Raw genomic sequence first — 72,089 nt, 5'->3', positions numbered from 1 at the left:
AGAAGGAGAACAAGAAGTGGGAGGAGGAGGAGGAGGAGTATACAATAAGAAGCAAAACGAGAGGGGGAAATGGAAGGACAGAAATAAGAAAAGGAATAAGAACAGCAACTTTGTCCAAATATATGAGCAAGTTCAAGAGAACGTGAATACAAGGAGCTACGAGAAGATACAACGAAATAGAAGAAGACGAAAAAGTAAATAAGAAAAAAGGTAGGATTTTTCGTAGAAGGATTTTTCAAAATGCACAATAGCAGCAACAGATTAAATTAAAAGCAATGACGAACACAAAGAGATTACAGAGGACTCTAAAAGGGAGAGAAAGAAAGTACCTATAAAGGGGGCAAGGCATACTACTTACTTTTCTTCAACATTTCAAACATTACCGATGTTCATTTAATGCGATGACTTTTACAAAGTCTTCACTACAACGCGCAGGTAGGCCTGATACACAATATCTCTTTACAAAATACTGTATTGAAATTACTATAGCAAAATGAAAAGAAAGACATGAAAAAGCCATATAGCCCGCTTTATAAGAACATTAAAATACAATCCGAACATCAGAGGAACACAATAAATTGCTTTCGAGCGATTGTGGGGTCTGTGGGTGCATGAAAAAGAAACAACATGGTTTTAATCCCAGGACAAATGTAAGAGCCCTTAGAAGTGGATTGAAATTGTCAAGCTTTTGTTCAAGATTGCATGATTCCAGACATTGCAAGGGTATTTAATTCATTAAGTTGTGTCCCTATCCCACCGTCTCCTTCTCCTCACCCTCTGGCGCGCTCTCTCTTTCTCTCTCTCTCTCTCTCTCTCTCTCTCTTTCTTTCTTTCTCTTTCTCCCTCTCCCTCTCTCTCTGTCTCTGTCTCTCTCTGTCTCTCTCTGTCTGTCTCTCTCTGTCTGTCTCTCTTTTTCTGTCTCTCTTTCTCTTTCTCTCTCTTTCTCTCTCTCTTTACAATTTGGGAGAAGAAAAAAAAATAGATTTTACTATATAAAAAAGGAAAAGGTGACGATAATACTTCATATCAATATTTTCGGATACAACATTATAAAAAGGAACATGAAATGAAAAGAGTGTTGATGGTTAACTTCCCCTGAAATATACGTCAATTGAATTTGCCCAAAATGGGTGCGTGTGTCTTGTCCTGGCGCTCGCCCCCTGCCCCAATGCCACCACTACCACCACCACCATCACTACCAGTACCACCATCACCATCATCACCACCTTTTCTGGTATTGCTATTTGTCTGTCAATCAATTATTAAGTAAATAAATCGGCCAATAAAACAACCAATCAATCATTCTTAATGCCATCTTAACTTCGTCCGTCAGCGAAAAACAATATTCACACTAAATATGTATTTGTCAAAATTCTACAAATCTGCGAAATGATATTGCCACTCCATTCACCACTGTAACAAACGAATCTTCGCATGACTTATATCTTGATAGAAGGATCACGCATGCATGCATGGTTAGTTTAGTGTGACATTACGTCCGTTTCATCAGCGTAAACACAGTCGCTGTACATCCGACAAACAATATGTTGTGGCACTATCTTAATCAGAACCTGTTTCAGACATATTTTGGTAGAGCAATCGTGATTCATTATTTTAATATTTGAACATCGGCGATGAACATGTATGGAACTAATGGGCCAAATTTAAACGATTGCGATAACTTTGCGAGATAGCTTTCCGGGGAAGATACTGTGCGTTGAAAGGGTAAAAATGTAGCCCATACGTATTAATGTATACGATTAATTGACTGCTATATTGATGATTAATAATGTACTGATTGGTTGATTGCTGGTTACATTGTTTTCAATGATTGATTGGTTAAGTGTGTGATTGAATAGTTGATTGATTGGTTGATTCTTTTAGCGGGTTGGTTGATCGGTTGATTGATTATTAAGAGATTGACCGATTAATTGATTGGTTAATTGATGATTTTATTGATTGGTTTATTTATTAGTTGCCTAGTTGATTAAATTCAGTGACTGACTTTTGATTGATTCATTTATTTATTGATTTAATTGACTGATTGTTTGATTGTTGATTAATCGTATTGACTGATTGTTTGATAAATTGATTGAGTGTAAATTAATTTCACCGACTGATTACTAGATAGATGGACAGGTATTGGATAAAATGGATTTAACAACGAGACTGAATGCCTGGGTGACTGACTGAATGATTGAATAAACGATTGAAATATCAATCGAATGAATGATAAATCAATGAAATATTAAATCGATGAAAGTAACGTTTTGCTGACTGATGTTACTTGAATGATTATCGGATTCATATTTTGATAACTGTCATTTTTTGTTATCATTAATTAATACCAACCTAAAAAACATCACTAACACATAAATGGAGGAAAACGGGAATACTTGTTTTCCCATCAACTTACAATAATTCTCATTCTCCCCAGCAACCTCTAAATTTATAACCACTCTCGATATTCATAAATCATTTTGTATGTACGTCTCTTTCATTACAGAAATATGTTACATAAAATACATACATATGATTAAAAAAACAGAGTAATAAATCATTTTCATCCGAGAGATCTCGATAACAATTAATTTGTTGGCACTTTAAAAATGGTTCGTTTCCCCCCAACAAAAGATGAGAAACAAAGGCAAAGCAGCGATGCGCACAAGGGCTTATCCACCTCCTCGCCAAATTGGCAACGCCATCCAAGCTTGCAGCCACCACATAATATAATATGGTACGTAATAAACAAAACTTCATTGTTATTTGAAGGGAAAACAAATAAAGTGAAGGTCAATTTACAACAGATGAAAATGATCTCATTAGAATTTTATCGTTGTAGGTTTCCTGTTTCGTTGTGTATTTATCGAAGTTTCGTTATTGAGGGCAGAATGTGGAATGTTAGCGAAATAAGAGATGGATCGTTTTATCAAGTTTATTGTCATTTCTACGACTTGGTGAACGTTACTGGGAGGGAAAAGGGAGCTGAACAGCGGGAGCTCTGGGAGAAGATAAATAGATGAATGAAGGTTAAGTATGAAGAGAGAGAGAGAGACATAGAGACAAAGCAGGACACTGCCGAGAGAGGGGGGTTGATGAGATTGGAAGGAAGGGAGAGACAGGCAGAGCGAGAGAGAGAGAGAGAGAGGGGGGGGGGGGGAGATACAACTAGACAAAGAAGGACACAAACAGATAAAGAGACGAGAGAGCGGGAGGGGGATACATACAGATACAGAGAGAGAAAGAGAGAGAGAGAGGGAGGGGAGACCGGGTTAACATGGTATAGATGCAATTTAAGAGGACAGTGGTCGAGTCCGAGCGAGGAGTTATACCTTGGTCCGAGCCAGACAGATTGTGGACAGAATGATATAGAAGCACAAAGATGCACATAAAGCCAGGACAAGACGCAAGAAGCTTCAATCCATCTGCGTCACTACCTGCGCTAATCAAAGCATGATCAAAATTGTGAAGACAACAGACCCATGCGCCACAAATTCAACGTAACGTGTGTATTTTGCGTTAACTGCGTTCAATTTTTACAAGACCGCGTTTAGACGCTGACGCAAAGCTACGTCAATACAAAATGGCCTGAATAATAATGATACAATATACATTTGAAAATGAATTAACCACAAAGTAAGGCTCAATATGCGAGAGAGAGAGAGAAAAAAAAAGAATCACTGCACAACTATTAAAGCAGATCCTCTACAGCATCTTTAATCGACGACGCCTCCTTTTCACTTGCTAGGTTTCTAAGAATGTTAAAGGCATTCTCAGTATACAATGACAAAAGTCGGCTAAAAAACTGATACGAGAGCAGTTTTTAAGTGTTTTTTCCCCTTTTCTCCGAGGTCCAAAATGACATTGTCCATTGGCGGGGCACCAACCTTAAAATTGACCTTTATTCTCGGATAGACGGTATTATGTCACAGACACACATTGTTAAAGCATGCGTGGGTCAAATTTACCAGGTACCTGCTTTTCATTGGGCCATTTAATGGAAAGGCATAAACGGGTCATGCACTCAAACCTGACCACTTCGTACAAAAATTGAATACAAAGTGTCGATGTTACTGAATTCCAGTCAGGATATTGCCCCATTTTATCGTAGCATCATTGATATGAGACGTTGGTAGACGGTTTTATACCTTGTAAGATTATGAACATGAGTTTACATGTATAATCTCGGAAAATTTACCATATATTTCGTTTTTGTTGGAGAATAAATAACGGAGGACACTCTTCTTAATTAATCCAATCAGATCTTACAATATTCTCAGGGTAAATTATAATCTACAAAAACAAATTTGAAGTAACTTGCAATAATTCATACCAATCGTTCTCTATGACCTAAAGTAAGTTGTTAGTAAAACTATTCATTTAGAGTCTCGCTGCCTGTCTATAAGGTGACGGTTTCCCAGACAATTATGAAACCGTTTAAAAAAGGAAGGGGCTGCAGCTCACCCCCTTATTAAAAAGAAAACACACACACACGCGTTTAGGTGAAACGTGCCAACTGGGGATATTTATCTTTAACTACATGTATATGTAACTATGACATTGGGGATATTGGAATTTGAGGTGTTTTTATAAAGATTCTTTTTCTTTGACAAAATGTAATTCCATTCATTTATCTGGCGGCCAGATAAATGAATAAAATTACATTTTGTCAAAGAATAACAAGAATTTAGCCTCATGATTTACGTAAGAGCTTACTATATAGGCGCTATTTATTTATCAAAATTTTAAAATCTCAGGTGATACACCAAGTAGCGCTCGAAAATGTGGCGTCTTACTATGAAAATGTGGATGTCCTGGAAGTCTTGCAGGCAATATTTATAGTAGACTCGGCCTCTCGGGTCACTTTTACCAAAATTAGCAAAAACTAAGAAAGTTATCAACTGGGAATATCCACAGTTGCCAGTGTATCCCCACTTGGAAGTTATATATACATATGATTTTTTTTTTTTCAATAGTTTTTTTTTGTATTGATTCCACACAATGCAAATCAAGCTTCGAACTAAAAATCAGTTGTTTTTTCCTTGACATATGAATTCAAAACATTTATCCCCGTTCAAAACATTATCACCGTTTCACACGTCTTACAACCCCCCCCCCACACACACACACACAGCCGTAGACCTGCGGCTGAGAGTATCTCGGCAGCCACGCTCCATATGTCATAGACCTGTTGACTTGTACCCGCTACACACCAGGCGTCAATCCTGTTGCGTCATTGCCTGCGGCAAGGTGATTAGCCCATGCGCCACTTTTGCATTAACACTTTTGTTTTGTATTTGTTTTTTTGTGTGGTTACAATGTCAAACTTATCTGACGTTTTAAAATCGGGCCGCTAACTGACGCATTCCTACGTCAATAAATGACGCATCACATTCAACTGGTACTACATCTTCCCACATTTCTTTTTGGTAGTACTCGTGTTATATAAGCCAAGATTCGCGTTCGCTGAGGTACTTCTTGTATTCATGCCTTGACTATACTGACAGGGTCAATTTGTGACCATGTGCTAAGTGCTTCCAATCCTTGTAAAATATCCTCTCTTTTTTTAGATGTGCCCCGCTTATTAAATTTAAATGAAAGAAAAACTGAAAAACAGAAAGATGGCATTGCAGAGCTAATAGTTGTACCGTGATTTTGGTAGGTATATATAGCTTCACGTGGGATGTGAATAACCAATGTAAATCTAGATCACATGAAGTTAAATAACTTAAATAATCCCCTTTTTGTTCAGCTCAAACTCATGTTAAAGTGTATCAAACTGATAAAAATAAACCGCACTTTTGGTCTACTTTGCGATACGAATGTTGTAATCTTAAGGACTAGGTTGACTCAGTGTGTATTGTAAGTAAAGCACCACGATCTACTTTTTTAATGCCATGGAGGAAAAGGAGTTTGCACGAATGTTTCACCGAAGGTCCAAGCAATTTGATCGGCCATTGCTCATCATTCACTAAGTTGACCACATCCAAAATTGCGCAGTTGGGAGGTATAGAATATGACCTAAGAGAGCATAAAAGAAGTACCTTGGGAGTTATAATAATTCGCGTAATAGCCGGCCGCCCACAATCATCACAATAGGTTATTCATTCTCCCCTCCCGCCAGTCTTTATGAACGCAAAATGGAAAACACGACTGTATCAATGAGTAATTTTATTTGAAAGCTGAACTCTTAGCTCTTAAAAAGTGCCATGTTCTTGTAAATTAAATTAAGTATTTCAGTTGGATCATAAAGATGACTTGCAACTCTCACCAAGTCACCAACTATCATGAACATCTCGACGTCACGTTTCATAAACCACGCCACTGCACACCAGTGCGTGTTAATGTGCGTTTATGATTATTTGTTTACCTGTTTAAAGCGGATTTAATATGCTGTTTATAGAGTTTTGTAATAAATTAACGTATATAGAGAGATAGAAGAAACAAAATGGACGAAAAGAAGTTGACAAGGTTGGCGATAGCATTCTTATTTATATATATATATATATATTTTTTTTTTTGGGGGGGGGGGAGGGGGGGGGGCTTGTAGTTGTCATTTATTATCCGATCACTTTTCTGAAAATGGCTGTGCGAAACTTTTTTTGAAAGGACGTTAAATTGTTTCCTGGTGATGATGGTGGTGACGATGACGAGGATGATGGTGGTAATGACGGTTGGTGATGGAAATGAAGATGATTTTGAGATTGATTACGATGGCGAAGAGGTTGGTAATTATGAGGAGAAGGACGATGATGGTGTTAAAGACAATCGTGATACGCTTGAAGAGAAGGACAATGATGTCGAAAATCATAAAACATACACGTTGGCGTAATGCCGAATCGTGCTAACCCTTTAATGTCTCCTGAATGTAAAGCATCTTACTGTAGTTGCATTTGAATAAACATTTATAATATTAGTACAGCATAGTACATAGTCCTCTCTCTTTATATCCCCTTTAAACCTACTAAAAGACAAAATATTACACAGCTATCGCAATCATGAAATGTTGAGTTCACGTTATGATAGGTAACGCATCATTCTCATGTTGTCGAAACATGTTAGGACTATGTACTCATAAAACCACCTAATGCCCCATTAAACATTACCATGGACTCGGTAAATGAGCAGGAGTATGTTTCACAAAGACTAAGATCGAATTTAAGTTGGACTTAACTATGGCAGGCTTTTCATTCCACTGTTTGCTCTCAAAATTTACTGGCATTTGTCTCTCAAGGGACGTACAAAGTCATGGTCACAAATCTACAGAATTCACTTTTTTTTTGGATAATATATTTTTTTAATAATAATAAAAAGTATAATCTAAAGATCGTAATGGCTAGAGAAAACAGTGGCATGAACGGCCTGCCATAGTTAAATCCTTCTTAAAGTCGATCTAAGTCTTTGTGAAACACTCCCAAGTCTATATTTCTTTTCATGGCATGAGATGAAAGCGTGACAAGAACGAATTTCAATATTGCAATCATTTTGTGATATATTCGAGACATATGATTATGAGGTTACTTGCGCGTGAGATTGTAAAATGCAGATAATAAATATCGAGCCGAGACGAAGGAACTGGGATCCGAAATGATAATGTTAAAAATTGCAGAAATAAAAATCGAGATTTTTTTGCGTAAACTATTGTAAATGGGCAACATCATAACTCTGAGACAAGCTTGTATACAAACAGAGAGAAAGGTATCAGAAATAGCAACCTTTTTCCCAACTTTAGCACCGTGCATGTGTGTGTTTTGAAGTGAGGTTCGATTTGAAAGTGGTAATAGTTTTTATTTTGTTGATATGAAAATCATGTTTGCCGCATGTTTGCCGACGTGCGATTTCGAACGGCATCCTCAGGTCTTGTATATTACGTCATTGACCGTCGACTTCGGCACCCCAAAAAATTCTTCCTTTCACAATTTCCAAAACTTGATGCATCTAAAGAAATATCAAATTTGTTTCAAAACACACAATCCCAATATCAAGGTCACAATATAACAGCGAAAAACCTTTGAATCCAAATACGATGAATTCCTATATGCTAATTCAACCGAAATAATAATACACAATAATAAAACAAACAAATCCGTTTGGATGACATTAACCATAACTGACTATACAACTGTATATCACAAAGTTTTAAATAACTCACCGTTAATGGAAAGAGCTTTCGTGTACCCTGTCGATATGTTTGAAAAACCTGTATGCTCCCTGATCCAACGAAGTACTCTACTCTATCAGTGCCTCCAAAAATGAAGTGTCATTAACGGCTCTCGCAAAATTATGACTCTCAGATTTCGAAGTGCGGATATCGCGAGTATTAGTTTCCCCTCATTGCTTCTCGCGTAGACTGATACGTCGTTGGACTGATACCGCGTTATTTGTAGCCGACGTTTGATTAACAACAAAACAAACAGGGAGCGCTGACTCGAAATCCCGGCAAGGCAGCCGCCCCGCCACTGCAAGCCAACGCAAATCGCGGAGGCATGAGAGAGAGAGAGAGGGAGGGAGAGAGAGAGAGAGAGACGACGTGAGGGGGTGATTTCACACCAGGGGTACAGCTAGTTGTCCCGCAGCCCTCATTATTTCGTCATTATGTGATGACTGATTAAAATGATATTCAATCATTGGATAGGAAGCAAAGGGGGAGAGTCGTCATTATCATGGCATGATTTCAACAATAGAGGACGGTAGAGGAAATGACGATTTACACACAATGTAGCTCAGAGTCATTTCTATATTTATGATCGGCGCACAATATATAAACGCAATCGTGTTTTATAAACATAGGTAGGTTAAACAAAACGTAACTAGGCAAATGTCTCCCCTTGTTACTCGTTTTCCTTCTGATTCGCCTTTCTCCCTTGCAGACGCATTTGTGAAGATCCATGGCAGGTCCTCAGGTCGAGAGGGGGGGGGGGGGGGGTAAGCATGGATCTGATATCATGAACATAACATTTCCCTTTTTAAAGATTGATAATAAAGCCATTCGTTTCTTTTGCCTTTTTTTTGTACCCTCCATTGATGATGTGCATAAGTGTCTTGCTACACCCAATCTTTCATACCTTTTGTTCCGAAAAGCAAACAAGTATTGCAATTTGATTTCATCACAAATCATTATAGTTTACAAACATTAAATAATTTGTATAAACACAATTCCTATCAATTTTATTCGACTGTAACATCTTCAGAACATAATTCGGCAATGGTGCGTAGGAGTCCCTTACTGTTAATGCCGAGCCAAATTGATTCAAAGTGCGTCTTTCGGGCCCCCTTGAGATGCTAACTCTGAATTATTTCCGACGCTGAATTTGTTTCCCCCTGCCAAACTGCAAAGTTCACCGAGTTCGCGTCTCGACAATGACGGTGCCAGAAATTTTCAAATTGCTTGCATGCAGTGACAACGTGGAAGACGTTACTGAGGAATATGTACAAGTTTTGATAATACTGTTGTCATGGTGAATAAGGCGATTAAGTTGTTGCTCCTCTCTTCATTATCTATCCGAATCTCCTCTTCCTCCTTTACAACAATATATAGCCCTTTAGTCATTTTGTCCTCCTAACTTGCTTGATTCTTGTTCTATTCCTTGTTAAGACTATTCTTACATAATTATGTTAAAATATCAAATATACTAAAGAAGAATGGTCTTTTCTTGTTTATCTTAGATGCTACCATTTTAGTATTGAATTTCTTCATAAAAACGTCTGCCCATAGGCTATATATTCCAAAATACTTCTGGGGGCTTTATTTTGTTATTTTTCATTTGCCGGAATCTCCCCCTCCTTAATTTCCATGATATTCTATCTTTTAATTAGCAAACTATATGTTGCATCCATGTTATTAATTTATTGTTATTATATATATTTGTTTAATTATTATTATTATTTGTGTATGTGTGTGAGGGGGTGTTATCTTTTATAGATATATATAAATTAAGACAGGTTATGCAGGACCCCACCCACCCACTCAACGAGAACTTTAAATTTAACCGTTCAGGCATACGTTTGTGCGCACCGCGCACACAGAAAACCCGTTTCAGGCAATCTTTTGTTCCCAACGCCATTCACCACTTCAATGCACAAGCCCGGAGGTCTGGAACTCAAACGTAAATACTGGTCTCAACTTATACTTTGTTCTGAATTTAATTTTCGCTAGGGCCCATAATATTAAACTCACCTATATTCTCAAATAAACAGCGAGCTTAATGTTCGAATTTTTCACCTGGAATGCCATGTTTATGTTATACTGCAATCATGTATTCGTTTTGTTCCGTTTCCATTGCAACAATCACTTTCAAAATGTAACTACGTTTGTAACGATGTACATTTGATAATTATTGTATTATGTATTGTTCCTGTATTATGTATATATGTACAAAGACTGTTAAACCAGTGAAAAAAGAATTTCCCGTAAGGGACAATAAATCTTCAATTCAATTCAATTCAATTCAATTCAATACATGACATTCCGAATTATGGGAGGGCCCAATTACCCTTTGATTGTTATGTCACTGATTTCTAGCATTATAATAATCAACAGGAGCCTACAAATGACAGACAAAACAAATCATCGAATAAATCACTATCAATATCTAAGAATTAAACAATTAAACCAAAGAAAATATCTAATATGTAAAACAATCAATCAGATTTTTGTATTTAGCTTTCGATAGTTCGTTAGTAAACACATTCACATATCACCCGCTGTTGCATCGTTTAAGGTAAGGTATGGTATTTATTCATCAACACATCGCAGCCAATGGCTGAATTGCATGCATGATTTACAGAGATTTGATTAAAAAAAATTAAAAAAAACATATTTACAATTAGTTATATAACAATAATTCAAAGACAAAAACCTCAAATAAACTCATAAAGGGAAGAAAGAAGAAAAGCACTATGTGGAGCGGGGAGATAAGGAGAGAAGGAAAAGAATGTTGAGGGAGAGGGAGTGGAGAGAGAAGGGGAGAAGAGAAGGGAGTATGAGGGAGAGAGGGAGAGGGAGCGAGAGAGAGAGATAGAGAGATAGAGAGAGAGAGAGAGAGAACTTATCAACCGATTTAGGAAATCAAAAACTTGACGTTAACAATTACATGTACTATGAACACTCTTAAAGTGCCCTAATTTTCCCTTCCTTCTCTGTTTTCATACAGCGAACACACCCACTTGCCGATCGGCAGCAGCGATTTCAGCGTTTGGAAGTAATTATTTGGTATGCGTCAAGTCATAATTCAAAACGTGCAAATTTCTGCGAATTCCGATGTCATTGCCTTTTACCCCTGCTTTCCCCTAATTATGAAAGAATGTGACGATGTGTAAACAATATTCCTCCTTTTTTATCTGCACAATTATCAAAATTGTATAAAGGACTAAAACCTTTGGAGAAAAAACCTTTATATTCTTTTCATTTGAATTGTACTCTTCATTAAAAGAAAAATCGTTTATTACGCATTTAATATAAAATACTTCATTTTCTGGCAAACTACGATTTTTTAATATTTTTTAAAACTAAAATATTGCCTTTTTTAGAGAGACAGAGAAAGGATGATTTTACGTTAATCATTCGTAGTGATTTCTCTTCCATTTTCGATCCTGCTCCCAATAATTATTTATTCCTTTTCCTTTATTCCGCATTCTCCACTACCTATGCCTTTCTATCCCTTTATCATTTTCATCCCCCTCCTCCCTCCTCCTTCTCTTCCCCTCCTCCTCCTTCCTGTCCTCATTGGTCACCCCCTTCTCCTTTTTTACTCCCTTTCTTCCCCTCCTCCTCTCTTCCTCCTCCTCTCCTCCTCCTCCCCTCCTCATCTAATGTCTCCGTTTTCCTGCCTTTTTCCCCTTTCTTCTCATTCTCTCTACCTTCTCCCCTGCTCCTCATCATTCTCTCATTCTTCCCCATCTCACAGGGCACTCCTCCTTATTCCCTCCTTCTCATTCAAAATGCATTTTTTTGTCGCTCGGTCGCTATGTTCTCGCGCAGTACCTGTTAGCCAATCTTTCGACGCCCCGTATGTAGGTCATGGAAAGAAAGGAATATTGATTTGAAATGATTTGAAAAAGGGGAGTAAAGGGAATCAGGAGAGCTTGGGTATTTGTTTCTAGTTCATCGTGATTGTGCCATGGACCAGTGATGGCCTGGTGGTAGAGTCGCTGTTCGGCAAGCTTCAAATCCCGCTGGTCCCAAGATTTTTTCTGACTAGTCTTGTTTTCAATTACAGATCGATCAATCGATTTTTATTTACTGGGTGTAATCCACAAATACGTTTAAACAAATACGAATAGTAATAAAAATTCAGGGAATCTGCCCTCAACATCATCATCAAAATTGTATTTATTAACGGTACTATGTCCCTTTTGCAGCCAACCTCAAATTCTGTAGAACTTTGCAGAAATTATGAATATGTAATGTTGTCCTATCTGTGAAATTTAAATGTTAGCAGTGTCCTAATATTCACATTATGCAAGGAAACCTGTTTACTTGCTAAACTTTACTGTCAGACACTATTGAGTGACTGACTGGCTTTTTTTCTTCTATGATAATAAAATACATAAAATGAGCTATAAAGGGTACATGAGCATTTGTCTACATCAATAACCCATTTCTTGTGATGGTCAAAATTAAACTGGTTGAATCTTTGCGCAGCATAAAACGTATGACCATTCAGTACAATGGTCTGAAAATCAAGACTATTAATTATTGGCTCTATAGCTCCAAAGTCGATTTGACAACTAATAGTCGTTATTTTCCCACTTGAAGACATTTTCAAGCCCCACCTTTTTTTAGGGAGGTTCTAAATTAGTATTATCTTTCAAATGCCGTTGGAATTTAACCTTTTCATTTTTGGCCTGCAATTGGGACATAATACCTTTAAGTCAAGTACATGTGACATGCCAAACAGCTTGCATCCAATCGTCATCGCTTTCCCAGACAAGATTGGAACCAATAAAAGGTTGTCAACCCCTGTACAGATAAACCTAATTCATCACCTAATAAGAAACGATAACAGTCTGATTACTTTCTGTCCTCATTACGATATCCCATGATTCTAAGTAGGGGCGCCCAACAAAATCAAATGGGCATTTACTGGGAAATTATGAAAGGGGGGGTGGATGTCACCCATCATTTAAGTTATCCGAATGAAAAAAAATACAAACAAAAGCTAAAGAGGAGCCATTTTCTAATTCTTAAAATTTGCAGATAATGAGAATAAAAAATATCAATTAAGCAAAGAAAAAGAATGATAAATGAATAAATAAATAGATTAATAAATGAATACGTAAATAAATAGATATATGAATGAAAAAATTATGAATTTGCACTAAAAAAATCCCTAATTCGTATACATGAATGAAAAAACTTGCTAATAAGCACAATAATGCACAATGTCCTCACTATGTTCTATTCTGTCAACAACAAAAAGAAACGTTTACCGACTGCTTAATTCGAGGGTACGGGGGGGGGGGGGGGGCGGTGTCACACCCCTCACAACCCTCTTTAATAGCGCACCGCCCCCAGTGTCTCAACTAATGCCAAGCAGCCTTCTCCATCTCTTAGAAGTTGGGAGGGGGAAACCCAGAGACTCCAATCTTCCTCGTTTACCTTGGGGATAACCTTGAGGAACCATCGTCTAATTGCTGGAAACCAGATTTGAAGGTTAGCGGAAGGGAGCGGCAAAATACGAGGTGCAGTCCTTAATTCCACAGCCCCTCTTGCGAATTCCCGATAAACATTTTCTCCCTAAGACCTTAGTGTTTGTTTCTTGCTCTCAACTAGTTTTAAAAAGAAGGAAATGATTCTCCCACGCAGAAGTTATTGTGTTTGTTGAGCAAAGGAAGATTATTAAGAAGCGATTGGAAAATGGGGATGGTGACTGACTCAAGGCGAATCCCAAGGTTGCGGGTGACTTGGTTACCTCAAAGGTTACAATCACAAGAAAATGATTCCCCAAGTTTCTTGTTGTTTCTTGGTTTTAAGCAGTTTTAACAATTAAGAAGGAAGTTAGTGTTTTTAATGAGCCAAACAAATAGAGAAAAAAATGAGATTGAAAAATGAGGATGGTGACTGACTGTAGGAGAAGGCGATTCCCAAGGTCACGGTCGCTGAAGGTCTAGTCCGGGGGTCTGGTGAACCATTACCTTCATTATAAATGCCCCCTTTTCACCTCTAATAAATGACCTTATCAAAATCTGATGAGTGCTCCATTTTCACCTCTGATAATTACCCTTTGTACTTTCGGACACTGTTACTTACCAAAGGTTATGATAATGTGCTTATAACCCCATCATTATTGAGTTTTCTCCTCCTTTTAAGATGAAATTTTTTCGCACTGCGACCTCACAAATCTAAAATGTATCCTCGCTCGCTTCGATCTGTCGCAAATGAATTTTCAGATCATCACACCCAACCGCATCCCAATTTCCAATCTCAAAGTATGATATCTTGTATGTGTATAAAGAAGGAAAAAAAATATTGAAATCACCCATTATAATCACAATGTAGGGGTATATACCAATGTCTATCAAAATGTATATTTTCGCTACGAAAGTGCCCCTTTTTCTCCAGAAAGTGCCTTTTTTGTAAGTGTCCCCCCCCCCCCGGGCCCCCCCCCCACACATACACTTTGGAAGTCGCTCCGCCGCCCCTGCAAGGTGTTCTTTTATCTGACATTGGAGCAATAATTTCATGGCGGGTTGAAACTGTCAGTGTATAACACCAAAGTATAGGGCTATCCTTATGGTATTTTTACGACTTAAACTGAAAGGGGTCTTCTATATAAACAAAGATGGAAAATAAATGGGATCAATGAATCGATTTTGATGAGCATAATTTGGACTGGCCTTCAATTCACAAGATAGAGAAATTGTGTACAATTGAGAGTAAGTTAATGTTGTTCACGCATGATCTAAATTTTTGGGGTGGCCGTTGTTGTTGTTGTTGTTTTACGCCGTTGTTGTTGTTGTTTTAGTTTTAAGGGCGTGTGTCATTCAATTGTGAATATTTACGCCTTCTTCTTCTTGATTTGTTTTTGTTTGGCAATCAGTCACAGTTGACTATTTTTGCCACACACTATTTTATGAATTATTTATATATATACATATATGTACAATTTCATGTCATAAATGACTATTTTTAGGATTCTTTCTCCTTCCATCCTCTTTCCTTCCTCTTTTTTTCTTTTTAGACTCTATAACTTTTTTTAGAGAGAAAATTCAATAAATTAATAATTTTGGAAAGAGACGACGGCCTAGCAAGTTGTGAATAAAAAACGCCTATAAACTAAAACTAAACGTACGTACTTGTGTTTACGCGCACGTGCGCGTTCAAATATCACCTCACGTATGCACATGTGTACTTCGCACTTACCCCCACCCTTTTCAAAATGCCATCTTACCAGTCTTTGAGGTATATTTCGCAGACTTTCGGTTTTAACCTAGGTCACTCCGGCATAGGTGAGGGGGTGCCAGCTAGCATGTGATGTTGGAGGTGATCACCGAATTGTTAGAAAAGTAAATGGTCAAATTAGTTACAAGTATTGTGGGCTTTATTGGTGCAAGAAAAAGGAAAAGAGAAGATAAGAAGAAGAAGAAAAAAAAAAAAAAAAAAAAAAAAAAAAAAAAAAAAAACTCAACAACAATTTAATTGTTTGGATACAGCCGCTTTGTTCTTAAAACGAAGCGAACTATTGCTTTTTGTTTAACTATTTCTGAAAGTTTAAGTAGTGTCATGATTTCCTGTGGATGTGATAAATCAGTTTCTACGAGTAACATAGCTCTTTCTATTATGTACTTTGGGCATTCAGTGAGAAAGTGGTTTACAGTTTCAGTACGTCCTATGCAGTTATTGCAATGGCCTGTCGAGTGTATATTCAATCTGAAGAGATCTAAGTTCAAACCTATCACTCCTATTCTTAATCTATGGAGAATACTTTCTTCAAATCTGTTCAACTTACATTCATATGGTTGATTTACTGTAGGCAGTATATGTCTAAGAGATCTATCAGAATTATTCCATCTGTCTTGCCAGAGTTTTATATACTTGCTGGTAATAATACTCTTTATTTCAGAAAAGGATAATTTATTACAAATTTCAATGTTATTTTGTAAAGCAGATTTTGCATAAAAATCTGCCATTTCATTTCCGTGTACACCACAATGGCTAGGAATCCATTCTAAGTGTATGTGTTTTCCTTGATACGATAATTTTGTACTTAATGTAATAATTTCAGTTACAAATGTAATATCTTTTTCATCCTTTATGGCGAGCAGGGCGCTTACGGAATCACAAAAAATAACAATGCCAACATACACATTAATGTTCTCTAGCCAATTAAGCGCAAGGACAATTGCAGCCAATTCGGCTCTGAAAGATGAGGTGTGATCCGCCAATCGTTTGGCTTGTTGAAAGGAGAATGCTGGTACATAAAAAGAAGCAGAACTTATTCCAAAACTTGGAACCTTTGACCCATCTGTATAGATGTGTAGTTGTATTGGCCATTTGGTACTGATCAATTCTAAACTGCGTTGACGTAAATAAGATGGGTTTTCATGTTTGTTCACTATTTCGCTTAATTCTATCGACACTTTTGGAGCATTAATTTTCCAAGGGGGGAAACTAGGTATAGTGTAAGGTTCGATAGTACAATGTTTCATTAGTTCTGTTCTGCATCCAAATGGCTTGTTATTCTTTTGGAGCTTCAAAAGTTCCATTTGCCAGCTGGGCTTAACGTTTAATATGACAGGGTGATCTCGATGCATTTCAATCTTTTGTCTGAATCTGTCCGCCAGCATCTGTCTTCTTAAGTCTAAGGGCATTTCACCTAGTTCAACTTGTAGTGAATCTAATGATGTAAGAGGAAGAGCTCCCGCACAAATTCTCAAGGCTTGATATTGAATGGAGTCAAGTGATTTCTTTATACTTTGAGCCGCACTGTCATAGGCTTCACAACCAAAATCTAATAACGATCTTATCAATGCTCTATATACCATTAGCAGGGATTTCGAGGAGCTTCCCCATGTAGTCCCAGTAAGGCACCTAAGAATGTTCAGTTTCTTTTTACATCTAAGGACTACGGCATCTATGTGCGTCTTCCATGAAAGTCTTTTGTCAAATATAAGTCCTAGGAAATGCTTCTTTGATTGGAATAAAAGTGCGTCGTTGTTTAATTTCAGTTCTGGGTATTTTGCTTTATTGTTTTTAGTAAATAACACTGGAAAGGATTTACTCTGTGAAAGGCAAAAGCCCCATTTAGTAAACCATTCACTCAATGTGTTCAGATAGCACTGTATTCTGTTTGAAATAATTTCTATGTTATTACCTGACATCCAGATGACACAGTCATCAGCATAAATAGATGTGGTGATTAATTCATCTGTTGGAATATCACTCATCATGATATTATACAATATAGGACTTAAGACACTCCCCTGGGGGAGGCTGTTGTACATTTCATATAATTTTGATTCTTCTTTACCAATCTTTACTTGGAAAGTCCGCTCTTTCAGATAGTTATAGAGAAACTCGAGCATATTACCTGTAATACCATGTACTGATAGTTTGTAAATAAGGCCTTTGATACAAAGTCTGTCATATGCCTTTTCAATATCGAGAAAGATTGCTAAAGTATATTCACCAACATTAATGCTTCTTTGGATGGCATTCTCTAAAAGTACAATGTTATCCGTGACCCCACGTTTACTACGAAAGCCAGTCATGAGGGGAGGAAGTATATTGTTCTTTTCTACATACCATTGGAGTCTATTCTTCACAATCCGTTCTAGTATCTTGGCAAAACATGAGGAAAGTGCTATGGGTCGGTACGACGATACCTTTCGGGGGTCTTTATTCTGTTTTAACACAGGTATTAGGATAGAGTGTTTCAGACTGGGAGGTATGCTACCCGTATCCCATATCAAGTTCATGACCTTTAGCATATATTGTTTTGCTTTCTGAGGAAGTTTTTGGTAAACCTGATAAGGGATCTTGTCTTTTCCAGGAGCTGATTGTTTACATGTGTTTAGAGTTTTTTGCAATTCAAAAAGAGTGAATGGTTCATTCAAGATATGCTCCATTCCCCGCTTCAGTGATTTCGTGACTTGTTGCTCAACATTTTTGTTTTCTTTTATTTCTGGACATTCTTTAACATTACTAATTGATTGGAAGAACTTAGAGAAAGCCTCAGTCTTTTCACTGTTACATGTGATTTCTTTTTCATTTTCTATCAGGACTGACATGTTTTTTGTTTTTTTGACAGATACCCCCTTTAACCGTTTAATGGTAGACCATACCGCTGATTCTGGTACAAAGCGGTTGAGTCTTGAGCAAAATTCTTGCCAGTAATTTCGTTCTGCTTGGCGTAGAGTTTTTTGTACCTCTGATTTTTTCTTCAAATATGTATTTAGATTTTCTATTGAAATGTGTCTTTTTAATCTATTATTAGCCCTGTTTCTTTCTTTGATACTTTGTGTACAGTCTTTTGTCCACCAAGGTACAGGGTCATGTTTTTTCTTTCCCCTCTGGGGCATTATTTCTTTAATAGTCTCTGACAAACTTTTCATAAAACATTTATACATTTTCGTAGGGTCGGAATAGTTGCCACTATGTTCAATTTTATGTTCACATTTTTCGGCAAAAGTGTTCCAATCAAAATTTTTAAAAGACCAAGTTGTTTCCTCATTTATCTTCTCGCTGTTGCTGTTTACTTTCCCTGCTCGGTCCAATAATATCTGGGTGGAGATGGGAAAATGGTCACTACCAAGGGTGTGCCGCAAAACTTCCCACGAGCATAGGCAAGATAGTTTGGGGGAGGTGATGCTAAGATCCAAACATGACATTTTCCCAGTGTGTGGATCTATTCTGGTTCCTCTTCCGTCGTTTAAAATTATAAAGTTATTGTCATGTGTGAAATTTTCAATTGTGTGCCCATTTTGGTCTATCTTTGCACTACCCCACACAGGATTATGTGAGTTGAAATCCCCAACTATAAGGAATAGATTGTATTCTAGTTTGTTAATCATCCTGTTCAAAACAATCTCGTTTAATTTTTTGCAAGGGTTATAGAAATTGATTATGGAGATTTTTGATCCAGCAACATGAACTTTAATATGTTGTATTTCGAATTCTTCGTCATTGACAGGATATTCATAGTTGATGGAATCATGTACATAAATGGCACACCCTCCTTTAGATTGATTTTCCCTGTTTCTAATAAAACATGTATATTCAGGGATTTGCAATATTCTATCATCATTGAACCATGTTTCCTGAACACAAATTAAATGGTACTTTACATCTTTATATGAATCTAAGTATTTTATAAGTTCAGGACCGTGATTAAGAAGTCCCTGCGCGTTCCATTGTAATATGGTTAGCGCTGTCATCATCATTACTATGCTATACCAGTACATCTTTAGCGTCATGTTTTACTCTTTGTTTGAGCAGTCTCTCAGCTGCCACTTTCACTAAGGATGAAATCTCCTTCTCGGATTTTCCATCCGTAAAAGTGAGAACAAGTTGCGTAATGAAAGAGATTATTTGCTCATCACTCATTAATGTTACTAGGTTACCTCGAGGGAGGGCTTCTAGTTTTACTTCAGTTTTTCCATCCTTATCTATTAATTTACTGCTCTGTGCGTTTTTTTGCAGCGGGGTGTTCCAGGGCTGGGGATCAAGTTGCGGGGTGGCGTTTTCAGGGCGGATTGCTGTGGATGACCTCACTGGTCGGGGAGGAAGAGGGAGGTTATCTGAGTTGACATCGAGGGAGGGATGTGATTCAGGGAGGTTAGCTTGTGGTTTCTGCTGTGCTTTTTCTTGCTCCGACTGTATTTTTGCAGCTTGTGCGTATGAAAGATTGTTTTTGACTTTTACTATTTGTATCTTTTTGGCTTTCTTAGCTTCAAGACAGCCGTCAAAGGCTGCTGAATGGTTCCCACCACAATTTATACATATCGGTCTTTCTTTTCGGTTACATTCCTCAAATTTGTGGTCTTCCCCGCATCTGACGCATCTCATCTTTGCTTTGCATTGAGCTATGCCGTGGCCGTAGCGTTGGCATTGAAAGCACCTCAAAACGGGGGGAATGTATAGTTTAACCTCAAAATGTTGATAGCACATTGTTATGTTGCTGGGGAGGTTTGTACGGTTGAATGCTATAATAACACTCCTCATTGGGATAAAATTGGGTCTGCTCTCTTCAATTTCAATTGATTTTACATTTGATTTGGACCTTTTCATGATTCTTTTTACATCAATTACTCCTTGGTGTTTCAATTCATTGAGAATTTCGTCATCAGTCATTTCTGTAGGTACTCCATATATGACCCCTCTCACAACTTGCTGCTTTTCTGCAACTTTTACTGGGGTGGTTCCTATGTTACTAATTTGAGATAGTGCTTTTACTTGTTTCTGGTTTTTGCATTTGATAAGGAGACCTTGGGCTGTGGGTTTGATAAATTCCACAGGGTTTGGACAAGCTTCACGGATATTTCTAGCTATAGTAATGGGATTCACATTCTTTAGCGATTTTGATTTATCTATGGGGGTAATTAAGACTTTGAGTTCCGATTGGCGGTTCTGGGTTGTATTTTGGTCTTCTGAGGAAGAGGATTCTGTTCTCATTGAAAGATTTTCAATTGCAATGCTTCCTTCGCGCCTGCGTTTATTTCTCGGTTTTTGCTCCCTACGAGAGTAATTTACAGTTCGAAATTCATCTTCTTCATTGGGTTGTAAAAGAGGTGGCTCTTCGCCCTGGCCGGTGTTTGTCACTCCGGCCATGACCTGGTTGGTTGCCTGAAAAGGGCGGGAAATTCAATTGTGTGCAGTCTACCGTGTAATTAAGGGTGCGGTATGTGTTAGTAGCCCACAAGACTTGCTTACCTTTTGACTCTGATCCTAAGTATAGGCTTGTATGAATCCACTATAGTTTCAATCCAAGGTTCAACAGTATAAAGAAGCAAAACAGTCCCAACTATATCCGGTATTGAGGCAATTTTTAACAATATTGGCAAAATTCTACAAGAAATCTACAAGAAATCTACAAGCTCCTAGAGAGCTTCTGAAAAGCACGTCCGCTCGTCCGCTCGGACTAAACGTGAGTTCTATTGTAGTCTACATTCAAGTGTTTAGGCCTGATTATTTTATGTGCTATAGTTATTAAAATAAATAGTTTTCTGCTGTGTAAACATCCAGCATAGCCTTCACTCATTCACGATCACCATAATTAAAATATGGTGAATGAGTGGAGGCTATGAACATCGGTCTCGTTCCAAGGTGATACGCCCACTGTACGATAAGACCGAGTATCTTGATCAAAGACTACGATGAAATATCAGCTGACGATATTTTTGCGAAGCATGAAACACTGGACAAAATGGCTGTAAACACTAAAATTGTCAACATTGAAGTGAAAGATATTCGTTTTCCAACCTCACTCGAGGGCCATGGATCGGATGCTATGGTAAGCTAACAATTTGCTTTGTTTTTCTGAATAGGTGATTTACTCTGGGTACGTAGATTTCTGACGGAATTCAAACTCAAATGGAGCTCTCGATTCGGACAGTTTGCAGCTGGAGGAGCGAGCGGACAGGTCTTTGTTGGTGCGCCTGGAGTTTCGGGCTGATCGACAACGCAAGCTTGCCTCGAGTCCAAGGTTACACTCGACATGTAATTGGGGGCGTTACCGTGGGTACTGGCGCTGACCTGGGCCTGGGTATGGGAGAATCTTGAACCTTAAAATTGAAGTTGAAGCATTAATCCCTTTGCAGCTCACTCTCTGGAAGCTATACTTGGGTGTATGTACGTGCAGTCAATAGCAGACAGCTTGTTGTTGTTGTTATTGTTGGTTTTTATGGTGGTTTCCATCATCGTTTGATGATTTTCGCCAGGCAATGTGACGTGAGAGGGTGTAGTTTCTGGTTCTCTCTTTGATTTTTGCTCTGTTGTATCAACGATAGCCTGTGGTGTTGTGTTTATGAAATTAATAATGTCAACTAAATTTTAGTAGGCCTAGTTAATATCTCTATTGTTATGTGTACATGTAGCTTGTTATTTTAAAGAATAAATTAGGAAGGAAAGGATGAAGTGGTTCAATATTAGTTGCGTTCAGTTCATTATGTTAAGACGTTGGTTTGGAGCCTCTCTTCGTATCCTAAAACAAAAAGTGATCTATCTTAAAATATAAAATAATAATAATTACAGTGCTAATTAATCAACCGTAATTAATACTCTAGTTTATAGCTGAGCATCACAGTTTGTTGTACCTTCCAGTTCCAGTATATCATTTTAATATTGTCATTAATTCAAATGGCGCTTTTGGGTACAAATTGATTTGATTCTTTTATATTTCTTATTTGTCAATAGCATACTGATCCCGACTATTCCTGTGCGTATGTCATCATCAGAACTGATGCTGGAGATGGATTGGAAGGTCATGGACCAACGTTTACCATCGGCAGGGGAACGGAAGTTGGTTAGTAGCTTAAAGGATGACTTACAAATAATAATAATAATAATATTTCATCCTTATATAGTGCATTTCAGGACCGCAGGCCCTCTCAATGCACTTTTTAGATATACCGGTATATTATTACAATCTCTTTAATAGGCAATACAACCTATAATATACAAATGCTATTGTGCTATTGGAGTCACCGAGGCCCATTGTTATAATTTGTACCTCGAAACAAAGGCAGGGTAAATTTTTTTATATTCTGCATACCCCCCCCCCCCCCCAAAAAAAAAAAAAAAAAAAAAAAAATGCATTAAAATTAAAAAAATTAAACATTCTAAAAATTTTATAATATATTATATTGTAAAAAAAAAAAAAAAAATACAAAAAAAAAAAAGTCCTCAATTTTTGTTTTCGTCTCCCAAATTATGCTCCCAAATAGTACTTTTTCAGAGCAATCTTAAAATGGTTGAAATATTTGTGGTCACGTGAAGAGCTCTCAACCAATCAAAAAACCAATACATTTTTATGCAGGATATAATGACCTATTAATTTGGGCACAAAGGAAAAGGTACATGAATGTGATCTTAAAAGCAGGGTATTTTATCAACATTGCTACCACTGCTGTAATGTATTTTCAATTGCACCATCTTTCTGGGAAGGCATACATTGAGCAATTTCTGGTTCGTGTAGCCAAGCATCGTCACGCACCCGTCATTAGTTGATGATGCATTGTGGGACATTGCTGTTGACATAATTGGGACATTGTGAGCAGCAGATGTCACTGTGTAAATTTGAAGTAGTGTCGGTAGAATACCCTAACTTTAATCCACCTAATGTGTAAGCAAACCCTGTTTGTCAACTGTTACTGCTTATTATGCCGCTATATTATGGACATTGGACAAAGTACAACTTATTTAGAATGTAACAACTGCATTTCACTTGTTTCCACTTGTCAACAAAAATAAAATAGATAAATAAATAAATACTGTCATGGCATTCTTTAAAATAGATCTCTATACATGTATATGCTGTATCACATTTCTACTGTGTTTGACAAATATCTAATTGCAACAGGTGGTTTGAACATGTTATTATCAGATTCATCGTACATGTACTAAAGTGTTATTAATTTTTATATGAACAAAGAGTTCTTTTTTAGTATATGTTAGCTTTAACAGTGCGTAACATTTCCTCTTGAGATTATGTGTCTTTTATGTCACTAAGAGAGTAAAACTGATCCATTTGTTTGTATATTTTCTGTCTTTATTTGTGGCACAGTTGTGGCAGGAGTAAAGGCTCTCATTCCCTTTGTGGTCGGTCTCAAGGTGGCGGACATCTTTGGCGATTTTGCGACGTTCTGGCGGAAACTGACGAGCGAATCACAGCTTAGATGGGTAATTATGACATCTGTAATTATTAGTGTGGAGGTGTTGTGGTCTAGCAGATATGATATCAGACTTTGGTCCACATGGTTTGCGGTTCAAGTCCCACCACGGCACTGATGTCTTTTGGCTAGACACCAATCTACATTTGCCACTCTACACCCAGGTGTTAATATGGTACCTGGTATGATGCGAATGTGAATGTTGTTGTATTGGCATGTGTGTGCTTGTAAAATTACACCTGGCTATAATACATGTACTCCTCAGAGAGTGGAGCATGTGCACTATCATGTACAGATTAGCAATTGAATCCAATGACCAGGGTAATAATTATTACAGTTTTAAGTGCTTAGAAATGTAGTATTAAGTGCTATACAAATGTGACTATTGTTAGTATTATCTCATTGAACCCCTACTATTCCATGGGACAGTCATAAATAAGTGAAAGCCTGCCTACAACCCACTGGAATTAAATATTAAATCATTCATTTATTGCAACCATGAGTTGGATTTCATAAAAAGAATGCAATAGCATGTGTTTCAATGGAATGTTGTTGAACATGAACCTATGATGGTTCGGTGAAACGAGACCAGGGGGGTGTTTCACAAAGATCCTAAGTTGAACTTATCTCTAAGTTGGACTTACAAATTATGGAAAGCCAATAGCATCTTTGAAAATATTTTGTAAAAGTTATTTTGAAAGGCATTAATTGTTTATTCAAATCATTCATATTTTCTATCATCAAGGAGATTTCATGTTCTGGATGTGGAATTTATAAAAAGTCTAAAATACTTAAATTTCTGCTTTTGAATATATTTCATTTTAAGACTCCAATGGCTGTCCATATTTTTAAGTCCAACTTAGAGTTAAGTTCTACTTAGGATCTTTGTGAAACACCCCCCTGGACTATGAAATGGTTCTCCTTATCACGGACTCCAAATTTTTCTCTTTCAGATTGGACCTGAGAAAGGAGTCATCTCTCTAGCGACATGTGCTGTTCTGAATGCTCTCTGGGACCTATGGGCCAAGATGGCTGGAAAGGTTAAATATTTTCCTAGCAATAAGCTATCACATTCGCCTGTATATTCTTGTATCTCAACAGTCAGAATGCATATTGCATACATCAGCTGTTGTTCGTATGGACAAGCAAAATGGTTTACCAAAACGTTCATGAAGTATCATTGAATTTCAGCATAACAATAACTACCGGTACACATTTGCCAGCAAATGGAGCCAACAACAGGCAAAAGCTAGTCAAGTTTGGCCCTGTTCGATGCATTTTAATTCATGACAATAAAAACAATTATTAGATAACGATCACTGCATCATAAAGAAATATTTTTGGTTTGCATAAATCTTGTAACATTTCCGCTGTAATCAAATATATACCGGTACACAAAATGAATAAAGTTTTGACTCAAAAATATGTACATTAAAACTATTTTACAATCGTACGATATGCTACAATATTGTACATGTATCTACAATAAATGCATCAATAATTAAATGTTATTAAATGTTATATTGGTTGACATCGCAAAACAGTTAATATATCAAGGTTTATAGCATGTCATGACAAAATGTCACAGCTACAGTACCTGTAAAATGCCATAAATTACACTGTTTAATTAAATGATTATGTTTATATTGTAATTTGTTTTATGATTTATTTGACAGCCTCTTTGGAAGTTGCTTGTAGATATGGTGAGTTTTGCTTGTGTGTAGACAATGAAAAAGATAAACGTACTTAGGAATCAGAAATGCACCCTTCTCAAATTGAAAAAGCCATATATTCTGTTATATATTTGTAAGGTTTCTTTATAGGCACAATAATGATTGCACTGTGGAGTTTGGACTGTTTTATTGCATTAAACTGAATTAATTGATTGAGAATGTTTAGAGAATGAAAAAAATAGCAAAAGAAATAGAAATGCCAGAGTGCAAGACATATAAAATATGTAAGGTCATGGTTTAATATAAAGAAAGAAGATTAAGGGGGCAACATATAAAATCAAACATTACATATTGAGAGAGATGATTTGTTTTTCATTTTAAATTTCTATGATTTATTTTGTTTAATTTAATTTAATTTTATTTTATTTTATTCTATTTTATTTTATTTTGTTTTATTTTTTTATTTTATAGACCCCAGAGCAACTGTTAAGTGTTATAGACTTCAGATACATGTAAGTTCACTGATTGTTTTCAAAATTTACAAGGAAAATTTGACACTGTGGAAGAACCTCACATGCAAACGCCCTTTTGCCATGCACACAGCCGGATACGTTATTACGTGTAGGCACCGTTTCAAATATACCATTGTGTGCCAAGCAGAAGGGTTTATGAGAGATAACCCTGTACTATATGAATAGGAATTCCCTTGCTAGCTTTTGTTTTTATGACAGGTACATTCTGATCCCCTATATTTGAAGTATCAGCTTCAAATATCAATTCTGTAAAATATATTTGACAAGTTTAAGTATGAAAATTACACCCTAAGTAAAATCAGAAACAAGTTATTAACAGGTACAAATGTAGTAGACTAATCAATGGATATCTGTAACATTTTGGATGCAACACAGTTAACCCCAGATTGTAATGGACCATATTTATGTCTGGCTCAATTCTCTTTTATCCTTTGAAAGAAATTCACTCAATCCATAGCAGGTCAGAGTTATCAAAATGTATAGCTAAACCAGGTTTTCCTCCTCATATTTGCAACATTTATTTGTGTTTTCCACTGTTTCAACAAAAAAAATGTCCATGTATATTACAAAATAACAGTGTGAATGAATATTATGAGAAATCAATGAGAAATTGCAAATATGTACAAGAAAAATAGTGATTTAAGATTTCACTTTGTGTTGACAATTTAGAGACTGCAATGATAAATTTTGATTAAATTGCTCTCAACCATTATCTCTATCAACATACATTATAATCTTTACCTCTAATAACTTTCAAAATGGTGTACTTTCTATGAATTGTGAATTTACAGAACTGATGCACTGACAAAAGAAGAGGCTTTGCAGATTCTAAAAGCTAACGAATCAACGAAAGCTGAAAGAGGTACAGTAAAGGCTTGACTACACATGATCTGGTAAACAGTCATTGCAGAATTCTAGTCTAAAAGACATTGATTCACATTTGCTACTCTCTACCCAGGTGAAGTAAATAGGCACCCGATATGAAGAAATTTGTTTAAAGGCATTGTTTAACAATGCCAAACCTGAGATGCATGGCCCTACGTGTTATCAGCTCAGCGTCTGTGAGATGGTTTAATATTGAAGCCCTAAAAAAATTGCGCTTCAAAATGATCATGAAGTGCCTCAAAAAAGTAAAAATCTTTGAGTGACCGGTTTTACCATACTCATTTTTCCCAATAGACTGTAGTGTTATAAAAACTGTAGGGAAAACGGTTTATGAGATTTCAAATTCCAATCATAAATATCTTGATAATCTGACGAGCGATCGGCTTGTAAACGTCATGGGATTCCTGACTGACCTAAATGTTTGTAATTATGGTTGCAACATGAGCTAAATCCAGGACTTTGTTTCAGAATCTAAGGCAATGTTACCGGTTCATAATGATGATTGCAGCATGAGCTAAATCCAACGATTTTGTTTAGAATCTGAGACGAAGATACCCAATCCCTTTTAATGCTTTAGTGCCTTAACATGGCGGCTGAGCTACAAGTGGGCTAATAATGTGATAGCTTGCATTAAGCTCAGTAGAGTGTATTTGCACCATAAAAATGGTCTCCTTATAATATTTTAAGTGCATGTATTTTGTCATGTAAATGAATAGCAAGTGGAAGTGAGAAAATAAGTATTTGCACATTATACTTCAGTTATGTCATTTTAACAATATAAATGCAGCACTTTTGATACTGTTCTGTTTCAAACCCCTACCTCCCTGTTTTTCTACAACAGAAGCTGAGTTGATGAAGAATGGCTTTCCAGCGTACACCACCTCGACTGCTTGGTTAGGATACTCTGACGAAACACTTAGAGAGGTAATAGTATAGATACAATGACTGCTGTGAGACGGATGGTTGTTTTTATAGGCTCAAGGGGACGTTACATCCTGCTATCATCCCAAGGCCTGCCGAGGGGTGGTAGCAGGATGTAACGTCCCTAAGAGCCTATACAAACAAATACTGTATGCCTCAAATATTAAAGCAGTCTGTATATCTTTTATATACCGAATTCACAACACAATCTATAAAGAATTCTTACCTTATTCTTTTCTTGAGTAAAGACTGGTTAAAACATCTCAGAAAATCTGAGACACTGCCTGTACATCTTTGCTGGAAAGTTGCCCAAATGTTGCAATCATTAGGGAATCGCACACACATTGCACTGTTTTCTGTATCCGCGCTGGCACGAATACACATTTTACACGTAAACCAATGGGGATCTCACCAAAATATATTTATGAGGCCCATTAACCGGGGCATGCCGGCATCTTTTAAAAGACTATTGACTGGTATGCGGGCATCTTTCTGCATTGTTGTGGGGCCATAGATGGCAACAACGTTGCAATCAGAAAACCTGAATTTTGTATTCATTCATCAATATTCAACTTCAAACACATTTGTTTTGAAAAAAATTAATTTGTGCAGTATTTCCTTTTGACATCTCTTTTCATTGTTCATTCTCAGAGGTGTAAGGCTGCCTTGAAGGACGGCTGGACTTGGTTTAAGATGAAGATAGGAGCTAATCTGGAGGATGATATCAGAAGAGCTAAGATCATCAGATCAGAGATTGGAGATGACAAAGTATTGGTAAGGATTCCTCCGTCCTATCTTTTTTTTTAAAATTTAAAAAGGTTTTCCTTGCAGTGACCTTAATCTATATTACATGTTTTGTAAATTTATGAGAGGCTGTAAGTGTACGACACATGCTACAGCAATAGATGCTCCATGGTCATTTTCTCCCACTGGTTGAATTCATAAGTTTAACCTAGGACGAATATTGTACCAAATGCTAATCCTCATCCAAACCCAGCATATATCCTAATTATAAAACCCAGTCGCAACCGTCGCCCAAACCTTATCCCCATATCTTGGACCAAAATAAGTGCACAGTAAAATGTCATCATAACATACATGAATGTTCGGGTCAGAAATTGTTTTGCAAAGAAGATACAGGTCTACATGTAGAGTTAGTTGTTGTTGTTTATAGGATTAGTTTATGATTTGGTCTTGATATTGAGAATCTCTTTCTCCTGTTAGTTGACATACCGTAATTAACGGTGTATAAACCACCCTTTTTTTTTTTGCCAACTCTGTCGGCAGCAAGCCAGGTCTGTGTTAAAAAACCCACGCGGGAAGGCCTTTCATTTAAGTGCGAGGTGCAGCTGAATGTGTAAGATCATTAATGTAAATTAAAAAACAGTAGAGGACCTAGGATAGAACCTTGTGGTACGCCGTGTAATAGAAGAAAAATTGGAGGAATTATTATAAACTACATATTGAGATCTATCAGAAAGATTACTTTCAAACCAAGATGACAGACAAATTTAAGTGTTGTTCACACCGATTACTGAGCTGTGAGACATTGCCAGGTATAGCGCCAGGTGGAGGGGCATAAATCAAATTTTTTTTTTTTTTTTTTTTGTGTGTGTGTGTGTGTACCGTGTATAAACCGCACCCCCGACTTTAAATGTTTTTCGGCGGCAAAAAGGTGCGGTTAATACACCGTTAATTACGGTACATTAATTTTTATGAAAATCATATTACTTAATAGATAAATTTGCCTCATGGATATTAAATTGGCTCTTCTATTATTAGCCTCATGTCCCAGTCACTTTATCCCTTTTGCTTTGTAACTCCAGATGATGGACTGTAATCAGAGATGGGAGGTATCCCAAGCTATTGACTGGATGAAGAGACTAGCTGAATTCAAGCCTTACTGGATAGAGGAACCCATCTCACCCGACGATGTTCTAGGTCATGCTGCTATCTCCAAGGTAAATGGAGTCGTAAAGCCGCATCCATGAACATTGCATCACAGATCGTGTAAACTGGACTTGGTGATCTCAGGTGATGATGTTCTAGGCCAGTGCTTCTCAAACTGTTTTAACCCACTGACTCCTGGAACTGAGTGGATCCTGTATTATTAAAGGGAAAGTCCACCCCCAAAATAAGTTTGTTTCAATAGAGGCAGAATAATAAGAAAATCAGGTGAGTGAAAGTTTGAGCAAATTCTGAATGAAAATAAGAAAGTTATGAATTATTGAAGTTGTGATCAATCAAATACAAATTGGCAACTCTGTGACTTATTATACGAGCTCTCCTTCATTTGCTTTGTGCATAATATTCCATAAAATCATGTTTTCTTCGTTATTGATGACAGAATATATATTTGTTCCTTGCAGGGGGAGTATAGAAACATATTTGCAATTATTATATTTAGGGTGCATGTATGGTTGAAATTTTTCTTGAGGGAAAATGAAAATTTTAGATTTTTTTAGTACTGAGCAAATGGAAGTTGAGCTCGCATGATACGTCATAGAGTTGCCAATTTGTGTTTGATTGATCACAACTTCAAAATTCCTAACTTCCTTATTTTTAATCGGAATTTGCTCAAACTTTCACTGACTTGTTTCTCTCATTTTTCTACTCCTATTAAAACTAACTTAATTTCAGGGTGGACTTCCCCTTTAAGGCTGTGGAATGAAATAATTCAGAAGTCAACTAGTTAGAGCAGGAGAAGGTGTTAGAAAAGATGGGAGAAAAATGGCCTGCTAATGATTCTACTACATCTACACATGAACTGGCAACAAGTTCTAACCCTGGGCCCAATACTGTACTTGTCCATGACCCTTTATGCTAATCCTCACCCTAAACCTAGCCTTAAGGTAAATTGTAACCAAAATCCTGAGGAATTGTGACTGAAGCTGTCAGGGCCCCATCTTATAAAGAGTTGCGATTGATTTGGATCAATTGCAATTGCTCTAATCAATCTCAAGTTTGCAGTCCCCAATCTCTTATGTACTAACTTGCGATTGATAACAGCTCTTCATAAGACGGAGCCCAGGGGGGCTGTTTCACAAAGATCCTAAGTCGAACTTAACTCTAAGTTGGACTTAAACATTATGGAGAGCCATTTGTAGACTTAAATTAAAATATACTCCAAAGCAAAAATTAAGTACTTTAGACTTTTCATAAATTCCACGTCAAGAACATGAAATCTCCTTGATAATAGAAAATATGAATGATTTGAATCAACATCTTATGCCTGATAAGAAAACTTTTACAAAATATTTTCAAAAATGCTAACAGCTTTCCATAATTGTTAAGTCCAACTTTGAGAAAAGTTCAACTTAGGATCTTTGTGATACACCCCCCTGGTCTCTGATATGTACCATGTCTTCACTGGTTTCCAGACATTTCCATCTGCTTTTGCTTTTGTATCCTTTCCCCCCTTGCCTCTCTCACTTCTTTTCTTTCTTTCGTCGCAGGCTCTTAATCCGTTGGGCATCAAGGTAGCCACGGGAGAGCAGTGCCAGAATCGTGTTATGTTCAAGCAGTTTCTCCAAGCCAAAGCCTTACAGATCCTGCAGATCGATAGCTGCCGAATCGGAGGGATCAACGAAGTCCTCTCTGTTATCCTCATGGCAAGAAAATTTGGAGGTTTGTAATGATGTTACAAACTATTAAAGGCATCGTTTAACAATGTTAAATCTGAGATGCACGGCCCTACGTGTTATCAGTGTCTGTGATATGTGTAATATTGAGGCCCTCAAAATGATCAAGAAGTGCCTCAAAAAAGTGAAAATCTTTGAGTGACTGGTTTTACCATACTCGTTTTCCCCAATAGACTGTAGTGTTATGAAAAGCGTTAAAAATGGCAAGAAAATTTGGAGGTTTGTAATGATGTTACAAACTATTAAAGGCATCGTTTAACAATGTTAAATCTGAGATGCACGGCCCTACGTGTTATCAGTGTCTGTGATATGTGTAATATTGAGGCCCTCAAAATGATCAAGAAGTGCCTCAAAAAAGTGAAAATCTTTGAGTGACTGGTTTTACCATACTCGTTTTCCCCAATAGACTGTAGTGTTATGAAAAGCGTTAAAAAAATTCACAATTTGATTTTGATTTTCCAATCATAAATATCTTGATAATCAGACAGGCGATCGGCTTAATTGTAAAAGCCAAGGGGTCCCTGACTGACCTAAAGGTTTATAGTTTATATATTTTGTTTCAGAATCTGAGACAAAGTTACTCAATCCCTTTAACTGTAACTACACAAATGCAGGATGGCTGATTTCCGCCAACAATTTTTTCTTCCTTTTATTAAGACCTAATACTGCAATAATTCAGAGCGTAATTACGCCTTAATTCATGGCATTATTATGTTGTAACATATAGTAATAACGCCTTTTAAATATTTTTAAATTATTGGCGGAAATCAGCCACCATATGAATGTAATGTACAAATTAAAATGGACAGATAAACCAGGTATGTGCCAGCATTGCTTATGAAGCCTGCATTGTGTGGGCTACTTCCTGTTCTATAGACGCATGCTTGGATTCAGTGCAAAATACTTGCCCCTCAGATAGGATGTTAAATGTAGAACCTGTGTGTGTGTGTGTACAAGAGTAACATACAGGTGTAGAACTGACTGCACTCTTCACAATCCCAGTGGTACACCAGCCCAATCAGTTATATCAGGGCCCTGTCTTACAAAGAGTTGCGATTGATCCAAATCAATTGTAAGTCCTCTAATCAATCGCAAGTTTGCACTCTCCTATCTATGTACATAGTTGCGATTAATATCAACTCTTTGTACGACAGGACCCAGGAGACATTTTACCAGGGGTTACAGTTGTTCTCATTTCCTTTGCCTGGCACAGGTGATGCCAAATACTTAATAATAATAATCATGTGCATGTTGAAATTTAATCTACCTTCCAAACGTTAACATCATATTTCTATTCTTTTTTTGTATTTGCAGTACCTGTTTGTCCTCATGCAGGTGGAGTGCTGCTCTGTGAGCTGGTACATCATCTCAGTATGTTTGACTATGTGTGTGTATCAGGAACTAAGGAGGGAAGGTTGGTACCAGTCTTCTATTTTAAAGTGCAGTACTTAAAATTTTTCCCTGAATAGTAAATGCATTTATGACATTTTTTTCAGACGCTTATGTAACTTTGAGTGATTAATAGAATATAAAACTTTGATGACTTATACAAATAAAATATAATTATACAAAACACCTTTTTGGATTGTACATGTACACATGGATACTCATTTTCCTGCCCAATTTCATATTTTTGTCACTCAAATCAATTCAGGTACATTAACATCAACATCAACATAATCGTCTTACAATCAATATAGGTATTTCATCATATTCAACATCCAGTCAATGGGACTCATTTGGAGACACAGAAATTAATTTATGAGCATCCAAATTAATTCATCTGTAAATTATTTAGGTTTAGGGCATTCAGATTTTTGTAATCCACTTTCAATTTATTTTTAGAGCAAATATATATGTTAATATGTATACAAAGCTTATATACTATATATAGGTAAAAAAGATAAAATCAAATCAAAGTAACATAAATACAACAACTTAACATTCCACATTGTGAACGAATTCATTAAAATTGAACAAGATTTAAAACATAATACATAATCAACATCAGTGATGAAGCTGGAAATGATAGAGCAAGACAAAAATATATGATTGTTTTTGTAATACTTGCTGAGAGCCAAAAAGGAAAGAAATATAGAAAGAAAGAAAGAAAGAAAGGAGAGGGGGGGGGGGTGCTTACAGATTTGTTCACATATAAGACAATGTTCTTCAGTGTTTGAACATTTGTCTCACTCTACTTTAATAGTGTTCAACATTTTTTTTAATGACAGATGTGCTGATATGGCTATATCTCCATAGATGACATCATGAATACATGTAACTTTTCATGCATTCAATACAAAAAATGAAACAAGAAATGCAGTTGATTTTAATATTTTCACTTTTCTTTTATTTGACAGGGTGATTGAGTATGTGGACCATCTGAGGGAGCACTTCAAGTATCCCTCAATCATCAAGAATGCTTCATACATGCCACAGAAGGTGAATAATGTCAATTTTTTTTGTTTTATCTTACTTCTCTTTTTTAATAATAATAATAGTTCATATTTTATAGCGCATTTCAGGACTGCAGGCCTTCTCAAAGCGATTTACAGATATATTATTAACCCGGTTAGGCAGGACTTGAACCGTGGACCTTGTGATCCACTCGACCACGACACCTCTATTTTTAGTGTTCTTATTTTTCTTAGTTCTAAAACTTGGAGGCCACTTCTATTTTCAAAGTGCTGTAGATTTAATGATGAAAATACCTTTCGTTTTTAAATGCTTGTGGTCACTTTAAATCTACTCAGTTTTGGGGAATTGATCTGAGTTTACATGTTTTGAGATTTTTCAACCATCAACATTGAAAGCAAAATAAAAAAACTTTGCATGTTTGTCACCTATGAAAGCTCACAAACTTTATTGATGGTACACTATGGACTTATTCTGATGCATTTCCCCAATTTGTATATATATTTTTTGTTTTAAACAAAGGACTGATAATTAATCAAATCTTTTAATGTTGTTTTATTTTTTTTGTATAGATTCCTGGGTACTCGACAGAGCTCAAGAAAGCAAGCTTAGAAGACTACGTCTACCCGGAGGGTCGGATATGGCAGCAACTCGCAAAGGAAGGCAAGGTCAAGTTGTAAGGGAGGAAAAACAACACCAGCAACAGAGGCAACATTTGAATCAACAGCTTGTAAGCAACATAGAGAGCGACAATTACAAGAGCTGCTGCAATAATAGGCAACATTAAATTTACAGCAGTAGCAGTAAAGCACCATAGATAGGATCAATAAAAGCAGCAAAAAGGTATAAATAATACAATAATACTGACAGTATTATCAACAATACTTTCAACATCAATAATGAAAAATTTATGTCATCATTTGTAAGTCAGTAGTGTAAACAACAAACCAAAACAGCAACAAAAGTGATGAACAGCTACATCATTATCATTATCAACATCATTGAAGAGGATTATAAGTTCTTGAATTATTTATTTCAGAAATTATGAGCAGGCTCTATGTTAAGAGACTTAATTTAATTGAAATCGAAAGGGCACTCATCACCCCAAAAGAGTTTTGATTTGAGTGTTTTCAGTTTTGCAATAATTAAGGCATCAGTTCCATATATTTCTTCTGTGGATTTGCAAGTTATGATACACTCTAAATGAAAGTACACACTAAAAGTGACTGATAGTTCAAATACATTGGAGTAACTCTCTATACACTCCAAGGCTTCTGCTAGCCATGATATCAATACCCCCCCCCCCCCCCCTTGTGCTCTTTAATCTTTTTCACTTGAATGTTTTATTTTGGGCAGTTTGATTTTTTTTATGTTTTCTGACAATTTCTTTCAGTGATTTTGTATGTAGTTAAAGATATCGAAGAGCTTCCCTACAAAGGTGCACTGTAGACATGCTGTGTTCTTTTAATGCTAGCAAAACTATGAATAATATCATTCTTTGTTATCATAATTATTATTCTCTACGTCAAGTCAACATCAAATAATCATACAATGATCAAGATTTGACATCAGCTGAAAGAATTGGCCAAATTTTACTCTTGTTGTGAACCCCCTGTCCTGATAATGTGATAAGCAGCCTATTTTGTCAATGTTTAAAGCCTGTCCGTACTAGTTTGTCCAAGGGGGAGTAGACCTCCCTGCAAGGGCGCTGACAGGTGGTTATCTCATCAAATCAGCTCTCAATTAACATAAGAAAAAGGGGATCATGGGGGACCAGCAGGCACCGATCAGGCATTGTTTGCTATATAGAGGGCGCAAGTAGCTATAAGTAGTGCAGTGGGGCTTTAAATAGGTTTGTTTACTAACTGCATCATGTACGGATATGGCTTTGAGTATTCACCCCCCTCTTGTGAGGCACATGCGCGGCATAACTTACACTTACATGTACAGTTTATTGTCCATAAAGATCATATAAATTGATTGGTTGTACAGTTGGCACGGCAGTATAAGAATGATCATGTTTAAACATGATAAACTTAAAGGTAATACAAAGTTTTGGTATGGGGTCATGAATTCGGTTCAAATTAACACATTGGAAGCATATGCGTTCCTACAATATTTATTGATCGTTGTCGCTGTTGAAATCGAGTCTAAAGTTATGAAATTATAAATAATGAACTCTTTATGTTTTATAGCTCCCTCTCAAGGTCAAGATATTAATTTATCTATGAAACAATGTTTCTTGACTAAAATCGACCGATTAGCTATTCCCGTTTGGAAATTATATATCACAACTACATATTCTGAGATTTTCATGGTCGCAGCTACCATCGCACGGCCATAGGCACTTTTTGAAATTTATCAATATTTACCGGGAGCACCGGTAAATTTTTATATTAAATTTTTCTCGAAAACAGAAGTGTTTTAGAGGCTAAATAATACATGCACAGGGGCATCCAAATATATCAAAATTGTAAATATTCACTATCCACCGAATTTTCAAAATTTCCCAAAACTTTGTATTACCTTTAAGGATTTGTTTTATCAAAAAATATAAATACATCGCTTGAAGCATCTTTAGTTATAGAGATCAGTTTCAAGCTAAAATTGATTCCAATCTTCAATCCATTGCAAGATTTGACAAACAAACTTAAGTGATGAAACATCCCCCAATCTGGATAAAACCTTTCATGCTTCACTTGTTCAATCAATTGTTCAATCATTTGCTATTTACACTTCTAATATAACATGAATTCATAGGAAACAAATGTATATGTCGAGATTACGCATTTTTTGTGTTATTTCAGTAGTGTGAAATTACTCTTAACATGAAGTACTATTGGGAATAATTCTTGTGTGTCTTGAATTGTTATGTATATTGTACATAAGAAAGTATATTCAGAGATTTAATGTGCTACTAGAGTATGAGATACGGCAGTTTTAACAAAATATGCACTGTATTTTGCAATGATTGATACTTCTTTTGTTCAAAGGCTGCATCAAAATAAATGTTCTATAAAACTGCGGCTATTTTTTCTACTTTTTGAATAGAAAATCTATTGCAATGTCTTTTCTAAACATAACAAATATTGAAATTTTTAAGACAAACTTTCCTAGTACAATGGAATATCACTCTTACTTCATTATTTCTCTTAATCTAAACAATTTTTGTTTGTGATTTCAATTTTGTTACCATGTTTTTTTCTTCTTCTTGACTTCAATGTTTAAATTAGAAATAAAGGAAAAGAAATCATAGTACTAGGATTTGAATAGAGATTCAAAATTGTTGTATATCGATCATCATCATGTTGTATTCGTTCTGCCTGAATGAAATTCAAAAGAATAGTGTGTTGTTTTTTATTGTATTTGTTACTGAATACTCTTATAAAGAGAAAAACGTTTATTTGTAAATGTTATTTGTGGTATTGTCTGTTTTAGTTTTGTTATGTTTTCTAAATTTTTCATAAGTTGACGTGCCATTGATATTTTTATAACGTACAATTGTATATTCAAAGTTTTATACATATTTGATTAAAGTATATGAGCTAAATCGTGGAATATATATATTATGTTGATTATGTGTTCTATTCTCAGATGGTTTCCTGATTTATGTGAGAAGCTGAAATGAGTTGAGTTTGAGTTTGAAGTTTTATTATCCAAACAAAAAGTACATCAATATAACAATAAAATGTGAATCACAACAATGAATGAGAATATAATGAATAAATATGAACAAATATTGAATGCTTACTTAAGCTACAAGCTATTTTACATCTAGGCTAAAATATGTTCTGTGATTAAATACAAAGCTAAAGTTATATGAACATTGGCATATTGACCATCGGATGACATATTCCAATGAAAGCGCACATTAGTTGTACAATGTGAAGGTGTTCGATAGGTAGATATGACTGTAGTCATTGTACCATGCTGTTTTGAGATGGCGCTATTTATTAAATAATGCACACTTTCTAAAGATATCACCAACCGCGAATAGTCAACCCCTGAAGTTGATCTGAAGTAATGTTTTAATTAGAATACATGTTTAATATTAAATTTGTCTTTAATTTAAAATACTTTTTCTTTTAAATAACAATGAATTATTTGAGATACTGAACAATGTCTTGCTACAATAGGCCTATACAAGTACCGGACATGAAGCTCGCAGTACATGTAGACAACCCCCCTCCCCCAATAAAAGGAAACAAGATTCAAACATTATTTGAAGAGTTTCATTCCAAAAGGAGCTAAATCCACTTTGGGTACTTCTGAGTAAATCGCCATTTTTTATTTCTTCACTTTCCCTTTAGCCATCGACCTTAATGTTGTAATATATTTTAAAGGTGTCACCCTGGACCAATAATATATGATAAGAAAAAATCTACCAGCTTTTTCCTGATTTTTACTAAAGTTTTATATAAAAAAAAATCGTGGATTTAGCTCCTTTTGGAATGAAACATGATATTGTACCTGGAAAATTTCATATTTTCTCAATATAGTCACTGAAATTTATTCAAATTTAGTAGCAAACCTTTCCTTTTAAATAATAATAGTGATATCACAACTAAAAAAAACCTTTTGAAAAGAAAGTGAACAACATATCTCATTTTCATTCCAAAAGGAGCTAAATCCGTTTCATTCCAAAAGTAGCTAAATCCATGTTTCATTCCAAAAGGAGCTAAATCCTCTAAATCTAAAAATTTAGTAAAAATCAGAAATAACTGGTAGATTTTTTTTCTTATCATATATTATTGGTTCAGGGTGACACCTTTAACATATATAACAACATGAAGGTACATTGCTAAAGGGAAAGTCGAGAAATAGAAAAGGTGATTTACTCAGAAGTACCCAATGTGGATTTAGCTCCTTTTGGAATGAAACCGATTTGGATTTAGCTCCTTTTGGAATGAAGCATGATATTTTGCCTAATTTTTTTCATACTTCCTAGTGAAATTTTCGAATGTGATATAGTGCATTTTGTCCCCATGTAGGAAATCTTTATTTTAAGACAAATGACTCCATTTTGATAAAATATGGATTTAGCTCCTTTTGGAATCAAGCTCTTCATTTATTGCTCATTCGACACCAGTGATTTACAAAATTACAAATGTTGCAGACCAAAATGACATGATTTTCCGATGTTTTTTTTTTGTCCCCCCCCCCCCCAAAAAAAAAGGTTTTACTCACTAAGCCACTAGATCTTCATACCTATCTTCGTATTAAATCGTATCTAGAATGATTTCGATTGCTGATTGCATGTTGCTTTTATATTTATATATTGATGGCCATAACACTTTGGAATGTCATTGGATTCATTTCGTTTAAATGTTTAAAGTGAAACATTTGATAGAGAGCAAAATACATGTGCACAATAATTTGGGAGAAAGAAATGGGAATTGATGAATTCAATATTAAGAGCAAAATGCAATAGTTTAGGAAAAATGAATGTGAAATGATACACTTCAAGATTTGCAAGATTTATTTGGTTCTTTCCACTGACATGAAAAACATACATTCATGAACAGTCATCGTCAAGAATAAATTCATGAACAATAACAAGAAAGTTATAAAGACATCGAAAATGTGGAAAAGAGGTGGTCTGTAAAAAAAAAAAGATTACCTGATCACTTGATACAGAAAGAAAAATAAAATCAAAATGGGGGGTGGATCATGTAACAAGTTTATAAATGGTCATAAAAGCTTGATTTTTATGACTCTCAAGATTTTTCTCTTGTGTCTTTTTTCCCTCATGTTTCAAAATCAGAATTCATCTGACGTCGGATTCCTTGCTTTCAATATGAAATATTGCCAGCGCCCAAGTGCCCTGATATAGATTTACTTACGGAGAAAAAAAAATACCCCGGCTTATATTATATCGGGAGAAACATATTGGGGTGCTTTATGAAAAGTGACATTTGCCTGTTCAAATCTCTCGTTTTCGAAAGAGAAAATTTGCGCTGGGTAATTCATTCCCCACTCCCTGTACGTTATTGCAATACAGGTTCGATAGAAATACACAGGAGTGGCTGAGAGAGATGGAGAGTGAGGGGGAGAGGTGGAGAGAGAGGGAGAGAGATGGGGAGTGAGGGAGAGAGGTAGAAGGGGGAACTGAAGTGCATGTACATTTGACCTTTCAAATGTCTCGCGTAATTGGTTTAGACCATATTCTTTAGCAATACATTCTCGTAAATTGCATTTTTGAAGTACATGTAATTTCATATCAATTTCTTCAAATGCTCCGGGACCATCTGAGTATAATATGTATATGCATGATACAGCATATACACAAGAAGTGGACGTGAGGAAAATACAATGGTAAGGCCCGCCTTGCTGGGATGCTAAAGGCATTGGAATATATTTGGAGGAGAAGGATCTTTCGAATTTACGAAATCCTCGTGCAGCCGAGTATAAATGTGGCCTACGTAATAATTCTTCATACAGACCTTTTGTCGATGCTTGATCTATAAAACCTCTTGCCATTTTCATGATGATATTGTTTTTACCTAATATTTGGGTCATCAAATTGCATTTTGTTGCTTTGCTGCGCAAAATATAATTCTCCATCTCCATTATTAACTGTTCTCTTTCTCTGTTTTCTCATTCAATTGTCTTTATCATTTCGTCAATGTCGTGGTTGTTTTAGATGAAGGACCGATCTGTATTTGAAATGATTGTGGTTTAAGTCAGTCTCTCTTCATCATTGTTTTTACTTTCTCAATAACATTTGTTTTTTTCTTCACACTACAATACATGCTTTATATGTTGCACTCCTGTCTTTACTTTTCTTTCCACCGGCTCTTACCTTTTTTTGCCTTTTTTTTTGTTGGCCTTTTTAGTTTTACTTTAAAAAAAAATATTATACAGAAACCCCATATTTATTTTTGTCGTTCACACTGACGGGGTGTTTCATATACTTCGATAGTGAAATAAACATTTTTCGAACATAAGGGGGGAGGAGAAAGGGTTAGGGGTTGGAGAATGAGAGAACATGAAAGAGAGAGAGAGGTATATATAAAGTGAGTCAGAGATAGAGAGGAAGAGAAAGAGAGAGAGAGAGTAAAAGAGAGAGGGAGGGATGAAGAGAGGTATATATATAGAGTAAGACAGAGATATATAGACAGACAGAGAGAAGGAGAGAAGGAGAGAGAGGGGGGAGGGGGAGGGTATACCCGGAGGTATTTCTGGATGATACAATTCTATTTCCGGGTTATTTATACTATTTTTGTATTCATGGATTTTCCAAGGATTTATCTTATCAATTATTAAAGTTATTATGTTACCAAACATACTGGCTATATAATATATTCCCAAATGAGAAGCCACAAATAATCGGCTTAAAATTGGGGGAAACGAAGAGCAACTAAAGCGAGTACTCGGATCGCTGCTGGAACGTGAATAGCGCCATCTACGGCAATCATGCTGCCGGTCTCGGACAGAATCTGGAGAAAGAGAAGAGGATTTTTTTTTCCCCAGAAAGAATGGGGATGGATATAATGTTGCTCTAGAAAGACACGAGTGGCGTTTACATCGAATGATGAGCTGGTCTACGTTCCCTGTTTAATGGTCCAGAAAAATATATACAGAGAAATGGATTCTTGACATGTATAGGTCACCCCGAAAATGAGGGCCCTCCAAGTTTGCAAGCGACCCCGCGCACCTGCTATCATTTTCTCCTTCGAATTCACACTGCAAAAAAGTTGGCTGACTTTTTATTTAGGCCTTATGTGTTCTGTATAATGTCTATCATTGACAGACCATTTCATGAACGTTTAGGATTTGAATTAGATGCTATATTTGGATGAATCACATAACTTAAGCCTCCATGTCCCACTAAAGTGACCAAAAGCCTTCCAAAATGGCCACAACTCGTTTCTCATAACTGTCACTCATACACACGTGAATTACACGCACAGGAGAGAGAGGGGTTCGTGTCTTTTCTCAGTTTTCTTTCACCCTTTCTTTCTCTTAGTTGCGAGCGTATATATTAGCTGCGTTTAATTTTGTTTTCGCACGGAATAGTCCTAAGGGGTAGCTATCGATTGTGATATACCCACACACACCACGTGTGCAGACCACCCCCCCCCCCCCAACACACCCCTTGGAAGAAAGATCGTGGCCGAATTATTCTTCTTAGTCCCACTTACTCGAAGCCCCGTTGGCTATAACTAAGCTAGAATACGTGAGGGACCGTGAGGTGGATCTAAGTGTCTTATTCCTATACTCATCTGGGATGTCTGTAAATAAAGTAAAGTGAGTCAAGCATACATTGATCTACTTACATCGGTTATGTCATTACTGAAGACATAGGAGTGAAACAGAGACGGACTGTGCCTTTTTATAGGCCTGCGACATTATCAGGTCATTCATTACTTTCTTTGTAATGAAATGGGGCAAAAGCAGCGTATCATTTTATATTAACATGGTGTAAAGAGATTTGATGTTTTGGAACATAGGCCTACATGTTATAGCTGTGTTGATGATATGTCGAATGGGGGCGGTACATTTCTCTCTCTCTCTCTCTCTCTCTCTCTCTCTCTCTCTCTCTCTCTCTTTCTCCTACATAATCCTTTTCCTTTTGCAGCCCCTCTTTTAGCTTCTTTGCTTAGTTGTAAGCATACGCAGTGGGGCATCTGTAAAACATGCTATCTTACTTAGATGATCGCATCACCACATTAGAGGGTATAACCGCAGTCACGAAAATATAGGGCGTTATGTTACCAACGAATAATTGAATGATAAACATAAGACGAAAACATAATTGATGAGATGGAGGACATCCTTGTAATGTAATGATTATGGTTACTATAATGGTGGTTATGGTGGTGATGATGATGATGAGGGGTGTTGGTTGTGGTGATGATGATAATGGTGGTGGTGGTGGTGACGATGATGATGAGGGGTGTTGGTTGTGGTGATGATGATGATAATGGTGGTGGTGGTGACGATGATGATGTTGATGATGGTGGCTGTGATGGGGGTGGTGATGATGATGGTGACGGTGGTTGTGGTAGTGATGATGATAATGGTGAAGATGATGATGGTTGTGGTGGTGGTGGTGGTGGTGGTGATGACGATGGTGGTGGCGGTGGTGCTGTTAATGATATCGATAATGATGTTTAAGATGATGAATTCTATCATGTATAATTATGATTGTGTGTATTTATGTATATATAACATGTCTGATACCATACGTATAGAAATATCCATTTTGTCATTTCAAATGTTGTATTTCCCTGCCCCAAAGTTTTAGAAGATGCCGATGCAGATGCTGATGGAGATGGTGATCATGATAGCGGAGGTGCCGCTAATGATGATAGTGACGACGATGTGAAGAAACGAAAGACTGATTAGATTTGAAAGAATAAACAAGGTAAACATGAGGAAGATAAGAAGATGGAGACAATTTGAAAGAGAAGAAAGAGATAGAAAAAACCCAAGGAGATGAAGAATAAACCCACATAATAAAGACAAGAGACGCAGAATTTATAAAGAAGCATGACGAAAAAATATAAACTCAATGAAAAAGAACATAGCCTTGATACGAAAAACAGGTTTGAAGGTTTGCAAGCCCGGATGCACCGTCCTCTCTCCAACCACGCAATCTAAAATCCACACACTCACATACGCGGCGACGAAAGCTCTCTTGCTTCTCGAACGCTGCTTTCTACAAGACGCCATATATCGTGCACCCATCGTATATCTTCTTCTTCTTCTTCCCTTAACTCTTATACTTTTTCCAGGTCTCTCTCTCTCTCTCTCTCTCTCTCTCTCTCTCTCTCTCTCTCTCTCTCTCTCTCTCTCTCGCAAAGCAATGATTCATCGTTCACAAGCTGCCTAGTAATCAATCACTCACCGACCATGTGCGATACTAATGCCTGTATGCGCTAACCTTTCGTGTGTTTTTTTTTTTCTCTTCTATCTTTTTGCGTCTCTTCAGTTAATTATCCTGCTTTTATCCGCTTCTGTTTATCCAATAATTTCGACGATGCCTTTTTCAGGCGCTCGTCTTCATGCGTAGGTTTTAGACTCGCGTATGTGTTATTTAACTTAGCGTGCTCTTCTTATGTATCTCACTTATCCCCATCTCTCCCTCTCCCCCCCCCCCCTCTCTCTCTCTCTCTCTCTCTCTCTCTCAGTTTCTATATCGCTATCCCTTTAATTAATCTCCCTCTCTCTCTCACACGCTCTATTTCCCTCATCACACCAGCCCCGTCTCTGTATTTCCTTTCATAAAAATAACTCTACATCAATCTGTCTTTGTCTCTTTCTCTCTCTCCATGTCGTTTTGACAATCTCTAATATTATATTATCTATCACCACGCTACCCACATCTCTGTCTGTCCCCCTCTCTGTATGTTTTTTCTCTCTCTCTCTCTCTCTCTCTCTCTCTCTCTCTCTCTCTCTCTCTCTCCGTCTCGCACATTTACACAACATATACACACACACACGCACACACTCGCGCACGTGTATATTATATTTGCTCTATCTATCTATCTTCCCCTCTCCCTTACTCTAGATGACTTTCTTCATTTATCTTAGCCAGTCTTGTTATCTTGGCCCTTTGTTTTTATTCCTACTACATGCCTATTCTATCAATATTTCTTATTATCCACTTTTGATTTGTCTTCGATTCTGTTTAATCTGCAGGTCAACTCATCTCAAATAACTTATTCGCGCGGGGCGACCACCTTTTTTCATACTTCAAATACCCCTTCCCTACCGCAATACTCCCCCATTTCCATTTTATTTTGATACCTACCTTCGTCTCTGACTGTCTCTTGATTCTTCAGTTTCCAGTGTTCTAATTCAACCTCCACACACATACATAAACCGTGATCGTGTCCATCTTTCAATAAATACACCCCCTCCTTCCCCCTGTCCGTCTGTATCCACAGTCCCTTCGCCCCCAAGCCCCCCCCCCCCCCCTCCCCCTCCCCTCCCGACTTAAAACGTCCAGTGTATACCAACCACTTTCTTCTACTTCTCCATGCAGCCTGTCAACGTTGTGGAAGATTTAGTGTCTAAATCCCTGTAGTCTAACCAATCATCGTGCCACCAAGCCCGACCCGCAGCCATGAATTTAATTGATTGATTTTTCTTAGGATCGCAGCATTGGAATATTAATGACGACACCGGAGCCAGTTGCCCGTGTGTGCCCCGCATGTCAACGAAGCTAGCGCTGCGAGTGGTGCGGGCCCGAGCGGGCGCAGCGTCAGCTTCGTAACACGGGTTAGCGAAGTAACCGAGTTTCTTATCACATCCCTATCTCATCTTATGTCTTTCTCTTTTTTGTAGCCTGGGGTTCTTAAATTTATTCTTAATGAAGAAGCGCTTTTGCTCGTTATAATTCCTTAATTAAGAACGGAATGTAAGTATGTTTGTTTTTGGATTTGTTTTCTTCGTATACGCTAGTAGTTTCTGCTTTCTTTTAATTTTTTTAATCGAATAAGTAATTAAATAATTAATTGTGGCACAAAGAGAGAATTTAAGTATAATTAGTTAAAGAAAACTTTGGGTTGATTACATTGAATTATATTTTTTCATCACTAGATCCTATAATGTTGCCCTCATGAAAATAGTATACAGCAATGCAATATCAGAATTTAAGGATCAATGGTATGATTCGATTTTATGTAACACCTACATAAATATTGTTATTGCTTTCGATTGGTATTGATACATAACGTAATACTGTAATACCCAATTACCAGATGTAATTGTCATCATATACAATAATATTAATGTTCTTATAACAGTTGGCCATGTGATAGTCTTTTCACTCACAGTTTTCATTTTCCCCCAGTGAAAAACAATATGTGGTGTTTCACAAGGATCGGTTCTTGGACCACTTTTATTTATCATAATTATGCATTTAATGATATTATTAGTTCATCCAAATTACTTATGTTTTCATTCACTCACTGCAAAAATTGTACCGACGATGGGTGAAAGAAAGGATCATGCAATTTATATATTTTGTTAGATTATCTCAATATTAGACGGACTAAACTCAAAATGGGATCAAAATTTACCCACGGTTGGGTGAATACAAATGTACCTATTCGAACATGCATGTTTCCTTTTTTTTTTTTTTACCCAAAATGGTTATAATTTTACGCAACCGTCACTTTTATTCCCAATCCTATATAAAATGTATGCCCCTTTACTAACGGGTCTATCGCTGTCACTATCGTCTTGTCTACCAAAAATGATATGAAAAATAAATTTGTAATATTAAAGTAAATATATGAATGAATAAATGATTAAATAAGTGAAAAGAAAAAAAGAATTAAGAAAATAAATGAAGATAAAAAAGTAAATGAATAAGTAAGTAATGAATAAAAAAAAAAATGAAATTGATTTTTAATGTATCATAAAAGCATACAAACAGGGATTTATTTAGAACCATATCATCGTGCATAATATTGTCATGTAGTTAACCAAAACAACACAACATTTTTAAATAGAAGTTAGGCCCTTTGCATTTTAACATGCCAACTGAAAAAAACTTTTAAAAAAAAACAAGTATGTATGCGCTTTTGGCTTCGTATAGCTCAAAACATAACTCTTTGAAAATATATAAGCATTCAGAACACAAACAGATTTTCCCCATTTTCTAATATGACAACTTAGATTTATTGCTTTGACAATATAGACACATCAATTCCCATTGAGCATTCCTGTGTATTTCATGATCAAAAACATTCGATGCAAATGTCAAATGTAGTTCATTTTTTATTCCCGACCACATTCACATGATGGATGTATTTGTGTTGTCCAAATCCCCAAATGTCTACCGCGATATGCTGTGTTTTGATTTCTCATTTTCCTCATTTTCTTATTCTTCTTCTTTGATTTGCTCCTCCTCCTTCCTGTTCCTTCTCAGTAGTAGAAGTATAGTAGCAGAAGTCGCTCTTTGCAGAGCGAATTTATTTCATGTATTTTTAAAGGGAAAGTCCACCCCCCAAAATAAGTTTGTTTCGATAGAGGCAGAATAATAAGAAAATCAGGTGAGTGAAAGTTTGAGCAAATTCTGAATGAAAATAAGAAAGTTATGAATTATTGAAGTTGTGATCAATTAAATACAAATTGGCAACTCTGTGACTTATTATACGAGCTCTCCTTCATTTGCTTTGTGCATAATATTCCATAAAATCATGTTTTCTTCGTTATTGATGACGGAATATATATTTGTTCCTTGCAGGGGGAGTAAAGAAACATATTTGCAATTATTATATTTAGGGTGCATGTAGGTTGAAATTTTTCTTGAGGGAAAATGAAAATTTTAGATTTTTTTAGTACTGAGCAAATTGAAGTTGAGCTCGCATGATACGTCATAGAGTTGCCAATTTGTGTTTGATAGATCACAACTTCAAAAATCCTAACTTCCTTATTTTTAATCGGAATTTGCTCAAACTTTCACTGACTTGTTTCTCTCATTTTTCTACTCCTATTAAAACTAACTTAATTTCAGGGTGGACTTCCCCTTTAAGTGTGCACTTTTTCCTACTCGCTTTTAGACCAGTTATGGTCATGCGATTGCATTGTGAAAGAAACATTGTGAAATCGATCAGAAAAGGTTGATCATCTAGCATAGATGTACTGCAACGTTCCGGAATTCATCAAAATGATAAGAAATTTGGCCAAGTCTTCATAAAGTTAGAATCACTGTACACAGAAAGATGTATATGGGACTACACACACGTGCGCGACACGTGCATTTGTATCTCTCAACAGGCGAGAGATACACTAATTTACCAAATATATCAATAAGTAGGCGGTTTCCCGTCAACATTTTTATCATCATGTATTATTCAAAACATATTCTTTCACATGATTGGTAATAAGAGCTTCTATTTCATTTTTTGAAATTGGGGCGTTTCCAATACTGGTCTTTACCTTTAAGTATTTCTGAGTGCGTTTATCGATTTTAACCAAAACAGTGGGAATATTTTTTTTTTTAAAGAAGAAATGAATAGTAAAAAGTCATTTACATTTTACATTTCACTTTTATTTCATACTTTACCTTCATCCTTTTTTAAGGGAAAAAAAAGAAGGTAACGATTTGTTTTCTTCTCTTTATGTACAATAATCTTAATAATTTAAGTGTATGATTGCTATTTTATGTGAGTGATAAAAAAGAGGGGGATATGCTTTATTTGGAACGGAGGATGCTCGAAGCATTATGACGTCATAATAACGGAACCAACCATCCATCTTGTATTTCCTGCCTTGGCGTGACACCGGAACCACATTAAGCTTTCCATGTCATGTCCGTGTCCCAGATACATTAAAATTATATCCTTCCTATGACTGTCATCAGTACACGTCTTGTTTTCTCTCTGGCGTGGGCATTGTGAGGGGTACATCAAGATGGGATGGGATGGGAAGGGGGATGAGGGGGGGGGGGGGGGTTAAAGAGAGAGATTGGGGCTCGGGACTTCAGAGAGGGAGAGAGAAAGAAATAAACCGTCGCTCTCTCTTTTCTCTAGCGTGAATTGGGTTATCAGAGAAGAAGGGGTTAGGAGAGTGGAAGAGGGGTAGGAGTACAGAGAGAGAGAGAGAGAGAGAGAGAGAGAGAGAGAGAGAGAGAGAGGGGAGAGAAAGAGAGAAAGAGAGAGAGAGACGGGATGGGGAAAGAGAAGAGAGACAGACAGAGGACAGGTAAAGCATTAATATTGGATGAGGAGAGTGGAGGAGAGAGGAGGAAGAATGGAGATATAGATAGATAGATAGATAGATAGATAGATAAACAGGGAGAGAGAGAGAGAGAGAGAGAGAGAGAGAGTGAGAGGATTGTAACATATTGTGGATTGAGAGAAATGCGAGGGAGAGAAAAAAGAGAGACTATCAGACGGGGGGAAGAAAAATTGAGAGATGTACATGGTTGTAGATAGTGGGGGGGGGGGGGGGTAAGTGTACTATATTCTATCTGCATTGTGAGATACAGAATTCGGAAGGAAGGATGGAAATGAAGAGAGAGAGAGAGAGAGAGAGAGAGAGAGAGAGAGAGCTGGTGATGTTGCTGATAGGCAATACTTTCTTATTCTCTAAAGTCGTAAGAGGGAGAGACTGACAGTGGGACCGAGAAACATACAGAGACGGAAAGAAAGTGGAAAGAGAAAGGGAGATAATTATGAGAGAGAGAGAGAGAGAGAGAGAGAGAGAGAGAGAGAGAGAGAGAGAGAGAGAGAGAGAGGAGGTAGGGGCGACGTGAAGGTATGGGGAGGGGGCAAGACCGAACGCGAGAGAGTCGCACAACAAATCGAGATCTCACCGTTAATGGAAAAACGGAAAGAAAGAAAATGAAAAGAAAAGAAAAAAAGGGGAAATACCATCGCAATTTTTGCCTGGAGATGATCGATGTCATGCATCGCAGGTGGGTGTATTTTAATCGATATGTCTTCCATGAATGATCAGTAATACACAACAAACTACCCTGTATTGTAGCGATAGGAGAACAAATGCATCCACTGTGAATTGAATCGTGATGTTAATCTAGAGAGGGAAAGAGAGACAGAGAGAGAGAGAGAGAGAGAGAGAGAGAGATGGAAAAGAGAGATGGAAAAGAGAGGAACATAGATGGAGCACGAGAGAAGAGAGGAGAGAGAGAGAGAGATAGCGGGTATGTGTGTGTTCGTGTGTGTGATTGTGTGTTTGTGATAGAGGGAAGAGAGAGAGAGAGAGAGAGAGAGAGAGAGAGAGAGAGAGAGAGAGAGAGAGAGATAGGGGGAGGTGGATTGTATTAAGCAACTGTGTGAGAAGACAGTTGTGAGTAAAATGAAAAAGGTAAACTGAAAATTCAAGAATTAATCTTGAAGGCCATTAAAAAGAAATTTGGTTAAAATTAATAAATCATTCGATTAACAGGTACAATCTTTAGACAAAGAAGAGAAATAGCCAAATTTCAGACTTTAAAATTTGCATGAATCATTTCTAATGCATGAAATGCAGTTATTTTTGAAGTAGGGTGATTGAAATGAGAGAAGCAGGGGCCTAGCTTCCACTTTGACATTCTTGGAATCATGTATCATCAGAAGTGTGGTGGTTTAGTGGATACGTCACCGGACTGTGATCCGTGGTTCGAATCCCACCGCGGCACAATTTTCCCTTCTAAAGACATTAATTTACATTTGCCACATCTGACTCATGTGAGGAAATGCTAGAGCGCCATAATGGCATGGCAGCCTGGAGTGTAGGTAAGTGTATCAGGCATGAACGCTGTACAAGAACCCACTATATTTATTATCATCATTATAATTATATTCTATAAGCGCCGTTCGTCTTTCTCCCCATAAAATGTGTGCCTCTTACAACCCCTGTCTATAGATCCGCAAATTGTGAGTGGTATTACGTAAGACTTCCATTACAAAAAAGATAACATCTCCAGTGATTACGAGCCATTTTGTTTTTGCCTTCAAAAGGGTATGTTTAATTATCGTAGTAGGAAAATAACAGAAACTGTACGAGAAAACAAAAATGATTTATAGCGTTTTCAAAATAGAGGGGCCTACTAACTGCCCAACGCAGATAACAATCAAAGTTATGACGTATTAATGATGCGGTCATTTAGTTCAAAATTTAGATCGTATTTTACGAATTTGTGTATTTTGAAAGCACTACAAATATAGGTCCCGCATGCTGATTTACTACACCAAGTATAGTTCGACGCAGGGAGCTCGTAATTTGTTTAGGCCTGCCGCTTAAATTAATATGAAATGCAGTTTTATATTGCCATTATCGGCCAAGAATGTGATTTATTTCCTTCGAATGTTGATTTCGTTCGAGGTGAACTTCGGTGTCGTATATAGAACAGCGGGCCAACGGCCCGAAACGAACTACATGCCCCCCGTGACGTCAGTATCAAGCAATGACGTCATGACATGGATTAGTAATTGAAATTAAGAAAGCATCAACCGTCGCTCTCTCTATTTTTCTTTCTACTCTTTTCCCCCGTCTCTCTGACACAAAGACAGCGAGTGGGCTTAAATGATGGTCGTATAATTACTCTCGCTTACTTGCTTAGTGATTAACGATAAGACGATCTGATTACTGTGAAATCATCATCAGTGGGAGCAGTTTTGTTGTCTGAATTTCGATTGTCAGTCTTTAAGATTCATTTATTTCACATTTCGAAAAACAGAATTTCACATAAATGACAAAATAAGAACAAAAAATGAAATAGGCCTATACTCAAAGTATGACATTATAAATCAAATCTTTCTAAAGACGTCGAAATTAATTGTATTAAATTAAATTGTGTTAAATGGATTGAAGTGGTCGCAAAAGTGAAGGACGTAACAATAATAATAGGTGGGCAAGAAGGCCTTAACTTAAAGGCCCATTGCACTGATTGTAGCTACTTGCGCCCTCTCTATATTAAACAATGCCTAATCGGTGACCATTGTTCCCCCATGATCCTTTTTTTCTTATGTTAACTGAGAGCTGAGTTGATAACCACCTGTCCAGTGACCTTGCAGGGCGGTCTAATCCCTCCTGTAAACTAGTACTGAAAAGCTTTAAAGATATACAAAGTGAAACGAGCAAAAATAGCAAAAAAAGCAATAACAGCAAACAAATTAATTTGTTACCAGAGTGATCAATGTCACGTTTGTCAATTTAAAATGGTTTGGTCCCCCAGAGATGCAGTAGACATGAACTATCTTAATAATGAACAATAATATACATTGTGTAAATTGCATTATCCATAAACCCCTCCTCATTCTCATGGATATTAGATGCGTAAGTTTTATTTTTTCGACATGGCAAACAGGGTCTCGAAGGCTGAATTTCATTTTCCAAAATCAATTTTATTTGGTTTCTATGATAATCTGGCATTTTCGGCGACCTTTCAATTCGTCGATATAGATGTAATCTATACCGCTGTAATAAAAATGGCACTGCCAAACATTGCATCATATCAACACGATATGGGGAAAGCACGAAGATCTGCTTGATATACGGGAACAAATTTATTTCAGCAAATATGATATTTCGTCAGGCATGAAAAATCGAATTACATTTTCCATCTTCTCGGTTTATTGGAATTTATAATGTTCAGGTATTTTTTTCTGCAAGATAGAGAAGGAAAACTTTATTTAATATCGATGATGATATCTCACCAGACATGAACACCCCCTCACTTTCTTTCTACCCCCTCCTTCTCCTCATCCTCCTCCTCTTCCCCTCCTCCTCCCCCTCTTCCTTCCCCTCTTCCTCCTCCTCTTCCTCCTCCTCCTCCCCTCTCCTCCCCTCCTACTCCTCCTCTTTCTCCTCCCCTCCTCCTTCCCCTCCTCCCACCCTCCTCCTTCTCCTCCTCCTCCTCCTCCTCCTTCTCCTCCTCTTCCTCCTCCTCCTCCTCCTCCCCTCCTCCTCCTCCTCCTGTCCTCCTCCTCCTCCTCCTTCTTCTTCTCCTCCTCCTCCCCCTCTCCTCCTCCTCCCCTCCTCTCTCCTCTCTCCTCCTCCTCCTCCCCCTCCCCCTCCTCCTCCTCCTCCTCCTCCTCCTCCCCTCCTCCCCTCCTCCTCCTCCTCCTCCTCCTCCTCCTCCCCCTCTTACTTTCTCTATTTTCATCTTCTTTTTCTTTTTCTAATACTATTTTTTCCTTCATATTCATTAGCTAAATGTGTATATAAATTTCAAATTTAAATTGTATTCTTTAGTCGATCGATGGCATTAAGAAGCGAAGGCGCCCATAACAAAGTACAAAGCGACGCAATATAATATCAACAATAAAATAATAAATGAAACCAATTTACATTCCAATTTATACGGATTATTTGGAGAGCTCTTGAAGAAATAAATGATGCAGATCGCAGGGGATTTAGATATCTTCGAATCAAGTCTCTTCCTTTCTCTTCATTTTCTTAAATCTTTGTCGTAATAAATAGTCGACTCAGCGGTTGAAAAACGAGGCTTAAAATTTCCAGGCATTGCTCCATTTGGCGCCGCCGAACCGTAATTTTATCGCGTGAATGAGCAAAATTACGTTTTTCATTACGGGAAGGGATTCAAGGCAAAGAACCTGAAACGCTGTTATTTCTCGGTCTAATGAATTGATTAAAGATTGAATCATTTTCTTACCAATCTCTTCCCTTTTCTTAGTCCCTTGGTTCGGCAAATCGTTCCGCATCGTATCTTTCCCTTTTCCGGTTGTCTATATTAGTTGCTCATCTTCGAGTTATTCATCTCTACAAATGAAGAGTTGAATTCCCAAAAGAGCTAAATCCATTTTTGTTACTTCAGAAGAAAAAAAGATAAAGTTTACCAGATTTTGTACAGGCGTCTATGGAAAATGATATTAGAAGGTAAATTTTTTCATAATTGCTCCCAAAATGTATGCAAATAATATTGTTGAAAGGCGTGTACTTAAGTGAACAAGGTTCTGATATCAATAAATCAATTTTCATCAAAAGTGGATTTAGCTCCTTTTGGAATTAAGCTCTTCAAATAAACACATTTTGATGCGATTGAGTCGTGCTATTTTTATTGTTGATTTTGATAAGGAGTTTCATGAGTATATTTGTTTTATTTGGTCAGTGAATTCCAGCTGTGGTATCTTTGGTGCTTTATTAAAGATGCATTTTCATATTGAATTACTATAGCTTTTATCCGGTCATAATGCATCTTTCTCTCTCTTTCTATGTCTGTCTCGTGTTCATAACCAATACTACTTCTGTCCTTCTTATCCTCATTATTCTTGTTTTCTTCTTCTTCTTCTCTTCTTCTTCTTCTTCTTCTTCTTCTTCTTCTTCTTCTTCTTCTACTTTCTTCTTCTTCTTTCTTTTTCTTCTTCTTCTTCTTCTTCTTCTTCTTCTTCTTCTTCTTCTTCTTCTTCTTCTTCTTCTTTTCCTTTTTTTTCTTCTTCTTCTTCTTCTTCTTCTTCTTCTTCTTCTTCTTTTTCTTCTTCTTCTTCTTCTTCTTCTTTGTCTTCTCCTTCTTCTTCTTCTTCTTCTTCTTCTTCTTCTTCTTCTTCTTCTTCTGCTTCTTTTTTCTTTTTTCTTCGTCTCCATCTCATTCAGTCGATCTAAAGACTGTAATATGTCTACCAAAGAGATACTTGATAATTCTTGTTGTACTCAGGATTGATATACTAGAATCTGGTTTCCATCACCATCATCCCCATTACCACCACCACCACCGCCATCATCACCGTCTTCGTCGTCACTATCACCACCATCACCATCATCATTGCCACCACCAACATCATCGTCATCATCAATGCAATAACCCAGTAAACACCTCTTGCACCATTATTAATATCACCAACATTAAATCTCCTTCATGAAAAGCATTCCCATCTCCACTGCAACTCACCCAACCACCACCTCCCTCATTCCACACTATCTACATACATTACTATTTCTTTCAGTAGCATCTTAATTATTCTCATCACAAGCACTCTGTCACCACTCACCCCCCCCCCTCCCTCCTCTCCTGTTACTATAACCTCATCTCCACCATCACCCCCCCCCCTCCCTCCATCACCACCCAACCCCATCATCATTCGTCACCATCCAGTTCTTCAAGCAACATCATCTAAATTACACTATCCTCCCAACCCTGTTCTTAGTCAATGCGCAGCCCCCTCTCCCCCTTTCACTTCTACCACCCCACCCCACCCCACCCCACCCTCATCCCCATCCTCCTCCTCCTCGTCATCATCATCGTCGGAATCCGCGGCAAACACCTTCCAATCTCGTTCCCATGTTTGCCTTGATCGCGCGGAACATCGCCACCTCCTCTGCGATACGCCGATTAAACTCTTCACACAGTGGGCGAACCACTCCAATCGTCCAGCTCCTACGCCACTCGTAGCGAAGGTGTGTCAATAAAACCACCTTCTCACTCGCTAGTTTTTAACCTTATTTATAGCCTCATTCCTAGTTTTCAACTTTCTGAAATGTCAGAGACTCCTAAATTTATGATATTTTCCCTTAGGAAAAAGTTAACGCCATTTTAACTCTTGGTAGGAAATATTTCCTATCCTATTATATTCAATACAATATTGGACTCATCACCGACTCGTTCAATATTGTCATAGGTCGAGCAATATATTCTTGTATCACACTCAAAGCCATCCAATAGTATATAAGTATTGGTCTGTCGGATCAATCTTTTCAAACAACTATTGTGTTTCACTGTAATATCATTAACAAAACAATAAGTCAAAGGAAAACAACCTGATTTAAATATATGTTTTAAATGTATCAAAAGAATGTTTCCAAATGAATATTTCGAAATCGAATCAAATTTGTTCCTTGATATTAACCCTAAATGACACTCAGTATGCAATGCTGACCGTAAAGTTTAAAGAAATTGCTTGAATCTAAGTCTCCTCGTTTCCCCCCTCAACCTAGAAATATCAATACATGTACGTACTAATTATTTTCACACATAACTATTTTGAAAGACTATAAGCTACTTTGTTATCAACATTTCCTGAATAAATCAGTCGTTCGAATCTGATTATCGTAACATTAGAGTTGCAAAAGAGTTTAAACGAGCTCATAGAAAAGCATACGACCAATGGGCTTGATGTATCAAGATGAACGTTTAATACATTCCATATACTTCCAAAGAGAGAATATAGTCATGAAATCGGTTTATATGCACATATCTTTAATAAATAAGATTCAATTTGAATAGATAATACAATATTTATTTTTAAAGGGAAATTGTAGGCAGCTCATCGTAGTGGTTTTTTATTACAGGCGTTAAATCCGTTTAATGATGAAATTTCACTTTCAAAGAGAGATGATAATCATAAAATTGGCTCATATGCAAATTTCTTAAATTAATTTGAATAGATAATGCAATATCAACTTGAAAGGGAAATTGTAGCTCGATCATCGTAAAGGTTTTCATGAAAAGAATTTAAATCCATTTAATGAAAGAACCTATTCCATTCCTGTGACTCTTAATCCTATATTTCCTTACATGGAGACAAGAAGAAAAAAAATCCACCTACAAAAAACGATGCTTTTAGAGATACACATGCATTTCCAATGCAAAAAAAAAAAATCACAGCGTTTCTGTTGAAATTGTCCTATGGTTTACCACTCTCATATAAACGCCTGAAATGGACGCTAAGATACTTGCATGCTATAGGGCCTATTAGCATTACTATGCCCTCATAGCAGAGAAACTCGATAGCATTAGAACAGCAAGATGAGCTGCGCTTGTAGTTTTAAGTTCACACCCTCTTAAGTGGTCCAATATATAGAGGAACTTAAGAATCCCAAAGGGCAGACATGATCCTTGCCTTCTTAAGCGTATCTCTCTCTCTCTCTCTCTCTTGACCCGGGTGACCTTTTGGCCATGATCGCGTCCCAAAAGAGAGTGACTTATTGATCGAATGATTGAATTATTGATTAAATGGGTATTTTATTTACTAACAGTGAAGGTATTACAAAAGAGAATTGAAATATTACAGTTTAAAGCAAGCTTACAATCGTGGCGCGAACGAAAGAGAAGGAACAGGCCCAAACCTTCCAATTTATTTATTGTCTGGTTGAATTATTGACTGAGTATGGATTTATTGGTTACGTGTTTATTTTATTTACTAACATTTAAGGTACAAAGGAGAATTGAAATATTACAGTGTATTAAAAGAGGTAGTGCGAAGCAAGATTACATTGGTGGCGAAAACGAAAGAAAATGAGCGATTCCAAACCTTTCAATGTATTGATTGTCTGATTGAATTATTGATTGGGTATAGATTTATTTACTTACATAAACAGGTACTACTGAGAACTGAAACAAATTACATTCTTAAAAGTTAGTGGAAAGAAAGATAATCTTTTTGGGCGAATATAGTACGGAAGACCAACGAAGGAAATATATCAAAAATTATGTCTGATAATTGCAATACAAAGTTGGATTCCATATTAATTAAGCGACATGCCTACGTAATTACGAGATCCCTACGTCGAATTAGGTATAGTAAATCAATGTTAAAGGCCCACTGTACTACTTGTAGCTACTTGCTCCCTCTTTATAGAAAACTTCCCCAATCGGTGCCTGTTGGTCCCCCATGATCCTCCATTTCTTATGTTATTTGAGAGCTGAGTTGATGAGATAGCCACCTGTCAGTGACCTCGCTGTGTGGTCTAATCCCTTCTGGCCAAACTAGTACAGATGAGCTTAAGAGAGACTTTTTGTAGTGTAGTAATAATTATGGTTTAATGTACCCAGGAAAGCCTCATTGGCATCAGCGCTTTTAGAACCTGAGGCCCTACAATTGCAAGAGCGATAGAACCAGGTATTTGTGGAGAGTAGCAATTAAATACGAAGGAATATCTTGCCAAATGATGTTAAGGCCGGACTGAGATTCGAACCCTCAACCCATGAAAAGAGAGTCCATCGAATGAACCACTATACCACCACACACCCGCTTTTTCTGAATTGACATGGTATATTACAGTCTCCTATAGCAGTGTACAAGGCGGCCCTAGCTTCTCGGGCTGCATACTCATTTAAGATCTTCAGTAGATCATAATGCCGGCGCCATTTTTGTCAGTACTCGTATACATTACGTATACGTATACAGAGTCTGGAGGGTGTTTCACAAACACTAAGATCGACTTGAAGTTGGACTTAACTATGGCAGGCAGTTCATGCCACTGTTTGCTCTCACCATTTACTGGCATTGGTCTCTAAAGGGACGTACAAAATAATCATGGTCACAAATCTACAGAATTTACATTTTTTTGATAATTGATTATTGAAGGAACAAAAATTGTCTAATGATCATAATGGTGAGAGCAGCCAGTGGCATGAAAAGCCTGCCATAGTTACATGTAAGTCCAGCTTAAAGTTTATATTAGTCTTTGTGAAACTTCCCCTGGTCTGAATTCAGTGTACTTGGAATCGGATGGTTGTTTTTTCAAGTAAGAAACGCGGCAGTATTAGACTCGTGTTACTGGAGATTCAAGGTTAGCTCTGCCGTATCGAATGAAGTAGGCTAATTCTATCAAGGTGTGTTCCCCTGAAGTTCAGGAGAGGAAGAGATATAAGGAGGGAGAGAAGGGTGGTAAGAAAGAGAGATAGATGGAGGAGAGAGAGAGAGAGAGGAAAGAGAGAGAGGGATAGAAAGAGAAAGAGAGGGATTGAAAAAGAAAAAGGAGATGATTGAGAACAGAATGAAGGGGGAGAGAGAGAGAGAGAGAGAGAGTGAGCGAAAGACGTGGAAGAGAAATAGGAAGAGGGGGAGTATGAAAGACAGAGTTGGAATGCATAGTCTACATAGAGAGAATGCACACATTTTAGGCTACGCCAGTAATTGGTTGTATGTTGAAAGAAAATGTGTAAACAGTAACGCTTGAGAACGGGAAAAGAGATAAAGATACTATCTAAAGAGATGGAGAGGGCGAGAGAGAGCGAATGATAAATAACTTTTCTACCCATTACTTGCATAATATCTGTATTACATCAATACCCTTTTTAATTCCGCAATACATTATATCTCCTTCCCTTCGTAATTCAACTATATACCAGTTGGCTTAAACTTCACCTTATTTCTCTTTCAAGAATCCACCGCAATGTCTCCCCCGTGCATGTGGCACTGTTTGCAACTTCAACGGGTTGTCGACACCCGAGTCGCGCCAGAGCAGCGGCGGTGCTATCCGATAGACGACCGCTCGCTCGCGGCGGAAGACGCTGCCTCGGCCCTCTCTCTCTCCTTCGAAACTTAATTTAGGCCTGTTTATTAGTGCGCGCAATTTGTAGGAGCCGGGTTTTATCGAATTAAAAGGTGTGATCCAAGATGGGGGATATGATGTTATTGTTTAAGGTGTTATCGTTTGTATATTGTCTGGTTAGTGGGAGATGAGAGGCGGAGAGAAAATAGGCTAAGCGAGCGAGTTTGAGGGTTGAAGGAGTAATGTTTCTTGCTTGTATTGCAAAGGCTTAGTTTAGCTACATTCTTTGTCCTTAAGCTGGACGCTGGTCGCAGATGAGATTATAACACGACGGTAATACACATACATGCCGTTCAGATATAAGGGTGTTGCAGTAACCATTGTAGATTTATAAAATGCACCCAAAATTTGAAAGAGGCTGAAAACACAGAATGTATAATTGAAAATATACGTAAACGTATTGTATTACGTAATGATCTCTTTTAATAATCATCTGGCCGTACACTAGCTTAACGGTAATGTTGACTGATAACTAAACATATTGAAGAGTTCAAGTTACATCGCGTCACAAACGGTTCAAATTCATTCATCATAACTAGAGAAATGCTATTAACGGAATTATAAAGCGTAGCCATATTCATGTTTAATATATTGTACCTTTTAACGATAAAAAGAAAGGAACAAATCCCGGACAAAAACAGAAACTACGTAAAATACACAAATAAGTTTACCAGTCATAATTTATAATTAATGAATTTTAAAATTGCATGAGAAGAAAGACGAAGGCGAATTTTGTGATGAAACAAATCCATAACTGTTACAACTGAATATGCTTCTCACTGCATCACTCTAATAAACCCATACTTATTCTAGATCCATTCTTTGTAGGATTTTGATTTACTGTCATCGCGTTACAGTTACGTCACAATAACTGGCAATGTGACATCACAACGGCACGCTCTGTTTAGGGCGGTACATGCGCAATCGAATGAAAGGGGAGACACAATTTATTAAGGGGGTAATATTTTAGATTCAGACTATTTATCAGGGTTTTGAGTGATTGTCAACGTGTTACATTTACGTCACCATAAATGTCAACCATACATCACCAAGTTACGCTCTTTTGGGGGCGGATAGGGAGGATGGGGCAGGGGTAATATATGAAAGGAACGGGATGGGATATTCGTTCATCAAACCGAATGTGTATATTCGAACTATTATCAATGTTAATATGTAAACATCGTTGAGTTTTATTTTCAATACAAAAAAGACAAAAAAGACAAAATAATACCAATATATATATATATATATATTATCAGAGTTCTTGATTGTCTGTCGGTGTGTCACATTCTATCGCAATAACTGTCTATCATTATATCGTGGCCATTCGTTCTGGTAGGAAGAAGACGGTTCAAATGCTCTCGAACAAAAGGGGAGAAAGTTATTTATCTAGGGCGCGGAGAATATCAAACGACATTTTGTGGATTCAGAACATATGGGTTTTGATCGAAAGTCGACGTGTTACACTTATGTCACATAAACTGTCAATCTCGCATAGAGATTCGCTCTATTGTGGGTCGGTACATGAACAATCGAACGAGGTGTGTGGGGGGGGGGGGGGGGCGGGGTATCGGATACAGTACATCAAAGTTATATTGTATGGTCAGAATACTATCAGAGTTTTTGATCGACCGTTACATTTATGTCAACAATAATTGGCAGTTTTATCAGAGCGATTCGTTGAGTTCGTTGGTAGGGAGGGGGGGGGGGTAAATAGGGCATGTGGGATATTATATAAATCAGTAAATTGCGTGTCTTCAAGCCTCATGTCCTACCCCCCCCCTTCCACCTGCTTCCCCCTTCTTAAAGTTTACAACAAGATCAGTGCAATTACGCTCAACCCCCATGTCTTTCAGCCCCTTCCTCTTTCTTTATATCTTTATTACCACGTCTATCTTCTCATCTCTGTCCATGCACTCCTTTCTCCATCTCTCTCCCTCCCTTTCCTTCTCTCTCTCTTTCTCTCTCTCTCTCTCTCTCTCTCCCTCCTTCTCTCATACCATTTTCGTAATACCTTCTTTACCTGGTATACGGGGGCTGTTTCAATATTAAGACCGTGTCCGTGGAATGCCGTGGGCGACAATAACGCATTCAATTACACTACCGCGATATCTTACGAACTAATATTTGAAACCTTAAATGAAAGACAATATTTACCTAGCCGAGTTGCGCTGCGGCTGTTTATAGATTCTTCGGCCGGGTTATCTTTTTACAGGTGCCTACAATTTCCATCACGCAACACAAGACGAAGAAAAGAAACTTCGATGTAATCGCTATGGATTTTATTTAAAACAACGGAGATGCAATTGGAGCTATTACACGTTTTCGCCCCGCGTCCATCTTTATCTCCCATAACAAATATGAAAGACAAACGATACAGCTAATCTGGTACAGAAATATACTTCATTTTGTAAAGATTTGGATCGTTATCTTATATTTAGTAATCAAAGATGAATTAGGGTTGGCACGTTGTGAAGCTTTTATGAACGTTGATGAAGATTTTTGGAGCTTGGGTTACGGTTTTTAATATTTGAAAGTGTTTGAGCACGGGTTGCTTAAAGCTAATCCAGATGGAGTTTTTGTTTGGAGCGCTTTTCAAACAACGTACGAAGCATTGATTATTATGATTATATTAATTATTACTACTACTACTACTACTACTACTACTACTACTACTGCTACTACTACTACTACTACTACTATCACTGCTGCTACTACTACTACTACCACTGCTACTTCTACTACTTCTACTACTACTACTACTACTACTACTACTACTACTACTACTACTACTACTTATACTACTACTACTTCTAATACTACTACTACAACTACTACTACTACTACTACTACTACTACTACTACTACTACTACTACTATTACTGCTGCTACTACTACCGCTGATACTAACGCTTCTGCTGCTACTGTTCTATTACTAATAATGTTATAATTAGCATTGCTATGTTGTTGTACCATTCAAAAATGCTTTTGATGATTAACTTACTCAGTCCACATTGATGTATATTCCATAATTATGTATTGCAATTTGTAGGTTTATTTGTAATTTTTTGTTTTTAATATATAATTCTTTTGTCATTGCAATTTGTAGGTTTATTTGTAATTTTTTGTTTGATATATAGTTATTTTTCATTGTACTTTGTTTGTTTTAGCTAGCGCTTACATACTTCGGTGGTAAGCGCTTTTATAAGCACCATTTTTTTTAATTATTATTATTATTATTATTATTCAAGTATTATTGTTATGGCAGATATCCTTCTTTGCCGTCAAATTTGATGTAAATATATTCGAAATCTCCCCGTAGTCTCTCCGCGCCGACGCAGCCTTTATGTTTGCTTCTTCTTGCTTCTATAAATATCCTTTATTTCATTGTATTATTATGAAACTTCCGTCATCTAACAGTTCTGAAACGCTGAACTACATGTACATACTATTAAAAAAAAAAACCGTTGTTGTTAAAGTTGTTGTTGAAGTTGTTGTTGAAGTTGTTGTTGCTGTTGTTGTACAATGTTTTCTTCTATATCAATACCTTCTGGGTCTATCGGAAAAGAAGGGATTAAGGGGGATTTCCCCGTAGAATAGCCTCACCTGTTCATGGGTTTTTCCAGCCTATTTTTTCAATTGATCATCTTTCAAATGCTCATGCTAATTAAATGCACCGAGTTCAGATCGAGTGCCTTTCGAAGCGACCAGCGTGGATGCCAAACGAGAAATCCAACTCACTGAATTACTGATTTGGCACTCCATACCTGGTTCAGAGACGGGCAGTTTGTTAGTGTTGTATAATTTGGGAAATGATTATTTGCATTGTGGATAGAACATGGTTATACTTCTCCAAATATATTTAGACATTGAGAACTTTTTCCCGCAGTTATCTAGTATTTATGAAGTAAAAGGTCTCTGACATAATATATTTTCTTTAAAAAGTTGTAGAATTAAAGGGATAGTTGAGTTTTGTTGCAGAGGGCGCTACACAAAAAAAAAGATTTGTGAGATATTGAAAAACTGAGTGTCAAGTTTGAAAGAACATACAATTTAAATGACAAAATCATCTTTGTTTGATCAAAATCGCGAATACAAATACGTGAAGAAAAAGAAAGCAAAAACAAACGTAAGCTCAAACACAAAAATAGAGAGGGAAAAAAAGTCCTGACAAAAATAAAAGTATAGAAATCAAAATGAAAACGCAAACATACGAAATGCCATTTCTAAAAGTTATATTGAAGAACTGTTACAAATTAAACTATTTTTTGAAATATTCGTCGATTCATGCTCATTATAAAAACCAATAATTTGGGAACGCGCTAAACTAAATATTTGCAGTAATCTATACTGCATGTTAGGGTAGGACCAATCGTGCGCATCACCAGTGAGTGCATGTCCGAATGTAAAATGTGAAAATGTTTCAAAACATTACTTTCATCACTGGTTCATTTTCATACCATAGCATGGTTCATGTACTGGTACCATGATGTCATGTTTATAGAAAATGTCAAAATACATCTCCTGAGCGTGCTTTTTTGTATTTAAAAAACAGACAGGGATAATGTCTAAATTAGAAGGATGTGTGCATGATAAGTTTATGTATATCTCCATGTCTCGACGTTTCACATCTCTGCATCCGTACATGACACTAGCACTCTCTATCTATGATGGAGGGGTAGAGAGAAATAAAAAAAAAAGGAGCGAAGAGCGGATAACGGAGAGAGAAGGGGGAAAAGAAAGAGAGACGGGCAGGGAGAGAGGGACAGGGGAAGGGGGGGGGGGGGCAAAAAAATTACATTGGAAGAGAAAGGGAGAAAGAGAGACACAAGGGGGTAAACTTGTGAAAATACGCAGCCAAAAAAATAATCAGAAAGAGTGAGAGAGAGAGAGAGAGAGAGAGAGGGGGGGAGGGGGGGGGGAGGGGAGATAATAGGTATGGGGAAAGAAAAAAGAACTAGATAGCAAGGAGTTATGAAGTGAAGGAATCAAATATTGAGAAAGGAGATAATGAAAGTTAAAGCCAAAGATTACATGAAGCAGATGATAATTATAATAACAAATACTCATAATAATACTAAATAATTTAGAGATATTCCAATACCATCACTCTGTTTCCCTTAAACACGTGTAAGGCATGTCATGCATCTATCCATCTTTGCAACAGGAAACCATCGGTCATTTCGCAGTGGCCATGGCTTGGCCACGGCGGCAGGTGTTTCACCGTAGAGAGAGAGACGAGGCTGGAGTAATTCACCGGCGTGCTTATCGATCGGGTACGGGAGCGCGCTCGGGCGACGCTTCTCCTCTCCTCCGTTCCTCATCTCCCGTTTCTCCCCGAGCGCTCCCCGAATCTTTCATTTAAAGATTTCTCCTCTCTCTCTCTCTCTCGCTTGCTCTTCATCTATCTGCCCTTCCTTTGCGCTTCTTTTCTTTCTTCTTCATTTGTTCTTGGGCTTCTTTAATGATGGTGCGCTGATTGAGAATTGTGTGCGTGCCGGGCGTTATTTGTACCAAACACCGCTATCGCTGTCCCGCATAGGATTCCTCTACGTGGTGCTGGTTTAGATGAAAGGAGCAACTAAGAATGATTTGGTTACCTGGTCAATTTCACCCTCACCCAGATCACGATTTTTCTAAAAATAAAAAGAGACTAATTGAACAACTGTCGTTTTTCAAATCGGAAAACACTTCTATCTAATACGTGTACATGTTACATTCATTTATAAAAACTATTAATAGAAAAATGTCAAAGTGAATGCTTTTTTAAAAATCAAATTTGAAAGTAAAACAGATAATGGAACCATTGAAGGCATTTTTGTCTACCAGGGTCTTGTTTCACAAAGCCTTATTTCAATGACAAATGACAAAAATCTGTGACACAATTGCTAATAACCAATCAGAAGCAAGGATTTCACTAGCTTTTATTAGAAAAAAACTGTCATTTGTCACTGATGACAAGTTTTGTGAAATGGGGGCCATGTACACAGTAACTAAACCGAGAAGAAAGGGGAAACAACATTTTGCTCATAAGCACCGAATCATAATTGTTTTCACTCCAATCCCCAACATCATTTTGGGATGTAGGAGTTATTACATTTTATAAAGGATTACCAGCCCTTCAAGCTTAGCATAGGCCTATGTGACAATCCTTATGCATGGTTATTTTATGTTAGTATCAAAATGTAAGTATTTAACGTTGATGATTTATTCATTATAGAATTTGTTTATTTTCGCGATTTATGTTGTGAATAGTTTGTAACTTTGGATAAAGACCACAAAGAAAAATAACAAAACACAGAACTAAACAAAACACAATCAAACAAACAATGGCCTAACAGAATGAAAATAGAGACTACATGGCTCATAACTATCATGTTCTTAATACAAAAGGTCAAAATCCTGTTTACAAGGTCATGCTGACAGCTGACATTGTCGTGTGTGCTTCTAAGAAATACGATCACCAACCCCATACCCCGCCGCCCCTCTTCTATTGTTTTTATTTTTATTTGGGGGCACACTGTTATATGGCCCTCCACTCTTGAATTAAGGCTAACGACGTGCCTCCAGTTAATGTGCGATGGAAATTGGAAAAGAGATTGCAACTTCCGCTTGAATTTCCCTTCGCTCCAGAAATTCTATCCTCATTTACCGAGTTTAGCCTCGGCTCCTCACCTTGATCACCTCGCCTGCACAACACCAAAAGGCATCAATGGGACTACGTAGAATTACTCGAGCGAAATGAAATTGCATTGCATTTTAATTTTACCAGGAGGACTTTACAAAGTTTGGGTCTTATCTTTTGATGTATTGTATCGGTGACGATGTTCTGTTGATGTTGTGATTTGTTGCTGCTGATAATATTGCCGATTCCAATATTGGCTTCGGTTTCGCTTCTCGTCATCAGACGTTTTTGAGTTCTGCCGTCTCGGGTTGTTTGTCTCTAGCTTGGGGCTATGTCAATACTATTGAACTTCAAGGCCCAATTTTGAATCTAATCTTCTTTTCCTCTCTTTTCCCTTGTTTGATCATCTTTATTTATCGTTTCCATCTCGAATATTTGCTTTCCATGATTCTTTATATCTACACATCACCTGTTTCCATATTTTTTTTCTTCTCGCGACAAATGTTTGATTGCTTATACATGACTTGAAAGTAAAGTATGAAACATGAGTGCTAAGAGTTAAGATAACAGCCTGCAGTGGTTCTGTACGTGCGTGCATAAATACTGCTAAATAAGTGGTAATAAGCAAAATTGGGTCTATATGGTAGTGCTGCTGATAAATTATAGAGGAAACTAGAAATAGGCTTTTTTTAAAAGAAATAATACACGTATCAGCTTCAAAATTATTCTCGCATATATATTTTTCGCACATGATTTCTCCTCATTTTTCTATATAATCTCTTCTACAAAACGCTCCTCCTTTGTGTTACCCTCTTTGTGACGTACAACTTACCCCCCCCCCCCCCTCCACACACCCTGCGCGCTCTCTCTCTCTCTCTGTCTCTGTCTCTGTCTCTCTATCTTTGTCTTCTCTGTCTCTCTGTCTCTCCTCTCCATCCTCTATATTTCTTCCTCTCCACATAGTTTGTTACCATCATCCTTTTGTTTTATCGATTACAAATTACGTTGACCCCTGTGCGATCTACAAGGCTCGTCCCAACTGCCGAATTCTTTAAACATTTCATACACTTCAAACACTTTATACGGCGTTTCCTTGTCACTCTTTGTCACGAAAAAATCTAAATGAATTATTTGATGCATACATTTATCACTTAGTTAGCCATCAACAATAATAAGAATTGAGGGGATAAAACGACAACTTTAAATGATTATTTTCTCGAGGAATAATAGTTGTCGGTTTTAATTTATTGTTGATATTAGCCTAATTAGCGCCTGGTTCTTTTTAAGGACTGGGTATCTCAAGAAGACTTCAAAAAAGGAAATATGGCAGTTGCAACGGCCCCTTATACGCAAATATATAACGCAGCTTTCTCATTATTTGCGATTATGCGAAAGACATCACATCTTCCATTAAGCTCCCATCACTTCGTTTCTCACTGCTCAAAGCCCTCGCTGTGGCACTGCAATTTGGATAGAAGAAGGGTGTGTAGAAGCAAAAGGAAGGTGTAATATTGCAGTGCTTGATAGCGTGCATGTGTATTGCAGATGGCCCGGTTGTGAACACCGCACGTATTCGTTCGACCACCTGTACTCGTTAACCTGCGTCGTGCATCAGGGTTTCGCGCCGAATTTACTTTTCAATCTGTCCCGTCATGCAACGCTGCGTCGTCTGCTAACGAAGGAGCAACACTGACAAGAGTTGGGGATGCGATCTGAAGCGTCTTGAAGAAGATGGAGTATAGAGGACGCGAGGGTGAAAGTTATTAGAAGAAAGGGCACATCAGGATGATAGAGAATGATATTCTGAAAAGCAAAAGAGTAAAGACAGTATTAAACAAGAAGAGTGAAAGTAGGTTAAGTGGAGAGACTGATGAAGTGACGGAATATAATAGAAAGGAAGATGAAATAGGGTTCACTATTCCAAAAGTTCATACTTCCAAAAACTGATGAATAGGGTTATATAGGATTTTTAAAATGATGAACATCTGGAATTACGATGACTATTTCTTTTTCAGAATTATGAACTCTGTAATAGTCGGGATCACGAAACTCCGGAGTAACGAACCTTCAGGGAATCAATACGAACCTTCGGAATATCAAACCTTCTGAAATTAAAAACAATCGCAAAAACGAACAAACCCTTGTAATAAAAAAAACAACGATGATACTGATAATGTAATCAGTAACTATTACATGACCACTATTGCTCCGTTTGGTCTCATTTGACAACGCCCCCTATCGTCAGAGTCAGCAGCCTAACATGTTAGCCTATGGACGTTTACAAAATAAAAATCGTTAACTGAAATTTGTTTGTTTAAACAAAAAGCACATCCACCCCGACGTACGTTATCACTAGCTCTTTCATTGGAACCCTCATGTCTCATTGACTTTTGAAAGTTCACCCACCATCATTTGATCAAAATAGGTTGCAAGCTCGCCATTGCCTATATAACACATGTGAAACAAGTCGAACTTTGGTCTCAGTTTGCCAAGCGATTGTAAGATTATAGGTCAAGCAGACGAAGGATAAGAAGCATGAATTATCATAGATCACTTCTGCTTGGTTCATTATGTCCATTTCATCCAACCCCCATCGTAATTTTTCCATTTAGTAAAAGCAAACATTTTGCCGAGGTAAGCAAAAACATGAATATCCATGAACGGTTAGACAATGCAGCCTTTTAGTACATAACGTATAGTGAATGGGAATGGGTGATAATCCGTCCAGGAGGTAGAGGTCAGTGGTTTGTGCTGGCAATGTTCCAGCGAGCGAAAATGAGACAACCGGAGCAATATGATTATCCATTTAAAACAACAGTAGAGCTATCAGTAGTAGATATTAAACTATTTGAATAGTAAATTGGCTTTCGGGTAGATACAAGACGGTTGGCAGTTGACATGGTTGAAGTAAGTAATACGATTTAAGAAGAAGACGTATAGAATGTACATGTAGTATCAATGAAAATTGCATACTTACTTTTACTGTAAAGGTCGATTCACTAGTTCTTCAAATGATTGAATGCAGTCGATCCTAGCAGTATTCTAGATACAATTCAGCAAACAGTACTTGACATCACCAGGTGAAGCGATCTTTGGATTAATATAAATCACGGGGCGGCCAGTCTCTGTAACAGAAATATCCCGTTGGGACATATATTAATAATTCAAATGCGTCAATGAGAATCCCTTTATATCTTTACACCCCCCCCCCATCTCTCTCTCTCTCTCTCTCTATCTCTCTCTCTTCACTCCATATTTCCCTCTATACATCCCCTCACTATATTAACTACCCTCTCTCCAAATCTTCCTCCCTATTTATTCCATATCCTGCAGCTCCCCCCCCCCCCTCTCTCTCTCTCTCTCTATTTATGTATATTTGTATATTATCTTAACCTCCGCTCTTTCACTCTTGAACTATGTCTGTTACCCATTTATTTTAGTCTCTCTCTCTCTCTTTCTCTCTCTCTCTCTCTCTCTCTCTATCTCCCTATCACTGCATGTCACTGCCTCTCTCTTTCTATTCCTACTCGTTACCTCTTTTTCTCAGGGGGACATAATAATGACAAATTATAGATGCGAAATTATTGCGCTCATTATCTCTTTATGGCTCGCATTACCATGCCCAAATCTGGCCGTTACGCTTCCCACACGCGTATAATGGACGTATACGCAATATGGTATCCGAGTTCCAGATCATAGACATGAACTGACGTTGCACCAAGGCAGTGCCATCGTTACATCAAACATTTATATTAAAAGACCTTCGTAAGTATATCGTGATACAAGTACATGCAATTATGACAACATTGCATCGAAATGCGACGTTATTAAAACTCCGAAAGACGAGGGACAGATGGGTCATTAAAGATTATGTCTCATATCGTTCGTAAAAATGGAGTTAGTTTATCGTCCTATTATACTCCGTAATGTCGGTAAAGTAGACTAAATCGTTGACTCAAATTAAAATGGCTTCATGAACGTGAACTTTAAGTCCTAGTCGTAGCCCTTTTAAGTACACTTTTGTCCTTTATATCTTGCAGTAGGAAAATTAACATCACAATATAACAATATACAAAGAGGATAACAAAGGCAATTAGAAGGAAAACATGCGTCATAATGTGCAAGTAAATTGTTTGCGCATTAATCTACTAGAGAGTTCGAGCTAGGGTGACGTCACAGCTGTGATAAAACAAAATTATGGTCACATTCTTTTAATTGTATATGATATAAACATCTTCAAGACCAAGAATGTATTGACTATACAATATGGTTCGTCTTCATGTAGAAAACATTTCCAAACAACAAACGAAAACTAAACAAAACTAAACAAAAATCAAACTAAAATAAAGTCGGGAATTGTACTTTGGGGGAAAATTGCCAACACAACTAGCCAAAGCAACAATTAGGATAACTATATCCATTAACATTGCGTAAAGTTCTTTAATAATATTTTCCAGTCAAAATAAACTTGATGACCGTTTTACATATTGTAGTTTTTTAATATTTAAGGTGAATAATCATCCCACGTGCGAACCTAAATGCAACATCGTGATGCTTCATAAGAATGATATAAAAATATAACCGAAACAAAAATAAACAATGAAATTATATAGAACTCCATCTGATTTCAATTTTGAAAACAAAACAACACATAAACAAAAAGCCCACTAGGAGCATCTTGCACGTAATGTTAATTCTTTAACATTCCGTTTCCATAGCAACGGTCTAATTTTTCATATATTATGGACAAAATGAAACCTTATGTATTGTTTTGTCAAAATGAAATGTATAAATATTGATCACCTAAACGATCCCAATTGTTTAAAAAATAGAAATACAATGGTCCAGAATTATAAACAAACTAAGGCCTTTTTTTTTGCTCAGTATATCATTGCGAAGCCATCCAATGCCATGAACTCCATTTGACCTCCAAATATTGACGTAGGGTATCAGTAGTAAAAAATTATTCTGCGATGAAGCTGACATTTATTTTTGGTTATTGGACGTATGTTTTTTCGAGTACTTCGAGCCGAAAAGGAAGCCTGGAACTCCACTTCAAGAAACATTGCCTAATTCAGCAGCTGTGAATGATCGATAGTGATGCCAAAAAGGTATAGAGGATAGATTCGTGCTATATACATTATCTTCGTCATTTTCAGATTTTGGACATGGAATTGTGGTATGCCGTGCGGGTAGTTTCAATGATTTTGGTGCGCATGCGTGCCGTGCGAATGTTGGTATTTTCCTGAAAATTATTCTCTGACAAATGAAACACACACAAGATAACACATGTAAAGATATGTGCCTTTTAAAACGTTGATCATTTTTTTCATTAACATTTATTAAAGAAACTCTACTTTTTGTAATATTTTCTGTAACCTAATACTCCAGTTCCTTTTTGCAATATCTATTTGATATTCGTATTATTATAGCTATACGTAAGCCTGTTCGATAACTCTTTTATTGCATCAATTTTCTTTCATCCCTTACTTTCTTTTTTTTAAACAATTATTTTGAATAGCTCTCTATAAAGCCTTAAACAGATTAGTATTTTCCCTCTCCAGTCGTAATTTTCCTTCTGTTTCTCCCAGTCACCTTTCTTTCTTTCCATCGTGCCATATTCTCTGTTTGTCCTTCATATCGCTTGCAAGTAATTACATTTCAGGAATCCTTGAAAGAAACACCAGCGAAAGTCCCATCCCGGGCCAAAACAGCCACCAATACGCCGCAACCCGGCACTTTCAATATTTCCTCCGTTTTGCTCAAGTTCGCCGCAGCGCGCGAAATCCATAGCGTTGAGGCGTCCGCCGCCGAAATGTCGCGTGAACCATGTTCTTTCTCTACCGCGGGGACGACTCGGTAAGCTCGTTTACTTGTTTCATCACCGCCGTGACATTCTCCGATGTCCTTGTCGATCACCGTATCGTGGGCTTGATGATGATCATGATGGTGATGTAATGATCATGTTTATCCAGCTTTATGAGCATTTTTATGGGTAATGCATCCATCCCGACTTGCGCGCGCAGTAGTCCTAGAAGAGAGACAGAGAGGAGGAAGGAGAGAGAGAGAGAGAGAGAGAGAGAGAGAGGGAAAGAGAGGAGGGGTGAGGGTGACAAAGAGGGGGAAGGGAAAGGGAGTGAAAGAGAGGGACAGAGAGAGAACAAAAGAGAGAGATGAAGAAGGGGATAGAGATTGTGTGTGTGTGTGTGTGTGTGTGTGTGTGTGTGAGACAGAGAGAGAGAGAGAGAGACATACATACACAAAGAGAGGGTAATGCGAAAGAAAGGAGCAAGAAAGTAAAAGAGAGGCAGAGAATAAGGATTCAACTAGATACTACCCAGAATACCTAGCGTGACCCTTGGAAAAATGGCGGGTAAAACAATCATCATCAACCGTGGTTGTTTGCCCATTAAACCATTGTGACAAACCTCGCGTCTACGAAGTGCCTGCATTTATTCTTGTCGGAAGCACTTTATCATACGTCGAACTGAGATGGGTATATCGTGACAAATGAATTTTATGAAATTCACGTTAGGTACCTGGACTGAAGAACCAGTAAACAAATCAATGTCTATGTTAATTATTTTCACTTGTTCTCTTTTTGTTGTCTTCATTTTTAGAATTGGTAGATATTTACTTGTTCTTTGTTATGAAAGTAAGGTGAGTACCACAGCGCTTAATAGTAAAAAGGACGAAAATGTACAGTACATGAAGTATATCACATAGATCATTGGGGAAAAGGGGTGGGTTTTGAGGGATCTTTTGAAGGTTTGCTATGCCCTGTATACTTGAACACCCCTCTTCACTTCTATCCTGCAATACTCTTCATTTATCTCTCTCTCTATCCCTCTTTCTTATCCATCTATCC

At 37.2% G+C, this 72,089-nt stretch overlaps 1 protein-coding gene across 1 annotated transcript; it reads left to right on the top strand.

Annotated features, from left to right (window-relative positions):
- Nucleotides 1-21,317: 21,317 nt before the first annotated feature.
- On the top strand, nucleotides 21,318-35,931 carry LOC754396 (mitochondrial enolase superfamily member 1). Its single transcript, XM_030982899.1, has 14 exons — nucleotides 21,318-21,452; nucleotides 22,355-22,463; nucleotides 23,724-23,839; nucleotides 24,783-24,869; nucleotides 25,506-25,532; nucleotides 25,974-26,014; nucleotides 26,827-26,897; nucleotides 27,762-27,844; nucleotides 28,493-28,615; nucleotides 29,668-29,802; nucleotides 31,297-31,468; nucleotides 32,797-32,896; nucleotides 33,843-33,924; nucleotides 34,470-35,931. Exons 1-14 carry the CDS (start codon nucleotides 21,366-21,368, stop codon nucleotides 34,575-34,577), a joined length of 1,341 nt encoding a protein of 446 aa, XP_030838759.1. The 5' UTR covers nucleotides 21,318-21,365; the 3' UTR covers nucleotides 34,578-35,931.
- Nucleotides 35,932-72,089: the final 36,158 nt, after the last annotated feature.

This window comes from Strongylocentrotus purpuratus, unplaced genomic scaffold (assembly GCF_000002235.5).
Source record: "Strongylocentrotus purpuratus isolate Spur 01 unplaced genomic scaffold, Spur_5.0 spur5_scaffold_13, whole genome shotgun sequence".
Classification (NCBI taxonomy): domain Eukaryota; kingdom Metazoa; phylum Echinodermata; class Echinoidea; order Camarodonta; family Strongylocentrotidae; genus Strongylocentrotus; species Strongylocentrotus purpuratus.
The sequence above is the reverse complement of the archived record's forward strand: the minus strand, read 5'-3'. Positions and strand labels throughout refer to the sequence as shown.

Coding starts and splice junctions, on each gene's coding strand:
- LOC754396 (XM_030982899.1), top strand. CDS start 21,366: ATGGCTGTAAACACTAAAATTGTCAACATTGAAGTGAAAGATATTCGT. Junction 27,845..28,492: donor CTGACGAAACACTTAGAGAG/GTAATAGTATAG, acceptor GTTCATTCTCAG/AGGTGTAAGGCTGCCTTGAA. Junction 29,803..31,296: donor GTCATGCTGCTATCTCCAAG/GTAAATGGAGTC, acceptor CTTTCGTCGCAG/GCTCTTAATCCGTTGGGCAT.